The sequence below is a fragment of the Myodes glareolus genome, chromosome 8 (assembly GCF_982192425.1).
Source record: "Myodes glareolus chromosome 8, mMyoGla1.1, whole genome shotgun sequence".
Lineage (NCBI taxonomy): Eukaryota > Metazoa > Chordata > Mammalia > Rodentia > Cricetidae > Myodes > Myodes glareolus.
The window spans coordinates 68,169,699-68,240,716 of NC_142033.1; the positions used below are offsets into that span (position 1 = coordinate 68,169,699).

The 71,018-nt window shown below is 49.8% G+C and overlaps 1 protein-coding gene and 1 long non-coding RNA gene across 2 annotated transcripts; both read left to right on the forward strand.

Moving 5' to 3' along the window:
• Positions 1-18,619: 18,619 nt before the first annotated feature.
• Positions 18,620-23,221, forward strand: LOC125387624 (uncharacterized). Its single transcript, XR_007227918.3, has 3 exons — positions 18,620-19,244; positions 21,717-21,819; positions 22,700-23,221. It is a non-coding gene; the product is annotated as an uncharacterized LOC125387624 (long non-coding RNA).
• Positions 23,222-26,662: 3,441 nt separating this feature from the next.
• On the forward strand, positions 26,663-30,769 carry Msx1 (msh homeobox 1). Its single transcript, XM_048415239.3, has 2 exons — positions 26,663-27,363; positions 29,628-30,769. Exons 1-2 carry the CDS (start codon positions 26,895-26,897, stop codon positions 30,068-30,070), a joined length of 912 nt encoding a protein of 303 aa, XP_048271196.1. The 5' UTR covers positions 26,663-26,894; the 3' UTR covers positions 30,071-30,769.
• Positions 30,770-71,018: the final 40,249 nt, after the last annotated feature.

Sequence of the window (71,018 nt, forward strand, 5' to 3'; positions counted from 1 at the left end):
AGCAACCCCTGGAAGTGGATTGACATTCCTCACAGGTCACAGTGGTCCCTGCTCCAAACCTCAGCCGTGATGTCACTCTTTGGGAAGCCTATGCTGGGTCCTCAGTCCTGATGGCCTCCCTTATCTCAGTTCTGGTGACATCTGGTGACACCACCATGTTCCCACAGATCCCCAATACAGTTCTCAGGGCGCTCCCCACCCTGGATCTCTTATCCTGTCTAGCACATACCTTAGAGGCCTTGGGAAATTTTGTTCTCCCCTATTTGACCTGAGGTCTAGAGGCAGACTAAGCCCAGCCCCTCTCTGGAGCCTGGGCCCAGTTCTGAGCTCATGATAAAGTGTCTATTTCTGGTGACATCGGCCTGGAGGTGTAAACACATACCTGGTTGAGACACAGCCGTTCCTATCTTGGATTTCAAAATAAACTCAGCTCGGTAATGGGCAGTCTCCAGGCACCACAGTCCCTCATTAAGCCTGGAAGGGCCTCTGCCGGGCAGAGAGGCTGGCCCAAGGCCAAGGAGGAGACCTGGCTTCCCTGGGCAGCATCCCAGTCCCACAGAAGTCATCAGACATAAGTTGCTCCCTCCACAGACTCTCTCCCTCCCTCCCCTTCTCCTCCTCTTTTCCTCTCCTCCTCCTTACTCCTTTTCTGCCTCTTTCTTTCCCCTCCCCTTTCCTCCTTTCTTCCCTCTCTCCCCTTCGTTCTTCCCTGATTTTAAGAAGGACCTCTCCAGTGCTCATCCAGCCTCTAAGCTTCATCAACACATCCCCCCCAGAGGACCACAGGCCTCTTTGGGCTATGGAACAGCATCCTCACTGGCTGCCTCTTTCTTTCTCTGGATTCCTTTTTTGTCCCTTCTGTTTTTGTGTATTAGTGTTCTGTCTGCATGCACACCTGCCCACCAGAAGAAGGCGACAGATCCCATCATAGATGGTTGTAAGCCACCACGCAGTTGCTGGGAATTGAACTCAGGACCTCTGGGAAAGCAGCCAGTCAGTGCTCTTACCTGCTGAGACATCTCATCAGCCCTCCAGGATCTTTCCTCTTTATTGAGTCTTAGGTGGCTTGGGCTAAAGAATTCTGCCTCTATGAGACTTCCCTCGTTCCCCGTTGTCTCCAGCCAAAGGTGGAATTGCTCACCTACCAACCGAGTTCTTCCTGAAGTGGGTTTTGTCTCTACTGAGTACCTGACCATTAGCCACCCACCCCTAAGGCCTGGCTAGAACACGTCACACTGCGTGGAATACAGGTTCACAGCTTGGGCCTTTAGTGATGATGTCACCCCTTCTTCTGTTCCCCCTCCCCCCAGCTGACTGACAGTCCCACAGTGAAGCGTGCAGGCCTTCTAGAGTCTTCGGACCCGAGTTTTGTTTTTCACACATGCCGTTCCCGGCTGCCTGCAGCAACAGACATCCAGGTGTTCAGCTGAGCTGCAGGAAGCTCACTGCAGATCCAGCGGCACCCCGCCCCATGCCCTGCTCGGGCCATTCAAGGTTTCCTCCTGATTGGCAAGGAAGCACCCACTTTTCTTTCCTGCAGTGCATGACAGGTGACGGCCCTGGGAGCACTGGCCTGGCCTTTGTTAAGTTAGCAGTTTTCTCCATTCTGAAAGTTTCCATCCTGCAGGGAATGTGCCTTAAGCAGGAAGATAAACAACTCAGAATAGCTTCAGGAAGTCCCTGAAACTGACCAGATTCACTAGGCCCCTCCCTCACAGAGTACACAAAAAGTCGGAGAGTCCCTCTCAGACAGGTGGAGCTGCAAAGGAGACCTGCCGCCCTGACCAGCTGCCAGGAAGAAGCCTAAACCAGCTGAGCTGCCTGGAAATGATTTAGTCCAACTGAGGCACCTGGACAGGACACTCTCCAGCTTGTCGAGCTGCCTGAAGGCTGTGCAGCGTGCTCCAGGCTCCCAGCTTTGTGAGCTGTCACTCATGTATGAGAAAGCATACCCAGGAAGAATGAAGTTATTCTCAAATGAAGTTCTAAGTAGGTTTCCAAGGTATCTGCTGTGATACCCATTTTACAGATGTGGGGACTGAGCCCCAGAGGTGCTCAAGAGAATTGTCTCCAGATGCCCATGCCTGGCTCTGTGACTCGGATGCACCTGTCTCTATGCCTTCAACTGTGTGTGGTCATTTCTATGAACACCTGCCTAGCCAGGTGACTCTGCTCTCACTCCCAAGAAATTGAGGTTTTTTTTTTTTTTTTTTTTTTTTTTTTTTTTTTTTTTTTTTTTTTTTTTTTTTGGAGCAGCTTCTAACATGATTCCATTATGTTAGAAATTGTAGTGAGGGGCTGCGGGCAGGCCTGCTTTTCATCCCGTCCGGCTCCTGCACAGCTAGCTTAGTCCCAAAAATAATAACACACAAGTTATATTCATTTAAACACTGCCTGGCCCATTATCTCTAGAGAGTTGGTTACTGACTAACTCTCATATCTTGATATTAACCCATTTCTAATAATCTCGTGGTAGCACCACGAGGTAGTGGCTTACCGGAAAAGATTCAGCATGTCTGACCTGGTGGCTGGCTCCATGGCTTCTGGCTCATTGCTGTCTTCCCAGCATTCTATTCTGTTTACTCCGCCTACCTAATTTTCTGTCCTATCAAAGGGCCAAGGCAGTCTCTTTATTGACCAATGAAAATAACACAATAGACAGATAACCCTCCTCCATCATTTCCCCTTTTTCTGTTTAAACAAAAAAGAAAGGCTTTCATTTTAACATAGTAAAATTACACATAACAAAACAGTTATCAAGCAAGAATTACAGTCACAATATTTATAACTATATCTTTATCATAATAATGGAAAACTATAACTATGACTATCCATTCTTCAACTCCATCAAAGACTCCAGAAGGATATAATATTACCTAAGTAAACAAGAAGTAAGCAACTTCCAAAACTCTAGAAATGACAGAGACATCTCGCTGCCTGGACAGTCACCCAAAATTCCTCTGTATCGTTGGGGCACCCATCTTCGGCCTTCAGGCCCATAATATCCAGAGACATTTTCATGAAGCAAGAAATTTCAAAGGCAATTCAGTCACTATCTGCTGTGTCCTGCAGAATGTCTCGCAGACTCTTTCATGAATCAGGAACCCCGAAAGATCATCTCACCTTTAGGCAAGTTCAGCAGTCCTCTCTCTGCGGGTTCTCTGTGTCCAGTTTATATAACAGTCCAGGCAAGAGCAGTTTCTTGCCCAAATGGCTAACCAACTCCATAAGGAGCCTCTTCGATGCCCATCTTCCTCTTGAAGTAGATTGGTGCTGCCAGGAGCAGACGTGTCTCATTGTCATGAAAAGTCCTAAGTTATTAAAACATTAAATGCCATGTTCTGTAGTCTTTGAAAGATATGAATGTCTATCTGAAATATATCTATGCACTTCTAGAAAATCAGACTAACATTACTACAAGCTTGACTATTATCGATGATTATTCATTAACAACCTATATTTTTAATTATACATTGCATTTTTAAATGAACTACACAATCAAAATCAGAAATATATACACATATAACAAAATTGACCTTAAAATCCATAACAAAGCAAATTATTCATATCTATATCAAGAAATAGTGCAAACATTGAATTGGGAAATTAACAGATATTTTAAAAGAATAAATATAACTTCTATTACTTTCCTTACCCCTGACCAACCTCTGTAACAACTGTTACACTTTGTATTCTTTCTTAAGATGTGCTTATTGAATAGTGCTAACATCAGAGCTCTAAAGTCATTTTAAATTGTGTTTTTAAAACTTATTTTGCTTATTTATTTGTGTGGGGGGGCGGTGTGTGCTTGCATGCACATGGGCACATGTCACGGTTCTTTGTGGAGGTCAGAGAACAAGTTGCAACAATCCATTCTCTTCATTCCCTCTGTAGGTTCTGGGGATTGAACTCAGGTCCTCAGGCTTGGTGGCAAGTGCCCTCACCCACGGAGCCACACTGCTAGCCAAGTTCTACTTCTTGTTTGTTCTTGGCTCAGTGCAGTGTCCTGGGTGTCTCTTCACATCCTAAACTATGAGTATAAATATGTGCAGTGTTTTTTATTAACGGCTGATCAGGGCACTGTCATTTCCTCAGCGTCTCTCCAGGGGTGAAGCCCTGAAGTGGCTTTGATTTTCACTGTTCTAACAATTACACAATAAACCTTTATGGGCAACATTTCTTGCATATATCTTGGATAAACAATTAGGTTTTAAAAGTTAAAGATTTCTAGACTGGGGGTGTAGCTCAGTGGTACAGCGTTTAATTAGTGCCACAGGTTTCATCCATAGAACTTTTTTTAAAAGGCAAAATAGGTGTATTGTTTAGTAATGTCTTTGAAACATGTGCAATCAAATTGGGATGACAGGGAGATTTACACAGTGACATGAAACATAAAGCATGCTACATCTCTTTGGTTTCTTTCTCTTTTTTTTTTTTTTTTGGTTTTGGTTTTTCAAGAGAGGGTTTCCCTTCGTAGCTCTGGTTGTCCTGGAACTTTTTTCTGTAGACCAGATTGGCCTCGAACTCATTGAGATCTGCTTGCCACTGCCTCCCAAGTGCTGGAATTGAAGACATGTGTTATCATTGCCTGGCCTCTTTGGTTTCTTAACAGTTATTTTATTATGATTTTTGAGAATTTCATACATGAGAACTGTATTTATATCATTTTCACCCCACTTTCTTCCTCTCCAACTCTTCTGGTGTCCTTCCGCACTCACTTTTAACTTCATGACCTGCCCTGCTCTCCTTTAATGAGTTTTGACAATCTGTATGAATACATATACACCTCTCTATATATGTGCACATATATATATGTGTGTGTATATATATTTTATATATATATGTATATATATATAGAGAGAGAGAGAGAGACAGACAGACAGACAGACAGACAGATGAATGAAGCCAGTTGAATCCCTGTGGTTGGTAGTTTGAGTAAGAATGACACCCATAGGCTCATATGTTTGAATGCTTAGTCCTTAGGGAGTGGCACTACTTGGGAGGGATTAGGAGGTGTGGCTTTGCTGAAGTAGGTATGGCATTTTGGAGGAAGTGTGTCACTGGGGGACAGCCTTTGAGGTTTCACATGCTCAAACCAGGCACAGTGGCTCTCTTTCTTCCTGTTGCCTACAGATCCAGAAGTAGAGCTCCCAGCTACTTCTCCAGCACCAAGTCTGTCTGCATGCCACTGTGCTCCTCACTGTGATGATAATGGTCTGAGCCTTTGAGACTATAAGTCCCAGTCAAATGCTCTCTTTTATAAGAGGTACTGTGGTCATGGTGTCTCTTCTCACCAATAGGACACTGAATGTAGACTGAGACTGCTTATTCGTTCCCGGCTGCCCAGACCAAAATAATCAGACAGAAACTGTATTAATTAAAACACTGCTTGGCCTATTAGCTCGGGCTTCTTATTAACTAACTCTTACATCTTAAATTAATCCATTTCTGTTATTTTGTATTTTACCATGAGGCTCCTGATTTAATGGTTAGGTTCCAGCTGGCAACTTGTATCTTCTCCTTCAGCAGCTTCATGGTGTCTCCCTGACTCTGCCTCCTTTTCTCCTCTGTCTCTGCTTGGAATTCCCGCCTTGCTCTATTCTGCCCCACCAGAGCCCAAAGCAACTTCTTTATTAACCAATGGTAACAAAGCACATTCACAGCATACAGAGGGGGGATCCCACATCAACTGACTAAGACAGTCCATTTAGTGTTGTTCATATTGGATGACCTATCAGGTGCTCGTAACTGGAGAAGACTGGTTTTCCTTCTCTCAGCATTCATTAATGCCTACAGTTTATCTATGGGTTAGGCCTTGCAAGAATTCCCCGATCCGTGCTGGGCTGTCAAATGGTGTCGTCGTACAGGTCTTCTCTAGAGACCCACATTGTTAAGATTTCATTAGTGCATGCTCTCTCTTTAGGTCAGCCCTAGATCTGAACAGAGGGCCTCAAAGTCAGAGGCACCTGTCATGCTGCAACCTGACCCTATAGAGGTAGCCTCCTTAGTCCCCTGCATCCGGAGTCTGGTTTATTTGCTCTGTAAATAAATAAGTAATAAAAATCTTTAGGATAATAAAAAAGCTTATAGCACTACGCCTCTTTAAATTCATATATGGAAGGCCCACCCCTGCCCCCATGACTCTGTTTGTAGAGTGGGCTCTTAGGATGATCTAAATGAAGTCCCACAGGCATGTTTAATCTTATGAGCCTGGTATCTCCAAAAGAGGCAGGGAAGAGACCTAAGGGGAAGGCCTTGTAAACACACTCCAAGAAGGTAGCTCTTTATAAGCTGTGAAGAGTGTCCCACAAGGAACCAACTTGACCATCATGACCTTGAACTTCTGGCCTCCACAAAGGTTCCAAAGAGGTGGTGTCTTATCCTGACCGCCCAAACAGACAAAAGAAAATCTACCCCCAAATTGGGGTAAAACTGAAAGAGTGTGCATTTCAAGTATTCTTGACTTTTGTTATGTCACTGCTGTGGTTTGGGTGTGGCATGTCCTCACAGGCTCATGTGTTTGAACCTGTATTAGTTTCCAGCTGGCAGTGCTGTTTGGAAAGATTGTGGAACCTTTAGGAGGTGGAGCTTTGTTGAAGGATGGGGGCCAGTGAGGGTAGGCTTTGAGGTTTCCTAGCCCTACTCCACTTCCTGTCCACACTCTGCCTCCTGAGTTGTCTCCTCCTTGATCAGTCTCCTGATCAGTTGATCAGTCTCCTGATCAGTTGATCAGTCTCCTGATCTTGTCTCCATGTCTTCTCTGCCATGACAGACTGTACTCTCTCAAACTGTGACTCAAAGGAACCCTTCATTTCTTAAATCACCTCTTGCCAGGGTATTTGGTCCAAGTGAAAGAATAACTGATTCAATCTGGATTTTTTTAAAAACTAAATATCAACACATAGGCTAAAACTGTAAAATATTCCCATCTCAACAAGTCCTTACAGAGAACTAAGAATTGTTGGGGACAGATGGAGGACTTCACAAGGACCCCCACCATCTGTATCCATGTGTTTAGACATAGGTCCCTCATCAGGCCACGGTACCTAAATATACAGTATCCCAGAGGAGCTGTCACACTGGTTTGGTGTGCTTGTGTGCCGCTATCAGAGCCTGCTTCCTCATCTATAATGTGGGATGATGGCTCCTTTCTTTTGAAATCACTGTGAGCTAAGATATACTAGCTACCATAGTACTTGGGAGAAGATACTTCAAGAATTGCCCCTGAGAAATCACAAGGTCCTGTGAGTTTCTACCTTAATACAAATGGACAAAGCCTACCTCCTTTGCTACAGTAACAGGGAGTGTCCTTGAGAAAAGCTGACACTAGTTCCCTGAAAGCTCATACGCTGCATCAGAATTCCACGAGGCTGAAGGTGATAATGACGGACTCTGAACTAGCTCAGGAACTGGTGTACTGGTGGGAGCGTTGTGGTACGTACCCAGAAAGCTGCAGAGAGCCGACCTCCTGGGCTACACTAACCACATGAGAATACGAATAATGAATATCAGCTCAGTCAGGACACAGAGGCAGCAACGGAAAGACCCCAGGACACGCCAGGCGCATGACATCCACCCAAGATGTTATCACACTGTCCCATTTTACAGTGAGGCTCAGAGACTGTCACTTGCTTGAAGTCACATCTCGTGAAGCTGGGTTTCTAGTGTGAGTTTGTCTTGCTCTGAAAGGCTGTTCTCTGCGATCGCTGTGAACAGGTATATAGGAATTCATCAAACTTTGGGCACCTACCGAATGGCAAGGCCAAACGTGCTGCATGAAGAGTCAACAGTAAACGTGCAGGCAAGGGCTCCTCCTGACTTCCATGAGTGAAAATGAGCACTGAAAAGGCATGTATGTGCGCGCGCACACGCACACACACACACACACACACACACACACCTCACTGAATAAATCAGTAATTACAGAAAGGTACACGTTCAGTTATTTTCTTAAGGAAAGATTGGCACGGGTGAACTCTGCTTATAAACACAGCGTAATTTTCACTTCTCTCCCTGCCCCCCCCCACCGAGATTAACAATATAGCTGTCATTCTAACGAAACTCAAACAACATCTACATGAGAAAAAAAAAAGAAGCAACTAAAAGAAACTCACTAAAGGAACTCAGGGAAGAGCTGAATGATACAGTGCTGACCCCGCTGTGTGCCAGAAAACTCCAGATTGCCAAGTTGACAGGTCTCAACTTCTCTAGAGGTGAGACACTTCCCAGGAGGCTGTGTTGTCATGGTAGATATCAAAATATTCATTTTAAGTTTATAAGGAGGGCCAAGAGACCTGGACAAGAACAGAGTGAGAGGGACCACCCTGCTCACTCCAGTCTTGCTGTAAACCATACTTTGGTGTTATATGGGGGTCGGGCTTTCGGAATCTAAAGCCTTCTGCCACTGCCAGCTTGCTCACTGCTTCCTGAGAGCAGTCCAAGACGTGAGCTCTCAGCTTCCTGTCCCTGCTGTCCTGCCTGTCACCGCGGCCATGTTACACCTGATGGCATGGACTCTCCCTAACCTTTGGAACCGTGAGCCCCAGGAAACCTGTCCTCCCGTAAGTAGCCTAGGCCATGATGTCTTGTCACAGTAACAGATAAATGACTAGGACAGAGGCCAAGTCCAAGGTCATTTCTTCTCTACCGGTACCCTGTCCTGAATTGTATGGTTTTGTGCTTTACTTTTACACCTTTGGATTAATTTTTATTTATTTTTTTATATATATTCTCTCTGTCTCCCTTCTTCCCTTCCTCCATCCCTACCTTTTGGCTTGTTTGTTTGTAAGTATCTAGATGTTCCAGCAAGACTTTCTTCAGTCCAACAAGGTAGTGCGTGTCTGTAATCCCAGACCCACAAAAAAAAAATTAGAGCTGAGGATGTGGGACATAACTCACAAGCTTAGCATGTAGAAGGTCCCATGTTCCAATCCCAGGATGCATAAAAAAGTTTTCATTTTTAAAATTAACCTATTATCAGTTAGTCAACATTCTACCAACAAGGGCAGACAGATGCTTACAGACAAGTGTATGAAGAGATACTTCTTGGGCTGGAGAGGTGGCCTAGAGGGCAGGGTACTTGCCTAGCATATACCACTCCCTGGTTCGATCCCCAGTACTGCACACACCGGGCAAGGAGGCACAGTGATCCTAGCACTCTGGAGATAGCAGCACAGGGGACAGAAGTTCAAGGTCACCCTCCGCTACACAGGAAATTGAAGGCTAGCCTGGACTATAAGAAACCCAGTCTCAAAAAAAAAAAAAAATGAAAAAAAAAAGATAGGCAAATGCTCAAGAACATATGGCATCAAGGACAGTGGCCTTAAGCCACAATGTGACAGAGCGATGCCCCTGTGCCTGTTCTTATTCCAACAACTCCAGCTTCAAACCCTGCCAGCATCTGGCACTGGTGAACATGCGGGAAACCAGGGTGACTCCCCCACTGCCAAACAATTTGACATGAGAGAGGGACGAGGCTGAACTCCTTTTTTTGTTGTTTGTTTGGTTTTTGTTTAATGAAATTTGGCCTCACCAGGCTGGCCTTGAGTTCCTGATTCTCTTGCCTTAGCCTCCCCGGAGCTCAGGATGGCAAGCCTGGGCCAGCAAGCCTGACTCTGAACTCCTTGTTTTTATTAGGATTTCACTCCCACAAAAGCTAACCTACTGTGCTATAATGTACTAATTCACTGTGGGGGCCTTGCCCTCATGAGCGCCCCCTGCCCCCCATTCTGTTGCTATGGTGATTACATTCTAGCAGGAGAATAGCGCTATAGCCAACCACAGAAAGGAAACTTCTGGTGAAAGAAGGATGTAGAGTTAGAAGAAAAACTTTCATTTTTAAGACCCAGAACAAGGGCAAGAAACACGAAACCCTCCTTCCTCTTTAGCTCCATAACGACGTCTTTTAGTGGTTGTAAGCTTACATTAGTCTTGTAAGTCCTAATCTGGGCGCATGGACTGGTCTGAGACCCCAGTGGGGACAGCTGTACTAAGAGGCTCCAGCAAAGTGGAGAATGGAGAAAGTCAAGAGTCAGGTGACCGGAGGTGTTCGGTAAAACCATAACTGTGTGCACACAGTATTCAAGGGAGCACCTCTGCCACCAGGAATCAAAGCAGCCAACTGGAAATGCACTGCTTGGATACAGGTAGACCTCCACTGGGACCCTGGAGTCTTCTGGTACTGTGAAATATGTTAATTATTTCTCTTTATTTTACATGTGTGCATGTTTTGTCTGTGAGCATATATATTGACCGTGTGTGTATGCTTGGTGTTGTGGAGTTAGAAGAATGGGCCTCTGGAATCGGCACTACAGATGGTTGAGAGTGACCGTGTGGGAGCTGGTAACTGAACCTGGGTGTGTTGACAACTGGACCCTCTCTCCTGCTCCCTCTGAGACACTTTAGACACTTGGGTGCTCTTGCCCTTCATCTCGGGATCCTGGGATCACCTCTGGCTGGAAGACTGAGCTAGATCTAAAAATGAGCAACTCATCATTTCCAGGGTTCTCCCCTCACCCACCATGTTCCCACAGCTTCTCCCCACACAGAGGGATGGAGGGGGAGAGGAGAGAAGAGAAAGGTTCATTCTCTTCAGTGACCTCGGCTCTTAGCTGTTGCCGCCCCCATCACACTGAGCATGCGTTTGCAGTGACTGCAGACACCTTGGGAGCCAGCGCTGCTTTGGCGACTGTTGGAGGTGACACATAGCCTCAAGCCAGGAAGCCATTCTTCAATTTCTAATAAAATCCCTGAAGCAGGGATGACGCACAGTAAATCACCCTTCAGCGGTTCCACTCTCCCGTAATCTGTTCAATTATCTGCTGGCGTTCTGTGTGTCCCCTCAGAGGATAAGCTGGTGCTGCAGGCATGCCAGCCCTGCCGGCAGGAGGTGGAGCGTGTGGATCCAACAGCCAATGCACCCAGAGACTAGAACCACCAGTCAGCTTGGGGGAAGGTTGCAAGAAGGTTGAGGACCATGAAACAGTCCACTGGCCCACCGTAGGGCGTTGTGTATCCCCAGCATCCCTAGGAAGATACTCTGAGAATCCACTATGTTCCCGGAACTGTCCCTGCTACCTGGTCAGTAGCCAGTGGTCGGTCTATCAAGGAATGGACAGCAGGTGCAGAGGGTACAGGGGAAGCAGAAAGTACTGAGGCACAAAGGAAAGTCTGGCACACTTTCCTGAGGGGATGGCCTTGGAGCTCTATCGCTTACCTGTTCGCGATACAGGTGCTAGCTTAACCCCTCTGAGCCTAGGTAAGGACGGCCCCAAAGGATGGAGGCTTGAGTGTGTGCTGGGGGCCATGAAGCTGCATGTCCCAGTTGCATCGTCACCTACCAGCTGTGCTCCAGAGCCCTCTGCAGTTCCAAATGGTGCCCTTTTCCCATCACCTGCAGGCCTCCTTCCTCCCCATAGCTGAGGTGCCTAGATATGCACAGACATTGGGGTTCCCTCACCCTTACAAGATTAACTGAGGACCCTTCAGAGCCAAAGTTCCATTCTGCCCTGACTCTGTGGCCCCCTTGGACCGCCCAGAGGACATACTATCAGCTGGTGCCTCCTGTCTTCTTGTTGGAGGGCCAAATGAACTGTCAGTTGAGAGAGCTGGGTTCATGCATGGGTGGGTTAATGAATGAAGGGGATGGTTGCATGTCTAGACTCAAGAATTGGGTAGATAAAGTGATTGATGGGTGGGTGCATGCAAGCATGGGTAAATGGTTGGTCGGGTGAACTGATTAATGGGTGAGTGGATGGATGGAGGGGTAGATGGGAGAGGACTGTTAGATAATGTGAGGGTGAATTGTGTGATGGATGGGCAGGTGACGGGTAGGTGGATAAACCGATGAATGAATAAATGGTAGGAGGGATAGGTGGATGGGCATGCAAATAGATGGGTGGACAGAGGCCTAGGGAGATGGGAGGTGGGAGGATGGGAGGGTGAGTGGGTAGGTGTTTGGTAGGAAAGGAGATGGATAGGAAGGGAGTGATTGGACAAAGTGAGAGGTAGATTGTAGGATGGATAGAGGGATTGATGCGTGAATGGAAACTGTTATGGGTGAATGGGTTACCAAGGGTTGGTACGTGGTGGAGGTGTGGGTGCACAAATAGGTGAATTGTAGGTGAGTATGTTAGTGGGTATACAGATGAGCTAGGGGGTGAATGTCAATCACAGTCGGGGAAACAGGAACATAACACGGTCCAGGAAAGGGTTGCTGTGTAGAGGGGGGATATTTCTTTATCAGAGACAGAAGTTTGCTCTGAGGAAGGGGGAAAATTTGAGAAATCATTTGCTTCCTTATTAATTAGGCTGTACTGGGCAGTGTGCTGGGCTCTAGAGACCTGGGGAAAGAAGGCTCAAGGTCGTGTGGAAGGTGACTGGACAGTGAGCATGGGCTGCTGTGGGTGCTGTGAACAGAAAACCCGAGGAGCCACCCACTCTGCTGATGTCAGCATACAGAAGGCTGCCAGCAGGACCCAGTGTGGCCCCGTGAGCCTGTACGCTGGACAGCCTCAGCACCTGGCAGAGACTGAGTTGGCACCTCTTTAACACCTCTGGGCAAGTCTGTCCATGCCTGAGCCTCTGCTTGGGAGCTCCTGCCTGGCTAGGGATCCCTGGGGACTTGGCAGACACTTGTGAAGCTGGGGGTCTTTTCTCTCGATCCCATTCAGTCCTCACAGGGATGGGATTGTTCTCCCATTTGGGGAGAAAGGGAAGATATTCAAAAAGGGAAGACTTTTCCCTCCAGCTCACCCACCCAGCTGTGGAGCAGAAAGGCCAGACTTGGTACCCAGGACAATCACCCTGGACCCCCTGCCCCTCTGACTAGTCTATGTCCCTACTCAGCATGGATGTCCTGTCTCTGTTGCCAGGGTAACCTTCCCAGCCTAGCAGTCACCCCCCTGGAGCTTGACTCCTGCACCTGACATCGTAATCTTCCGTGACATCTTAATCAGCTCCCTGGCAACAGCAACAACAGGCCATGCAGCGGCATTAACACTCCCATGAGTCAGCAGGGCCTGGACAGGCCCACCTGCCCCGCCTCTGCTTATCCTGCCTGCCTCCCTGACCTTTTGGGGGAGGGGAGGAGTAGCGACCAATGGGGCTTGGTTTGGAATTCCAACAGCCACTATTGCTATAGATGCGAGTTTTGCAGAAGAATCTTGAGAGACTTCAGCTTCTTCCTCTGTAACACACAGGGCTGATGGCCCAGCAAACACGCTCTACTGCATGAAGTCCTGATGGAAGAAAGTGGGCATGCCATGCTCTCTCCAGGGACTGCAGCATTAATACCCTTTTGCTCTCTGCAATATGGGTGTCCAACCACACCACAGAGGACACACATATGGCCTGTTGTGGGTCTGAATTGTGTTCCCCCAAAAGACATGTAAGCATGCCAACCCCTGTCACTGGAAGATGCGCCCTTCTTTAGGAATGGGGTCCACAGAGGTAAACTGTTTAGGATGAGGTCATGGAGGAGAGAAGTTCTTAATCCAGGACGACTGGTGTCCTTCCAAGAAGAAACTTGGACACAGGCATGGAGGACACCATGGAAACAGGCAAGGGCCGGAGTGGTGCGGCCAAGAGCCAGTGGTTTCCAAGGACAGCAGCCACCCCTAAGGTCAGGGGAGGAAGAACGGTTGTACACAGTGTCCGAGAGCACAGCCCTGATTAAGCCTCGGTTTGGATGGTCTGAGAATATAAAAGATCCATTTCTGTTGCTTTACACTGGCCCGTTTTGGGAACCTGTCCCCGTTGTCCTAGGAGTCAGGGATGCTTTCAGCAGTATATAGCCTCTGAGGCAGGAGAGCTGGCTTAGCTGGTCACGTGTTTATCACACAAGCGCAAGGACCTGAGTTCCATCCCCGGAACCCTTGGAGAAAGCCAGGTGTGGTGGCACACACTTGTTACTGGCACACACCCTAGCCTTGCCTACTTGGTGAGCTCCAGGCCAGGGATAGAACGTGTCTCAAAGGATAAATGACAGTGCCATAGCAGCCACACCCAAGGTTGTTCTCTGGCATGTGTATGAATGTCATCCAGGCGCACCTGTGCATACATAAACACACATGCACACATACACACGCACACACACACACCCCTTCTGCAAGTCGCCCAGTTCGTTTTCCCAGGGACAGGGGACAATGAGAGCCGCCCCAACATTAGAGGTGACTTAGAGATGAAGGGCAAATGGTAGCCTGGCAGGGAAACACACCACAGTTGATGGGATTATGTATTCCATGGCATAGTTACAAGCACCGACTTTCAGTTCTCACTGGGAGGCCTGATTCTACCATCAGGGCCCGCGTCTAGTAGAAAGTGGAGGTTTCCGTGAAGGGCCCACCTCATGTGTGCTTGCCCCAGCTAGGACAGAGACACACAGGGTGCTTCGGTGGGAGGCCCTTATCGTGTCTTTTGATCACTTTTCATTTGTTCCCTGAGACTGAGCAGCTAGTGACTCCAGAGTACTTGGTACAGATGTCATGTCTCTTGTCAGCAGCTAATGCTGTCCTTCCCGCCTCTCCATAGATGGCAGCCTCCCAGGCCTGGTATCTCCTCAGCTGGATGGGATAATGAGGGACCCTAGACATACTCCAGAAAACAAGGAGGTTCTGGACTCAGAGACACCATTTCGTTTGTCTCCCATCCTCATGACAGACCTTGCATTAGGATAAAATCTGAATGTCATACCAAAGCCACCTTCCATATCTGCCTTTTAAGGAGCCAATGCAGTGACAACTTGTCACACAACCTCCACAAGCTCTCGGCCTCTGCTCCTGCTCCTCCCTGTCCTCACCCCCACCCCTACTCAGCCTGACCTCTCTCTCACTCTTTCAGCCTTACTCCACCCACGTGATCCTTGACCCAGTATCTTCCTGAGGGAAACTTCACGGCCTCTGTCATGAAGCCACCCTCCCAAAAGAATGCACCTGAGCCGGGTGGTGGTGGTGGTGGTGGTGGCGCGTGCCTTTAATACCAGCACTCTGGAGGCAGAAACTGGTGGATCTCTGTCAGTTCGAGGCCAGCCTGGTCTACATACCAAGTTCCAAGACAGGCTTCAAAGCTACAGAGAACCCCTGTCTCAAAAAAACAAAACACAAAACAAAACAACAACAAAAAAGAATGCACCTGGATAGGGCCCAAGGGTGTCAGTTACAGCCAAGCAGCACTGGACCAGTTAGAACAGGAATGTGGCCAGATGGTAGTGGCTGGTACACACCTTTAATCCCAGCACTCAGAAAACAGAGGCACGTGGATCTCTATGAGTTCAAGGCTAGCCAGGTCTACAGAGTGAATTCCAGTTCATCTAGGGCTACGCAGAGAAACCCTGTCTCAAAATACACACACACACACACACAAACACAAAAAACAACATAATAAACAAAGCAAAACAAAATAAAACAAAGAAAAAAACCCAGGAATGTAAAGGGGTTCCCTAGTCATGTGACTCCCTTGACCTTTGTTCTATTACCTACAAGAAGACCGGTACATTTAGTCAGTTTGGAGGGTCCTTGAGAGGTGGGAATGAATTTGGGGTGGAATCCCTTGATGTGCCAGAAAGACTCAGCCCTGAGGATGCTGTGGCCACCTCGCTCTCCTTCTAGAAGGTCCACTGTCCCCTTAGAAAAAACAGCCATGTCCCACAGGCGTCTTCGGTCCCAGGCTGCACACAGAGCTCTTCCCAAACCTTCTCTAGCTTACGCCTCACAGGGGTAGAGGGTGGGACAAGTCATAGCTCTGCATTGTCGGAAGAGGAAACACACAGAGAAAGAGACTGGCAACATTCCTCAAGTCACGGTGTGTAGGGAATGCACTCCAGCATCTGAATCTCTTTATTGAGCACCTACTGTGTGCCGAGTGGGGAGACAGCCTCAGCCAAGAGGAGCTCCCCAGGGAGCCGAAGCGCCAAGAAGAATGATAATTAATAGCCATCCAATCTCAGCAGCAGCCATGAAAATAAAGCAGGTGCAGGAGGTTGCTAAGGTGGGCGTCTGTGTTCTAGAAGATGAGGGAAGGCTTCTTGGAGAAGTAACACTGAAGAGCAGAGATCCCAAAGGAAGCGAGGAAGTTGGAAGCTACCTGAGGCACTGGGATTTCTGAGGAACAGCCCATGGGTGATCTTAGAGCAGGAAGGAGACCCCACGCTATTGAGTGACGGGGCGGGGGGGAGAATCATGCTTGATAGTGGCGTTGGAGGAAGAGGGGAGGGTGGATCACAGAGGTGAGGACTGGGGATGAGGAAAACATTTTGGAAGGTTTGTGCACACAGAGCCAATACAGCACATGGGCAGGACAGGCCCACAGGACAGATTTTGTCTCAGAGATGGGTTGATTTGGAGCAGCAGGTAGGGAGAGAACATGCCAGCTTACCTCAGTTTACCTCTTTGGATCCAGGAGCCGTCCCTGGCTCCCGTTGATACAGAGGTACCTGGCTAGCCCCATGTGACTGTTCTCAGAGGGAACTGGGGCATCCTAGCCTCAGTTTGACCCTGGCAGCAGCAGTTGGGAAGCTCAACAGTTTTCTCAGAGGACACAAAGCCCAAAGGATGGGGACCAGGATTTGAACCCACTGAGCAAAGTGCAGGGAATTTTCTGCATTCTGAAGGTGGCATCTTCTCTGTCTTCTTCTCTAACCCCCTTTCTGTCCTTTCTCCTCCTACTGCCCCCCTCCCCAAGCCAACATCTCACTGAGGGCCTCCCTTACCTGGCAATCACACTCCAGGTCTGGCTCTGGTTACTGAAAACCTTGGGGGTCTGTTTAAACAAGTGTGTCTGAGCAGGAAAATCAAACAGACAGGGACCCTTTGGGGCCACCTCAGGACCACCCCAGGGACTACCGCCTGAAACCGATAAGGCTGGATCTACTTTCACTTGATTGGACTGTGGCCAGGGGTTCACCATTTGATCAGATTGGAGTCTCAGCAGGGATGGGCTGTGTCCCGGTCAGGTAGGATATTCCTGTAGCCATGGCAGGACAGAGAAGATAAAAGGGGCTGTAGTGCCCCAAAAGGGAGGGGCTCTGCTAGATTCTGCTTCTTGCTGGCTTGGGAACACCAGGAGTGGAAGCTTCTGTGATAGCAGCACCCCTCTAGAAATGTTCCAGGCCCCACCAGGTCCTGGCTTCTCTGTTTTCCCCATCAATCCTCATTGTCTGTTTCTAAATACACAGAGAAAAAAGGCCTGGGAGGTACTTCCGGAGTTAGTGGCCAGTGTGGCAGGGCCAGCTACTGGGCCTATACGAAAGGCACAGTCTAACCAGCAGGGCTTTCTTCTCTCTGTTGGCAGATGTAAGAACCTAGATTCAAGTTCACAGACAGGGGCAAGAAGCCTAGGAGAGACAGCTCTTCTTTATCTTCAAAATACCATTCAAGAAATATTTGTGACCCAGTGTAGTGGCACACACCTTTAATCCTAGCACTTGGGAGGCAGAGGGAGACAGATCTCTGTGAGTTCAAAACTAGCCTAGTCTACATAGTACATTCCAGGACAGCCAGAGCCAAGACAACCAGAGCTTTATAATGAGACCATGTCTCCAAAAAGAAAAAAAAATAGCCAAAAGAGAGAAATATTTATGGGAGCTGGAAAGATGGATCAGTGGTTAGGAGCACTTCTTATTCTTGCAGAAGACCCAAGATCAATTCCCAGTACCCACATGGCTATTCACAACCATCTACAGCTCCAGGGCCAAGGTATTGATGATTTTTGTCTGACCTCCTCCGGCACCACACACACACACATAGTACACAGACATGCATGCAGGCAGAACACTCATACACATAACAAAGTTTTAAAAATCTAAAAATTTAAAAGAAAAGTTGAACATTGGGGATGTAGCTCAGTGCTTGCCTAGGATGCAGGGAGGTCTGGGTTCCATCTCCGCAATGCATAAACCTCGAACGGTGGTGCGCAGGCATCTGTAAACCCAGCATTTGGGATGTGGGAGCAGGAGGATCAGGATTTCAAGGTCCCACCACCTCAGCTACATGGTGAGTTGAAGGGCAGCCTGGAATATATGAAACCCTGTCTCATAGGAGAGTGTGTGTGTGTGTGTGTTTTCACAAAGAAAGAAACAGATATGTGAATTGACATGATTCAGCACACATATTCACCCACTGAAGGGAATAAGGCAGGAACATTTTAGGGTTTGAGACCAGCCTAGGGATCCAAAATAAAATAAAAATATTGATTCACATTTAGATGGACTGGTTCCCACCTAAATGGGAACCCTAAAACCCTATGGTTAGGGTTTTAGCCCAGGGCATTGCTCCAGTGCCCAGGTGGTGTGAAGGTTGTAACTTCTCGGAGTCATCCACTCACACCTCTCTGGTACGAAGGTCTATACTGATCTGTTCATTCAGGCATGCTGGGGAGTGGGCTGTTCTGTTGCTGGCCACCTGACATAGACAAGAACTATGAAAACTTCACCAGAAAACTAGACCCCCAGGCTTATTGGCCAGTGCCAACAAGGGTGTCTCCAAAGTGGAATGTCCCCCTGCAGTGATGAACTCAAAACCCCTGGGGTGCTGGGAAACTTCTCCCAGTGTTTTGTTTTGAAGTTCCATTGATACATGAAATATTTAACTTTTCCCCCAGTGTGTAAAGTAGGGTTAAAAATAGTCACTATTGAAACTGAACTAGTTAAAACATGTCAATAGTACTGGCAGTGGTGGTAGCTATTCTTTACTTGGTTTTGTTTGCTAGTTGTTTTTGAAATAGGATGCCATGTTTCTCAAGCTGGCCTTGAGCTCTCTCGGCCTTCCTGCCTAATCCTCCAAGAGGGCTTCTTCATACAGGTACGGAGAAAAAGACCTATCAGGCTGATGCAACTGGGCTACTGAAGTCTTGACTTTAAGGCTGACCTTGGGGCAGAATCCGATACTCTGGGACCTGGGATGGGCAGGACTCTACCGGGACTCAGGTTCCCACCTTGAGTGTGCACCAGGATCAGCCAGACTAGGGAAGCCCCACCTGCACCTCTCTTTCCCAAACAGCGCACTTTTGGCGGGTATGCGGGATGGGTGCGGGGGACAACTTAACCGCGGCTAACTGTGGCTGTTGAAACTTCCACAGAGCCTCCCTCCGCATGTGTGTGCCTCAGCAGAGCTGGAAGGAGAAAAGCTGAGTCGCCGGTGGAGGGCAGCCGCCCGGGACTCTCGCGAGTCTGGTTGCCAATTCGGCTGCACGACTGGATGCTGGAATCCTGCTTCAACTCCAGTATCACCTGGCTTCCCATGTGGAAAATGGTGCGGGTCTCTTAGGGAATCTTCTGTAGAAACACAAGAAAGCACCCAGCTGGTAGCCCGTGCTAGGTGGAAGCAGATCCCTGCCACCCTTAGTTCAAAGATTCCAGTTTCGTCCACTGCTCAGCCTCCTATGCGGTCTGAATCTGCTAGGGTCAGTGCTTCAGGGTACCGCCCACCATTCCGGTTGCACTGAAATCCTCCCTGCCTCTTAGCCGCCACGGAACAACCTAGCTTAGAGAGACCCAGGTTTCTTGAGCTTTCCCGAATTGAGGTGAGCACAGGATGGGGAGTCGGGGGATCAGACGCATTTTAACAGGTTCTGCTACTTTATGGCTCGGAGACCTGGGAAAATGGTTGTTGTTTGAGCCTGGGTTTCACTGTTCATGGAAAATGGGAGCTGAGCTAAATTTCTAGTAAGCCCTCCCTGCCCACCCCATGCCCGACCTAAAGAGAAGCCTGGGCAGGACGGTCACTGAGCATTCCCATCTCTTCCTCAATCTCTTCACTTGACCGAGACCACTTTTGTGGCTGATGGGCTCACCTGGGAAAAAGCAAAAGTCACAAAACACTTCCTCCACCTTCCTGAGACGACAGGAACTAAATTACCCTTTTCTCAGAGCCACCTCAAGTTAAGAGTCAGGGTGCTGCTGCTCTGGAAGACATGGTGAACAGGGCCTTCCAGGGGTAGGTAGGTCAAGGGACTCACCCACAGCATCTTGCAGACTGCTCGGCTTAATTTTCTGCCTCCCTATTTTCCCTACTTCTTCCCTATCCATTTTCTGACTGTTCACGGACAACCTGCCAAGTGCTGACCACATTGGGAAGCTCTCAGCCACAGTCTGTCACCACTGCTTGACCCAGGAAGGCTCTGAGGAGGTATGAAAAGCCCTTCCCTTGGTCCAAGGATGACAAAGGCCCTAGGAGAGCCATGCATAATGCCTGAGAGGTGGCTTTCTTTCCTGGACCCAAAGGGTAAGATGCCAAAGGCTAGAAACTGTCAGCAGGAGGGTGTGGCCCAAAGGGGATAGCTATAATCGGATCCTAGTGCCTGTCTTGGGCTTGAGCCATCAGCCTCTCCTGAAAGGCACACTGCCTACTGTCTTGTCAGTTTCTGCCACCTTCCAAATGTTCTACAGTCACCAGTGATTATTTTATCCAGAGCTTCTGAGGCAGTGGGAGTCATGTACTGGTCTGCTAGAGGGAACTTCCCGGGCCTATCATGGCCCTTGCCACCTTTCTCAGTGACCAGGAGAATCTTACCGGAAAGCTCGTATGTGGCCCCTAATTCAGTAGTGGAAATGGAGGTTCAGAGTCTGGAAAAATCACTAGCTGGAAACCAACAGGGGAGAAACAGAAGGTATGGGAGATCCAAAGAGAGGGCACTCTTTGCCTCTTCAGGAGGATGCCTGATGTTCTTCCAGAACTCACCAGCTTCCTGCAGAAAGAACCAGCTGGAGTCAAATTAGCTTCTTGAGCTTATGAAGGGTATGATTCAGACTGAATCACCGGGTGAGGGCAGAATGCAAGAGGTTCAGGGAAAGTAACAAAGAAGCTGGAGAAAAAAGGGAACCAACAGCCAGGGGAGATAAGGGAAGTCAGACTTGGAGGCTGGGTCTCCACAGGGGGTCATGCTACCAGCTCAGAGCCCCCCCCCCAGAGACCTGGAGACAGATTCTCAGGGTCATGCAGAGACAGGAAGAACTACCAAACCCTTGGGGCCCACTGAGCAGAAAATGGGAAGAAAGCGGGGTTCACCTGCCCCCCTGTTCACTTTAGTGAGTGCTGAAGTCTCAAATGACTGCTCCCACTCTGCCTAGTCCTATAGGCTGATATCGGCCCCCTGGTATTCCACCTTCTGTGGTGGTTCACCCCTGGGTGACACAGTCTCCCTGGCTTCCTCTACCCTAATTCTACACTCCTCAGCATTCCCACTTGCCTTCCATTTCACTCAGCTCAATTCTCTCAAGCTCTGGATGCTGCCCACAGGCTGGCCCTGAGCACCTCCCTGTTCCCTCTGCATTTATGCATTGCATAAACAAAAGACTTATCATTGATTTCTAATGTGTTCATTTTAGATATTTTTAATGTGAATGCTTTGCTGGCATGTGTGTAACTGCAGTGTGTGTGTGTGTGTGTGTGTGTGTGTGTGTGTGTGTGTGTGTACGGTGCCTGAGGAGGGCAGCTGAACGTGATGGATTTCCCTGGACCTGGAGTTTTACTGAGGGTTGTGAGTTGCCTGCGGTGCTGGGAACGAACCCTAAGACCTCTGCAAGGTCAGCCAGGTTTCTTAAATGCTAAGCCGTCTCTTCAGGCTCTCATTGACATCTTTTGTTAGAGTTCCGAAGAACAAGAGCTGCTCCCTGCTTGTTCTTCCCGCCTGTCTCTGCCCACCTTCAAGTTGACGAACCAAATCTTAGAAAACAAACAAACAAACAAAGACCTGTAACCCAGGCCTGTTTTCTTCTCAAACAGACCCAAGAAAAAGTCTGAGCATTTAAGAGATACTTGAGGAACCTCGACAGTGTCCTGGACTTCTTATGAGGGAGGCAGCGAAGACAGCGAAGACAGAGAGAAGGTTAGTAATTGAAGGGTGAAAGATCTTCCCTCCCCATCTGGGCGGAACTTGGAGGGCGGACCATCCTGTACCGCAGCGGCACCCCCAGTATATCAATGCAGTTTTGGAGGGGCCCAAGTGAGGGTGTTCCTCTTAATGAAAAAGACAAGGTGGAGGTTTGAGTGGTTCGGAGCTCCCAGCGATCCCACCGCTAGCTGTGTGACCCTTAGTTAGGCGCTTTTCCTTTCTGATACTCCCTTATCAGCCCTGGCCAGGGAGCGTATATTTCCGAAGTCCCAGAGCAGAAAGAATTAAGTTAGCTAAAGTTTTCAAAACTTCTAGCCAGAAGTCTGACATCAAGTTTCTCTTAGCCCCTCTAACCCGTACCCGCACGGTCAGAGTCAAGAGGCGAGAGAGGCGCTTAGTTGGCGGCGGGCAGAGCGAGAGGAATCCAGGGTAGTCTTTCCCGTACCGCGGTGGGCCAAGCTGGGGTGGAGGACCTTGGTCCGGGCCCCTGGAGCCTCAGGGTCTGCCTGACATCTCCAGGCTTAAATAACCGTGCGCCTTTGTTATTCGTAGGCAGCAAAGTGGTTCGTTACGCCTGATTGGTCTAATTGCTTTGAAATGAGATATATTATCTATAATTATAGAGTCCTGGTAGGAGCCGGCAGGCCTCCGCTTTCATCTTCCCCAAGTGCGCCCTCAAGTCCCGATCGCATTAATTTGCGCCATTTGAAGAGGGAGCTCCCTCTTCCGCGGATTCTGGCCCCTCACCCCTCCCGAATTTAAAGACTCGAGAAAGCGGGGCCCAAGAAAGAGGGATCCTGAGCAAGTGGGGGGATGGGCGGGAAGGGACAAGAAGTCGCAGACTCTAGCAGCTAGTTCTTGGGTGAATCCGCAGGACTGGCGCCCTTCCTTTGAAGAAGTTGAGGAGTTCGCAAGAAAGGGAAAAAATAAAACACCTTCCAGGAAGAGTTCCTTCTGCAGCACTAGTTCGAGCGCTAAGGACTGCATCAGTTCGACCAAGATCCTTGGAAAGCCTAAGCATTTTTATTTTATATCTATCACCTCTGCACCTCCTGGAGCAGAAGATTTTTCTAGTTCTAAACTCTGGGACTTGTCTTTAGAAAGCTTTGAAATCTTCCAGGAACGAGTGAATCCCAGGCAATTTCTCAAACATGACTCCTAGCCCCTCACTCGAAGGCGACAGAGACTCGGCGATGGCAGGGAAGGAAGGGCCTCTCAGGAGGTCAGCAGATCCCAGAACGAGGCTTTCTGTCCAACCATCAGACCCCACCCCCACCCAGAGACAAAATACCTCTTCTCTCTCTTCACTCTCTCTTCGCTGCCTTCCTGGCGATTGGTGAATCCCCACAAAAATAAAGCGTTCCGGGTAATCGGTTTTCAGAGCACATCCATTCTATTAAAGAAGACTGTTTAGAGCTACCTAATTGCTGTCGGATTCCACTGAGTCGCACATTTTTTTTTTTAAATGCGTGAGGGGTTCCTGGGCAGACGCCACAAAATGCACTGGGAAAGCGGATGGAATGGGGGCAACAACGAACGCATTACTGAAGGGCTAGCTTTCAGGTTCCTCCAAGTGGAGGAAGAGACTCAGGTAGTAGCAGCTACCTTTAAAATTTAATCCCTCTACAAGTTGATTTTGTGACCACGGGGAAGAAGCTATCTAGGAACCGCATCGCACCCATACCTCAGCCGACCTATACTCCAGTAAAACATACATTTTGGACTGCAGGGTAAACGCCACCAATCAGTGTAGCGGCCCAGGCACTGAACGCAGGACTTTAGAACCGCAACCTGCAAAGGCATTTTTTTTTTTTTTTTTTTGGAAGCAGGAGTGCATTAGGGTTCAGGAGACGAAGGGAGGCCGAGCGAGGGGGAGGGGAGGAGAGCCCAGAGTAGGCGAGGCTGCTAGCAGAGGGTCTCCCGAGTTTTATCTGCCGCGGGCCAGCACTGCCCTTTGCCAGGCATGAATTACGGTCGGTTTTCTTAGCTGTCTACCACTGTCGCGCCTAGGCAGCAGCTTCTCGGGTTTGCGCTGCCGTGAGATAACAGACTGTCTGCTCGCTGCACCCACAGGCCGGGAAATCCGCAAAGGCCAGACAAAAATGAGTTCGGAGGTTTGGAATCTCTTATAGATTCCAAACGAATGCCTTTCTTTCTTCAGGACTAAGCCACACGCCTAGGAACAGGCTTAATTTAGTTTCTCCTACTCCCTTCTCAGATTCAGTGGTGGTGGTGGTGAGGGGCACGGGACACTTTTCCTGGCACAGCCCAGCAGGGGTCCTGCGCTAGTTCAACCAGCCTGAGTCCGGTCCCCTGCGCTCTGCAGAAGCGCTCTTCTAGCCCTGCAACGTTTGCAACCTGCCAGTCCTTGCTGGCCGGATCACCGCAGACCCGAACGCACAACGAACCCAAAAAGAAGAGACTGGAGTTGAGACGTACTCCAAAAGCCCAGGGGCCGAATTCAGGGCTCAGGACTGAGGGGCAGGCAGTTTGCTCCCTGGAGGCAAGGGCGCGACTTCAAGGGCCCCTGCGCCGGCTGCAGCCTTTGATCCGGCCGCCGCTGGCGCCTAAAAACAACATCCTCGTCTGCCTATTAGGCGCGCTGAGGGATCGTGACAGATTGTTTATCCCCGCAATTAGCGATGCAGCCCTTCTCAGGCCGCCCCCCTCCCCAGCCTAAGGCTAGGCCTCTGCTTCGACTTCGGCGCACGCCGAGAGTTCCGTTGGAGCCCCCCGAATGCCCTGGGGCCCCACTGTTGGAGCTCGAGGCCTTCTTGACCCTAAAGCAGAAATTCAGACTCAGGGCCCGTCCACGAGTCCTTGATGTTGTCTACACAATCGGTGTAAGGTGTTTTAATCGATGTGCATTTTTCCAGGGAGCAGGTCTTAGCTACATTGGATCGACTCTCCAATCTCCCCCTTGGAGAGAATCATTTGAGTTGGGGACAGCGGCGTAACAACTTGAAAACCCCTACTTTTGACAAACACTTCTCGTATTAAAAACGCTGATCTAAAAAAAAAAAAAGGCACTTTGGGGATTTATTTCCGCTTCTGTTTTAACAGGAGCGCAGAGTGAAAATCGGCTAAAGCTGCTGAACGAGTGGATCTAGCAACGGCTTAGTTAGGTCTTCAGCTACAGAAGTTCGCCGTCCCCTCTAGGCTTCGCGCTAGACGTTCGGCCTTCCCTCTTGCTTAGCTTTCGTTTGCTGGGCTTTAAAATCGGGTGGCATGGCTTCTACTTCTCATACACACCGGACGAACCTTAGTGGACCCAGAACACCCGGCGTCCAGCTGGGCCTAAATGAGCTTGTCTTCCAAGATCTGCACAGAGCCTGCTCAGCAGACTCAGATGCCTAAGAAATCCGGACATTTCACAGAAGCGAGTATTCCCGAACCCGCCCCAGGCCTTGCTATTTCTCTAGGCCCTGTGGTCAGATGTGAGGCTCCGATCTCTTCGGCGTCCGCAACCCGACCCCTCCCTCCAGACCCCGGACGCCGTCTGGGTAATAAAGTAATTCATTTTCCTTAATCTGGTCGCCCCTAATCTACAGCTTTTTATTGCGCCCAGTTAAAAGGCCAGGGAATTCGCTATCCCTCCGTGCTCGGATAATTACCCCTAAATGGCCACGGCAGCCCCTTGTGTTTCCTGGAGATTAGAGCCCCGCAGTCATCAATGCCCAGTCCCGGTGAGCCGCCAATCACCTCCTCCAACTCCCCCGGAGCCGCGGGCCTGGGCCCCGGGATAAGAGGCCATAAAAGAAAAGTGCCCCCGCCTCCCGCGCCCCATCCGAACCCAGTTTACATAGATCTTCTGGGCCTCCCCCCCTCGACAACTTTCCTCATTTTTCTATCAGCCAAAATAAAACCACGTTTCCTTCGAAATTCGGTAAAGAAAAGTTTTTAAGCCTCGCATCAAAGTTACGCTGCCCAGAACTGCTCTCTTTCTCCTGCCCCTTCTTCACACGGGCCTCTACTCTCCACCAACATTGGCCCAGCATTAGTAAAGTGTTATGTTTTTGAGGACTCATTGTCGGAGGTCACGTTGAGGCCAGGTCGGTGTTTTGTTTTGTTGTTGTTTCCAATTCCCCACCCAAGGGTTCCTTTGGCCAGCAGTTCTCTGGTAGAGGGGTAACTTTCCTGAAAAAAGTCAGGAGAGGGGGCACATGTTTGTATAAAAACCAAATGCATTTCCCAGATTATGTTACAGGTTCTTGCACCCACAGAACAAGGCCCAGGCTTCCTTTGACAAACTTGTTCAGCCTTTAGAAACAAAGGCCCACTTTGACCCCTAGATAAACTTTTTAAGATTGAAAGACACAAGACAATTAGAGTGATTTTTTTAAGAAGAAATTAGTACTATCCCTTTCTACTATGACAAATAACTATGCTCCACCAAAACAAATGCAAAAAGAATTTGTACGTAAACTGAAATAAAATCTTTGTGGTAGAAAATGGGGGCCGAGAAGGGAAGGGGACCAGAAATAAATAGCAACGGACTGTGAGAGAAACGGCAGAGGAAAGAAAGTAGGCTTTGGAGTGAAAGGAGAAAGCGGGTAAGGGACGATGGAGGAAGACGGGGCAGAAGAGAAGTGCTAATAGAGGAACGTTCCTCTGGAACGTCTTTGGGGAACCCAGCCTGACAGATGCCCACCGGGCTAAGTCTGGCGGAAAGGCTCCCCAGGTACCTCCGGCTCAGTTCTGCCCAGAGCTCCCCTAGCCCTGGCGCGCCTTGGGACAGGAGCGCGGTCCAATGGTTCTCTCCGGGCCCGCCCCCTCGCGCGCTGATTGGCTGCTGCCGCTCTGGCCTTGCCTTATTAACAAGTTCTCAGGGGAGCGGCGGCGGACCCGGAGCCGGCGAGTGAGCCCGGGAACTCGGCCTGCGCGGCGCAGGGATCCAGGCCCAGCTCGACCGAGCTGGCCCTTAGGGGAGCCGCGGGAGGCTCACACGGGAGGATCGGCCGGGGCCAGGGTCCCGGGAGCTCGCAGAAGCCGGCCGCGCTCCGAGCCAGCCCGAAACCCATGCTCCAGGGCGGGCCCGAGCTGCGGCTGGAGTGGGGGTCCGGCTCTGCATGGCCCCGGCTGCTGCTATGACTTCTTTGCCACTCGGTGTCAAAGTGGAGGACTCCGCCTTCGGCAAGCCTGCAGGGGGAGGCGCTGGTCAAGCCCCAGGCGCTGCTGCGGCCACGGCGAGCACCATGGGCACAGATGAGGAGGGGGCTAAGCCCAAAGTGCCCGCTTCTCTCCTACCCTTCAGCGTGGAGGCCCTCATGGCTGATCACAGGAAGCCGGGGGCCAAGGAGAGCGTCCTGGTGGCCTCCGAGGGGGCTCAGGCAGCGGGTGGCTCCTTGCAGCACTTGGGCACCCGACCCGGGTCTCTGGGCGCCCCGGATGCGCCCTCCTCGCCGCGACCTCTCGGCCATTTCTCAGTTGGGGGACTCCTCAAGCTGCCAGAAGATGCTCTGGTGAAGGCCGAGAGCCCCGAGAAGCCAGACCGAACCCCGTGGATGCAGAGTCCCCGCTTCTCCCCGCCCCCAGCCAGTAAGTAGCCAGCCCAGAATGGAGAGCGAAGTGGCCAGGAGGGGGTGTGAGGCCCGAGGGCGCCAGGCCGCGCGCCGGCGCCGGCTTGTCTCGGGCGTCGGCATACCTGCATCTGGGTACCTGGAGGCCGTGCAGAGGTTGCGTTGGTGGGGAGGAGGCCTTTTGAACCTCTTCCCACTCCCACCCAGGAAGAGGGATAGAGGCCTGGAGCTGGCAAACCTCTCAGTCCTTTTTCGCGGGCTCCTTGCCCTGGCGCAGTGCCGCTGAGCTTGTCAGTTCATTTGTAGCGCGCGGGTGTTTGTACACCCTCTAATCCTCCCGGTGCTTAGGACGCCAAGGGTTCCTTGCTCCTCCATCAGACCCTAAACCCAGTTACTTTACACCGGCTTAGATGGGCCCAGGGGTCAGTACATTCTCTCTCTGCCGAGTTTCACTTTCTGGTAGTAGAGGCCGTAAACCCCGTCTCTCCATTAAAGAACCTCTCCAGGGGCTCCGGAGCGCTGCAAAATTCCTCCCCAACCCATCAAGTTCTAAGCATTTACTTGGTGCTCAGGGCGGGTGGATGATTCAGTAAGAGAGGACGGTCGTGGACAAGCGGAGGGGGCGGGGCAAGACAGCCAAAGGGGCTCCCCATTAATCGCTTTGCTAGCTCCCGAACGTGTTGGACCTGGCTTTCAAAGCCGACCCAGCAGCCAGCTGCGTGTTTCGGGATAGTCCTAAATCCTCGCGGCCCTCAGGGCGTCTTTCCCTTGCGAACCCGCTCGAAGATATTTCAGGAGTACGGGAAATTCCCAAGTTTTCCTCGTTTCCTCCGATTATTTCGCACCACATAATAGCATTGCAAATTCAATGGCGTGATGCTGAGGAACGATTTTTATCTGGAGATTAAACGTCTTTGAAAAGACAGCCCCTCCCTGGACCTAATGGTTGGCGAAGGTGGCCCAGAGCTGGGCTATTGCTGCTGACCAAAGTGACATTTCCCTATGAACCCTCCTTTATCTGGAGTAGCCTGGCGGAAAACGAGTCTGGGGCCAACTTCTTTCCGGACTTGCCGTAGCCTAAGCTGGGGAAGAAGGGGGATGTTAACTGGAAATTTCGTTTGACTCACATCCTAGTGGTCTGAGGGCCCAAAAGGTTATTATTATGTTTTTAAGTGCCAAGAAATGCATAGTGGGGCAAAACCCGCATGGTGAGACGTCCTCAATTTCAATTCGTTTTCTCAAAGGAGAAGCTGCTGCAGAGGCAAAGTCTCCTCCTGGAGACTTAGAAATTTGATTTAGAACTTCAGCCTCTAGGATCCCAAGCCAAGGCAATATCTAAGTGGTGTGTGTGTGTGTGTGTGTTGTTGTTGTCGGGGCATGGGATTTGTTGAGATTTGTTTTATCCTGCAACAGTGTTGTGGGGCATAGCAGGGGTGATGGAGGATTGAGACCCAGTCTCCTCACTGGGCCTGCCCTCCAAACAGTGGTAGCACTCTGAGATTTAACTTTTACTGGGAAAGCTGGGAAAAAAAAAAAGACAAATGCACATCACCAGTTTCTTGAAAGTAAGCCATGTTGGAGAGTCTATCACACACACACACACACACACACACACACACACACACACACACACTATGCTTGGGGTGGTCGTAGAACCCAAATACTGTGTTTGGGAGGGACTGTGGGGAAAACTGAGAGGATCACATCTAGATAAACAGGAGTGTGTGTGTGTGTGTGTGTGTGTGTGTGTGTGTGTGTGTGTGTGTGTGTTAGAATCCTTGCAGTGTGACCTCTTGGATGGCTTTCTTCTTTTGATTGTCCCTAGAGCCCAGGAGAAGCATTGTTGAACAGAAAGTGTGGAATGTCAAGATCCATTCTTTGCAGTGGTCTAGCCCCAGTGCAGTACACTTGGCAGGCACAAATATATGTATGTCTAAGGTATAAAAGCCAGTATGACCTGGACTGGCCTAAGGGCCTCTAGGTGTTTTATGCCACCCCTTAGCATTCATCTTCCCTCTAAGCAGTGGGAAGAGGCCCCGAATGATCAGAGCCTGACTTTAAGGTAGGTTGGCACTGTCTCTGCCCAACTAGTGTTTTCTAGCACTGGACATGGCTGGATTTCATCTGGAATCTTAGAAGGCAAGAACTTCTGTCCTTCGGCTTGGGTTACAAGTAGGTGGAGAAAATATTTTTCAAGTGCCCAATAGTCTTCACTTGGAATGGTTTCTGTTCCTTAGTGATACACTCTTAATTCCTTGCCTTTTTCCTCTCCCGGCCCCCTAGGGAGACTGAGTCCCCCGGCCTGCACCCTACGCAAGCACAAGACCAACCGCAAGCCGAGGACGCCCTTCACCACCGCGCAGCTACTGGCTCTGGAGCGCAAGTTCCGCCAGAAACAGTATCTGTCCATCGCCGAGCGCGCCGAGTTCTCCAGTTCGCTCAGCCTCACCGAGACGCAGGTGAAGATCTGGTTCCAGAACCGCCGCGCCAAGGCCAAGAGACTGCAGGAGGCTGAGCTAGAGAAGCTGAAGATGGCCGCGAAGCCCATGCTGCCGCCCGCTGCCTTCGGCCTCTCCTTCCCTCTCGGCGGCCCTGCAGCGGTAGCTGCGGCCGCGGGCGCCTCGCTCTACAGCGCCTCTGGCCCTTTCCAGCGCGCTGCGCTGCCCGTGGCGCCCGTGGGACTCTACACGGCCCATGTAGGCTACAGCATGTACCACCTGACATAGGAGGGTTCAGAGTCACCTCTCTGTGGTGCCACTAGTCCCCTCTCCCCCGCCCAACACCAACACCTTCTGATTCCTTCTCTTAAAACCCCTGCTACAGTTCCTCCAATTCCTTCCTACAGTTTCTCCAAGTCTGATCCCATCTGGGGTGAAAAGTGGCTGGAAGGGTCTGGATTCTTCGAGAGAATCTAGATTTACACCCACGAGTTATAGATGTGGAAATTAAGGGCACGGAGGCCAAGAGATTTATCCGTGGTCCCCAGCAGAATTAGAGGTTGACGGAGACTAGAGGCCAAAAGGACTAGAGGCCATGACTCCTACTGCTTCCGGTCCTGGAACCAGGCAGGACTTGCGCAAAGAAATTGCTGTTTGGTGCTTCGGGAAATGAACAGAGTCCTATAGAAAGCAAGGAGCCCAGCTCCTTCCACTGTCAAACTCCAAGAGCATTAGCAGCAAAGCGTTGCTCTGAGCGGGCAGGGCACTTGCTGGTGCTTTACAAAGGTAGGTTGAAGAGAATTCCCAGGACCAGGAAAAAAAAAGTAAAAAAACAAAATCTGTTTCTATTTAACAGTTCATTTTCGTGGCTCTCAAACATCCCTTTTGAAGGGATCATGTGTACTATGTAATATACTGTATATTTGAAATTTTATTATCATTTATATTATAGCTATATTTGTTAAATAAATTAATTTTAAGCTACAAGCTATGAAGTCTGCGGATTGAGTTGTGTGTTTTACTGTTTGTCCTTTCTCTTCACATATATAATTGCTTTCCAGTTTGGCAGTTTTACATCAGCAACTTTCAAAGGCGACAGGAAGATGTTCAGGAATCATTTGGGGGGGCGTACACAGGAGAGATTTGCATTAACACAGTAATGGAGAATTGGAGCAATTACCTAGGATAATTAGGCTCAATTTTCCAATTCACTTTAAACTGAAATCGACACTTGCTCTTTCCACCCATAACTGACTCTTTTCTCCTCCTCCCCTTTTAAACTGTCTATGAAAGCAAAGTGGCTTGGCCCAAACGGTTTGATGACTGTCAACAGCTAATCCAGACTACTCCTGTCCCCTTGAACCTGTTTTTCCTACTGAAGGGGTGTGTGTGTGTGTGTGTGTGTGCGCGCCCATGTGCCTGTGTGTGTGTGCCCATGTGCCTGTGTGTGTGTGTGCCTCTACACAACCCCCGGTGTAGACAGAATGTGGAGTTTTATTTTGAACTGCCTAAAGAGCTTTGCACAGCTAGCCCAGCCTCTGTTAACCCAAATAGGCAGCCACACTGAAGAGTACAGAAAACCCAGGGCTACCCTATACCTGGGCCCTGCTCTCCCACCCTCTTAAACTGAGTTTATGTTTTATGTAGTCAAGTTCAGGCTTTCAAGAAAAATGCATTTGAATAAGTGCAAATTTAATCTGGGGAAAATTCTGCAAGGATGTGAAAGAGAAAATGACCTCTTGGTAAATCAAGCCTATTATGTCCTCCCTTTCTCCAATGTAGTGACCACCCCTTAAGTCTCACCGAATCTAGGTACTCCCCTCCACCAGTTTGTTGGGAGCTTGAATATCCAAACTCCAGAAGAAGGCCCTGGGCAACCAGAGTCCATAGATGTCAGGAGGGGGAACCCAGCCCCCTAAGTATCTGGTGTTACACTTGGGGGAGATGTGGACATCTCCACAGTTAAAAGGTAGAAATTGCTTCTGGTCCCAAGGCTCATATTGGCCTGGGAGTTCCATGAGAGACAAAGATGGGGAGTGGGGCGTTTGGGAGGGTTCTGCACTGACTCCAAGATACCCCAGAGGTACCTTGGCCTTGGGGCCTCCAGCCTGTTGTAGCTGAAGTGAAAATTCTGTCTGTCACACCCCCCTCTCTTAAAGAAGGACAAACTTCTCAAACGTTGTCAGAGATCTTGGTTCTACTACTGGAACAATCTGAAAGACTCTGAAAAGTGACTTTCAGTCTCTGGGCCTCTAGAAGCAAATCCAGGACCTGGGTGGTGATGGGACAACTATGCCTACAAGTTTGGGATCCTTGGAAGCTCAGGTGTCCCTCTGCTTCTTGCTCTCCATCACCTAAGCTAAGCAATCTAGGGAGAGCAAACAGTACACCCCGACCCGCAGACACCCTGACTCCCACGTAGAATCTCCTGGGTTCCTTCCTAGAAAGCCACTGGAGAAGACTAGGTAGAGAGAGGTACTGAGTCTGTCTCCGGTGGGCCGAGGTAACAGCGTGGTGCAGAGTCTAAGGGCCTGTGTAACCTTTTCTAGGCAAGGTCATGCCATCTTGCTGTGCCTTGGATCTCTCACTCGTGAAAAGATCCTGGTATCATCTTCCTCACTCCTAGAATTTGGGGAAGTGTTAACCCGCCAGGCACTGAGGGCGCGGAAGATTCCCCTAGAACCTGCGTTTTCGGCAAGCGCCGCATTCATGGCGCAGAGTTCTTTCTCTCACTCCGAATAGAGGAATGGCGGAATAGAGGAATGGCGGAGCAGGATCCTGTGTCTCCTCCAGCCCAAGCTCCTGAGCCTCCTGCTCCTCTGAGTTTAGCAATTTAGGGTCGAGGCAAATTTAGAACAACATAATTGCCGTAATGAGCAACGGTTCGCGTTCTGCAGACGCGCCATGGCTCCAGCAAGGCGGTAGCTGCAGGCAAGGCGGGCGCGCCTCCTCTCCCCCCTCCCGAGCCTCCCAAGGACCCCCACCCTCAAGTAGCAAGCATCGTGGCCTTTGGAAGCAGTTTTGGGCCGGGATTTCCTTCCACTACTGCGTTCGTTCATTTTTTTTTCCTATTTTTATTTCTTTGCAGTTAGTCCTTTCTTTCATCACCTTCTCATTTCCTAATTCTCTTTCTAGACGGCTGTGTACACAGAAAGTGCTCAATAGATGTTTGCCGTCTCTGAGCAACCCACTGGATTGGCGTCCAGTTTTCGGAGCCGCTTTAAATCCAGTGCGGCAGAAATTTGCGGCCGGGAGATGGATACGGCTTCTCACTGTCGGTTCTGGGGCTGAGTTCCTTGTCTATTCAAGAAAGAGTGACGTCTGTAGCCGGTCCTTGCCTCGGTTCTTTACCGATCCATTTTCTGATCTTGCTAAGGAGTGGTCTCGATCGCGGGGAGTGGGGGTCACCATCTAGGGCACTGGAAGGCTGTGGTAGAGGAGCCTGTTCTTGGAACCTACTGTGTTGGGCGCGTTACCGTGCGTGCTGGCGGCTTCACTCCTCCGCTCAAACCTTGGAGGACTATTGTGACCCAGAGAGGCGACAGGGCACACAGTTAATGAAGAAACAGAACAGGGATTCGATCTCATTTCATTAGGTACCTAAGCATTCCGGAGCACTAGCCCGTCTCTATAGCTGAAGGTCATTGAGCGCCATGACAGTTCTCACACGAAATGGAGGTGGCTCCAGCAAGCAGTCACGGGTGATCTGGGCCCCAGTTATGACTTTTACCCCTTTCCCATGATCACATACAAACACTGTTCGTAGGGTCGTGAAAGTGACATCTTCCCTGCCAGGCAGGCCGTTTGCACGCACCGGCGGCGTTTTCATTTTGTTGGAAAGATCACGGAAACTCGGCCTGCAAACTGAGTTTCTGACCATGCCACAAGACTGGAGCGGCCCGAGCAGTGTGGTAGCTAAAGAGGAGATGACGCTGGCCAGGGCAGGGGTCTTGGGGCACCAGAGCTCTGAGCGTGGGTAACCAGGCTGAGGCCGTGGCGACTCGGGAGGTTGGGTGGGGCTTGCGTTCAGAGCGCCTAGTTTCAGGGTACGTGGCTCGGATAACTGATCCTGGGAGGCTGCCGGGACCGCGCAAGAGGCCTGCAGATCAAAGTCCCACCGCGGGACCCCTTTAGTGACCCGAGGACCTTTAGTGAGCCCACACGGGTCCAGGCCTGCGCCCCACCAGAGCCATCCGGGACGCATTGGGGAGCTGGGAGGAGAGGCAGCGGCCGCCTTTCAACTCTTCGGCTGGCGCCGGCCTGGCCAGGGTCCCCGGGCCGCAGGTCCTTCCCGGCTCCGTCTTGTCCTCCCAGTCATTAGCTTCTCCGTGACAGCCCCCTGTCCCTCACACCGGGTGCCGCCGGGAGCACCTGATCCCCAACTACCATAACCAAATGTCTTCTCTTCTCCATTGCACCCCAATCTTGCTTCCCAGACTCTAGGGATCACTTCAGTTCCGCTCGACAGCGGTTCCTCCGCACACTGCGGCTCTGCAGGACCCTGGCCACAAGTCCGCCTGCCTCCGCCACAGCGCCACCCCGCGGTGACAGCCGCCTCTTCTTAATGTCAACTGCCTGAACGTGGACTCTCTACACCACAGGCAGAGCCTACAAAGCACTTTGCACACACGACCCACATATATCTACACAACACACCAGCACACGCCTCAGCAAACCCATAAAGTCAACACGTGAACCTCAGATGCATAACTCAGACCCACATACATGCCCAACACATGATCAACTATCACACACCACATTCACAAAATCAGTAGCTGGCACGTACACCCCAACAAACACACAACCTTGTGCGCAAACCCAGCACACAACCTACTGACACAGACACACAACCACACACAACCGAGAGCTACACATTATACACACAACCTACACGCATGCCCAAACACAGGCATATATGCTAGCTAGCATTCAACACAAAGCCCTAGTTTATAGCGGCAAACCGCACACTGTCAAGGCAACTCTCTAACGTCCACAGAGAGCCAGAGGCTTCAGATCTGCTGACAGAAACACACTATTTTGGAGAAAAGAGAGAGAGAGGACAGAGACAGACCTAGATGAAGAGGAAGAGTTCCTGAGGAATGGTGTCTGGAGAGACCCAGGGAGGGGGCACAGTACAGCCTGGCAGAGGATGGAGAGTGGGTCTCAGTGGGAGGTAGGCAGATCACAGCATCTTAGGTCCTGGGTGCAGGCACTAGTGTGAGCACCAGGGGAATGCTATGCAGGAGTGTGTATGTGGCTGTTTATGCACATGGGTGGTGGCCCTCATGCATGTATATATGCATAGTCAGTTCTAGGGTACAGAACCTTCATGGGGTGAGGGTGGGGAATGCTGGGAGGCTACTCCCCTGAACATCAGGAGCCCTCTTCTTCCCCAGAGCAGAACAGCTGCTCTGTGTTTGGCAAAGCCTCTCCTGCCTTCCCAAGAGGGGCTCCCAAGGGGCCTGGCTTTGCTCAGGCTCTGACAGAACCCAGGCCCAAGATCTGGAATATCTGTCCAGCATCCATCCCCTGACAGGCAGGCAGGCACGAAGACCTAGGTGCTGCTAGGAACAGCCAGAGTACCACTAAGGACCACAGTCTGTTAATGTCTGACTGCTGGCACAGAGCTGGGCTGTCTGCTTGTAGATCCTGGTTTTTGGCATTTGGAGGCTGTGTGATTTCAGGCAAGTTCCTTAACTTTCCTGAGCCTGTCTTTTCCCCATATACCAAGTGCAAGATTCTCCTCTTTTCTAGTGGTCATAGGAACAACATGAAAAGCTCTGTAGTGTGCTTGGCCTCTCCAACAACAAATATTGATTATGGTCTCTTAACAAAGCAGGCAGAACTGTGTCCCAGTCTCCCAGGAGACTCCAAAGAGCCAGAGTATGATGACCACTCAGGCCTGAGACATGGAGCTCAAACCTAGGTTTGTTCCCATCTGGATGGTGGCCTGTATCTAGCAATTTACTATGTCTCATGAAAGCTCTGATTCCACCCTGAATGTGCAGGGCCCAGCACATCTAAACAGGCACAGTAAAGAGTTGCTTTTGGGCTTTGGTTAGAAGTAAATTTAAGGGTTTTCCCTCAGTTCCTACTTCTTGGGGTGTTATAAAAAGAGCAGAGGGCCGCTTCCTGCTGCCCGGCTCCCAGCTAGCTTTACCCAAAATAATTACACGGAAATTGTATTCATTTAAACACTGCCTGGCCCATTCTATCTAGCCTCTTCTTGGCTAACTCTCACATCTTGCTTTAATCCATATCTAGTAATCTGTATATCACCACGGGGTCGTAGCTTACTGGGAAGATTCTAACCTACGCCCATCTCAGGCCAGAGAATCATGGCATCTGCCGGATTCTGCTTTCTTTCTCCCAGCATTCTGTTTGGTCTACTCCACCTATCTAAGCTGCTGTCCTATCAAAAGCCCTAGGTAGTTTCTTTATTTGACCAATAAAAGCAACACATAGAAAGAAGACCCTCCTGCACCATTGGGGCCTGACACAACATCCTCTGTCCTCATTCCCAGCGGGCACAGATCTCCATGAGGGATTTTGCTACTCAGTTTTTCAGGAGACAAAGTGGCTGGATTGGTAGAACTGCAGGGGCCATCTCTCCCACTAACTTATACAGGCACAGGCAGTCTCTGCATTGCAGTTCAACTGGGAAGATCCCCACATTCAGCGCTGAGTAACTGTTTGTGCTCATGTAGGGGCTGCAGGAGCAATTTACTGTGTTGGCCGAGAAGCAGGAGAAAGTTCATTCACATGGAATGTGGAACAAAGCTAACCTTTGCCTGACATAGTAGGGCATTTTATTTATTTATTTATTTATTTATTTATTTGAACATTCCCTCAGAAACACCCTCCTTTGGCTACCCAAGAATGGACTGGACTTTTTTCTCATTTGCTGGCACCTCATTAATGATTTTTCACTTAGAGAGACACCCCTGTTCCCTTTCTATCCAGTGGTCACTGCTGAACTCCTGAGTGTAGAAGGGCGGGGCACTTCTAGAGAAAAGGCTCTGTCCAGGTTGAACAACCCGGAAGTTGGTGCTTAGGGGTGGACTTCCCCTAGCTGTTAAGTTTTGGGAGCCCTCCTTGGGCTCCGCCTGGGAAGTGGGCCCAGGGATTTGGTAGAATGAAAGAAAGAGCCTTTCATCATGGGAGGGTTATCACCCGACCTCAGAGTTTGATAGCAGCCCTGGGAGGGCTCGCATGCAGGTTCCCCAATGTGGTATGTATACCTTGCCTGTCTTCAGGGCCCTTCTGAGCTCTTCCCAAGGATCACAGCAACACATGCTTAATCTGGGCATGCACCACAGTATTCCCCCCCTCCCATACACACACTTTAGAAGCTGGCAAGGGGGCAGGACAGAGCTTTCAACTCAGTCAGAACCAGCTCTGCACCTTTCCGTTCAACTGGCGGCAAGAATAGGATGGGAGGTGAGCCAGGAAGAGTTCCGGGCTGGGCACAGAGGCAGGATCACACCTTCAGCCTTCCCTTCCTAGTCCTTCACTTCCCCAGGGAAGTCAGAAGAGATCTCTCCAGACTCCACCCTCTGAGGGTGTGCAGGTGGAGGGAAGGATAGATAGGGCTGGAAGCAGAGGACTGCTCCTTGGACAATGGTTGGAAGATCCAGCATTAAGACACTTCCTTTACTCTCCGAGGCCCAGCTGACTTCTGCCCTTATTCGACTCAACTCCCAGGATTGACCAGCAGCTCTGTCTCACTCGGGTTTGGACAGCACCTCAGAGACATGCTCTTGTCACCAGTGGGTTAATGTCCTTTTTAACACAAAAAAATCGGACTGGAAGGAATTCTGGGATTTAGTGAAAAAGCTAGGCAGATTTAAGGCTCAGTGTTCATTGACTCCTTCAGGACAGGTAAATAGGAATTCCAGGCTGAGACAAAGCTTCACAGACAGCAATGGATACCATATTCTTGTCTTCCACACAGCCAGGCTCAGCCTCTTTGCAGTGACTTGTGAACTGAAAGCTGAAGATAAGGGTGTGGGGTTTGGAGTCTGTGGTTCAAAGAACATCCAGAAGTTTCCTAGAGGTAAATACCTGAGTGCAAAAGTCCGGAGGAAAAGCCATTCTGGCCAGGTTGGAACTAGCCTCTGGTAGTTGAAGCATGTGGATCACAAGGAAATGGTGCATTTTTTTTTTTGACCTCTGTAAAGATATAGGGTCTCGGTAGGAGGGGCACTGGGCCTCCAGTTAGCTGGGAGGCAATGGTGTCATGGGATATTGCTGGGGGAGTGCCTTTTCCTCCATGAACAGCTCCTTCTCTGTATGTTATCCCCACCACCCACCCAAAGGCTGCTGGGAAGGACCTCTCAGAGTGGAAGATCCAAGTCTCATAGACCCTTCTTTTCAGAGCTCACACAGCTGTGAGACCCAGAGTCTGGTCCCCAACTTCATCCAGGAGTCTCTGAAGCTCAGCTGTTTCTGTGCCAGCTGGGTAAGAGGCCAGCTGGGCCTCAGCTGTGGTGTGGAGTTGATCAGGAACACCCCTGGTCAACCGCAGCTTCCATTCCTGCTTGCTGGCTCCTTCTGACACTGTGCAGGGCTCCTTAGCCCAGGTGTGTGCCAGCTGTGTGGTCCCAGAGCTCAAGTCATCCAAGTCCTTCCCAGCGTCCATTTTACAATCCAGGGAAACTGAGATCTGCCCATCCCATTTCCAGTGCAGGAAGAGAAATGCAGAATATTGATCGAGTGGGGACATGTGCCAAATAACATTGTGCATGGTGACTGAATCCTGCAAAGGGCCAGGTGACTGAGGTGAGTGTTAGCATCACCACCCCCTTGTGGCCACAGGTATGCTGACACCCAGTGGATGAAGGTAGACTGAGGTGTTTAGCAGACCAGGTTCATACTGAGAAAGTTAAGGGGTCACAGGTGACTGCATTTTAGGAGGTTGTGCCAATGCCAGGATGGGGGGGGGGTAGAGATAGGGGTAGGGTGGGGTGTCAGAAGGGAGGCGAGCAACCCCCCAGGAAGGCATGCTCCAATATTCTGGTCTTGCCTTTGCTGCCCTTTTCCCCAGGACTTGGGGCTTGGGTCTCATTTCTGGCCCTGCAGTCATCTTCCTTTCCTTACTCTCTTCCTCCCTCCAACCCCGCCTAGGGTTTGATTCGTTCTTCAGTGTCTGATGCTGAGCATACCTGTCACTATCCCCCCTCCCTGCCTCCAGTACATCCTGGCCCCATTGGATCAAAGCATTTTCTCTGTGCCAGGTGCCTTATGGACATTAAAGGACGCAATCCTTTAGAGAAAAACCCTGCATCAGCAGTCACCCAAAGAAGTCAAGCAACACTCCCAAGGCCACCAAGCAGTGATCCGAGGAGCCTGGATTCTCACTCAGACTCCCAGCTTCCCCCATGGCTAGGGGTGTGTGTACCAGCACAGGCAAGCATGATGAAGCCCCGAGGAAGGAGTGACAGCCAGTGGCTGCTCTTCCCAAGGCCTTTCTGCTTCCCACTCTCACTAGCCCTCCAGAAGCCAGGCCTTTGGGTGACATGTCTCCTAAGTTCCTCAGGGGTAAGTATGGCTCCTGTGACCAGGGTGAGGGCCGGCAAGTGGCTGCTTTTGTTCTTTTGAAAAGAATATGATTATGGGATGTCCCGGGCAGCTCGCGGAGTCCGGCAAGGATGGCCATGAGTCCCTGCAGGGCCATGCGGCCGGGGGAGTCAGGCGGGCGGTTACGGCGGCGGATAAAAGGCTCATAGGACATAGTATTATTTAAAGAAGAGGGAGACATTTATTGCTTAAAGAAGAGAAAAACAGAGAGAAAACAAAGACACACGTACACACGAGACGAGACAAACACACACACACACACACACACACACACACACACACACACATGCACGCACCAGGGAACCAGGGAGAGAGAAAAGATGGCTGCGGGGTGGGGGGGGGAGGTCCAAAAGTGGCTGGGGTGGGCGTGGTTAGTTCTTAAAGTGACAGCGGAAGACTAACAGCTGCCTAGCCCAGTCTGCAATGTCAGCTTCTGAGTGGCACTTGGGGGCGGTTTCACCGATGAGTTCCAAGACAAAGTTTGTTGTGGTTCCATTTGTGGAAGCAGAGCCCTGGATCTCTCTGTAACAGTCTGGGGAGCTTGAGGACCAGAGTGCCCCGAGCAAATGGCTTCCTTCTTTCCTCTCATTTTATTTGATATGTTTTCATGTCTTCGTGTCCTCTGAGATGGGCTCTCTCATGGAGCCCAGGCTGCTTTGCACTCCCGATTTTCCTGCCTCTACCTCCCACGTGCTGGGATTACTTGCTTGGTTTCTCACTCAGTTTTTATTGTGATGGTTCTAATTTCTCAGGTTGGAAGGTTTAAGGTGGTTGGGGTGACTTCCAAGGACACAGGCTCATTTCGCCAACATTTATTACGCAAAATGAGCGTTTCTCCTTGGCAGTTCATGAAAGTAACTAGCAAGAAGGACAGAGTGAACAAAAAGAAAGCCACCAAGACAGGTAGGGCTATATAGCACAGGAAGGTGCTATGTTAGTGTTCTTGTGAGCAAACCCTTGACAAGAAGCCGCTTAAGGGAAGGATTCCTTTGGTTTTAAGAAAGGATTATGATGGGTGGCTGGGGAGAGAGGTGTTGCACACACAGCCGGGAAGTTGACAGCAGACAGGAAACACACTGGGCTACACGAAACCTCAAAACCTACCTCCAGTTACTTTGCTGCCCAGCAAGACTCCACCCACTTAAAGTTCCACAAGGTTCCCACCCCACCCCCAAACAGTGCCACCAATCAGGGACCAAGTGTTCAAACACCTGAGCTGATGGGGTCGCATTTCTTTTTCTTTTCTTTTTTTTTTTTTTGAAAGTAATTTTATTAAATTATAAAAAGTTTCCATTTACGCCCCTCCTCCCAATGCCCTCCCACTCCCCCCCTCCCTCTCCTCCTCCCTCTTTGTCCCCAAGGGCAGTCAGGGTCTCCTGCCCTGTGGGAAGTCCAAGTTCCTCCCCCCTCCCTCCAGGTCCAGGAAGGTGAGCATCCAAACAGACTGGATCCCAAAAATCCAGTATATGCAGAGGAAACCAGTCCCAGTGTCATTGTCAATGGCTTCTCAGAAAGACTGCAGGCCAGCCACATTCAGAAAATCCGGCCACATTCAGAGAATCTGGTTGGATCACATGCTCGTTCAGTCATGGTCCATCTGGCCTTGGTAAACTCTCATTAGATCCGACCCCTTGTATCAGTGGGTGATAGTATCCCTCGCAGTCCTTCGTCATTTTCTTCCTCCTTCTGCTCCTCATTTGGATCTTGGGGGGCTCAGTTCGGTGCTCCAACGCGGGCCTCCATCTGTATCGCCATCCAACGCCAGATGAAGGATCTATGGTGATAAGCAAAATATTCATCAGTATGGTCACGGGCCAAGGCCGGTTCAGGCACCCCCTCCTCTGTCCAGAGAACAATCTGGGGATCTCTCCTTGGACCTGGGATCCCATATATAATCAAGTTTCCTGTAAACTCTAAAATGACTCCCTTAGTTGAAATATATTCTTCCCTGATCCCACATTCATCCTTCCTCCCTTCCCCCCATCTCGGTCAGCCGAGCTTTCTCCATTCCTCCCCTACTCCCTTCTCTCTAACCCTCTCCCCTTCCAACAACCCTCCCCCCCCCCCATGCACCCAAGGTTACCTGGAACTCTTGACTATTTCCTACCTCCTGGCGGATAGCTAAATAATCTTCATCAGGTTCGTCTTCTTATTTAGCTTCTCCAGGATCACGAATAATAGGCTCAAAGACCTTAAATTATGGTTAGAATCCACTTATGAGTGAATACATACCGTGTTCCTCTTTTTGGGTCTGGCTTACCTCACTCAGTAAAGCGTTTTCTATGTCCATCCATTTGCATGCAAAATTCAAGATGTCATTATTTTTTACCGCTGAGTAAAACTCTAATGTGTATATGTTCCACACCTTTTTTAACCATTCTTCTATTGAGGGGCACCTAGGCTGTTTCCAGGTTCTGGCTATTACAAATAGTGCTGCTATGAACATAGTTGAACAAACACTTTTGTAGTATGTTTGGGAATCTCTAGGGTATATTCCCAAGAGAGGAATTGCTGGGTCCTGAGGGAGGTTGACTCCCAGTTTCTTGAGAAACCGCCACACTGATTTCCAAAGTGGCTGCACAAGTTTGCATTCCCACCAACAATGGATGAGTGTTCCCCTCATTCCACATCCTCTCCAGCATAGGCTATCATTGGTGTTTTTAACTTTAGCTATTCTGACAGGTGTAAGATGGTATCTCAAAGTGGTTTTGATTTGCATTTCCCTGATCGCTAAGGAGGTTGAGCATGACCTTAAGTGTCTTCTGGCCATTCGAAGTTCATCTGTTGTGAATTCTCTGTTCAGATCAGTACCCCATTTTTTAATTGGGTTAATTAGAGTTTTAGTGTCTAGTTTCTTGAGTTCTTTGTATATTCTGGAGATCAGACCTTTGTCTGATGAGGGGTTGGTGAAGATCTTCAAATTACAACAGGTGTGCTGGTCACTGGGGTGGGGCTCCCAGTGGAGAGACTAGGAGGACCCTGGGGGGTCTAAAGGACCACACCAGGCACAGACCCCCCCCCAGGCTACGGCCATCCTTCAGTTGTGGTGTGGGTGTGTCTGTTTTGTCTTGCTGAATGACGTCTCTCCTTTTGATCCAGAGTCACAGACTGCACCTCCCAAAGTCTTTTCTTGTGTTAAATGTCCCCCTCCCAGGATAGCAACTTCTAAGACCCCCACCTTGGTGGCTGGTCAGTCCTATCTGTTTCCACAATCCAAGTAGGGAGGATGTTGTATCAGATAATTATTTATGTCAGATCACTTTACCCCCAGGTCACAGCACTTTAATGGTTTCCTGTTTTAGTCACAGTAAACTACTGTCTTTGCCCTGGCTCACAAGCCTCTAAGGAATGTGATGGGGAGATGTTTCAGTTGGTACAGTGTGCGTGTGCGTGTGTGTCACAAAAACTTGAGTGGGGGTGGAGAGGTGGCTCAGGGGTTAAGAACACTGACTGCTCTTCCAGAAGACCTGGGTTCAATTCTCAGAATCTACTAGGAGGCTCATAATCATATATAATCTCAGTTCCAAGGGGGGACCCAAAGCCTTCTTTTGGTCTCTGTGGGCACTGCACACACATGGTGCAGGCAGACACCCATACACATAAAATAAAAATAAAGATTAAAAAAGTACTAGAACTTGTTCAATCCCAGCACCCACATGAAAAGGTAGGTGCAGCAGTGTGTCCCCTTGATCCTGGTGTATGTGAGGCAGAGAGAGAGAGAGAGAGAGAGAGAGAGAGAGGAGAATCCCTGGACCTTGCTGGCCAAGTGGTCCTGGCAAAGTCAGCGAGCTTCAGGTTCTTGCAGAATATACAGTGGAAAGCAATAGAGGGAGACACCCAAAGCCAACCTCTGGCCTCGGCATAGATGCATATATGTGGGCATGCATCTGTGCACACAGGGATGCACGCAAATAACAAGAGTGTCCCTGTGATTTCCACTCACCCCCATTACTGTATCTCTGGTCTCTGGGCATCTCTCAGGTACAGCACACACAGCACGACCACAGGGCCTTTGCACTTGCCGTTTCCACTTGGCATGCTGACCTTCTGGCTACACCAAATCACCATAGGATAGTAAAGAAAGCTGTTTGGGTGGAAGCGCCACTCCAGCCGCTGGCATCCATATACCCAAAGAGTCGAGAATGTTTGGGTGAAGGTTTCATTTCAGCTCCTGGCATCCATATAGTCTGGAATGTTTGGTTAGAGGCTCCGCCCCAAACCCCCTCCTGCTTGGAGTTGCCTCAGTCCAGACTCCACCCCCGAGAAAGCCCTAGAAATGATAGCCCCTCCCCAGAGATGCTCAAGACCCCTCCCACAGGGCATTTAAACTGCTCTCCAGAGACCAAACAGGTGGTTTTCAGGTCTTCCTTTTCTATCTCTCCTCTCTGGAAGACTAGAAAGCCATCGGGGAGCAATGGTATTCATTAAACCTGGGCTATTTCTAATTTGCTTTGATTTGGTCTGATTTGGGTTATTGTGTCGGCAGAGAGGCTTATTGGGGTGCAGAAACTTTTCAGAAGCTTGTCCCATTGTCTCCAGACTCTCAGCTCCTGGAGGCCAGAGGCTTTATCTGTGCACCCCATGCCCGAAACACGCTAGGCTGCACATCTGTGATTTGGATGGATAGTGTCCTCCTTCTGCCCATGAGCACTCACAGCTCCCAAAGGTGCTGGCAGTAACTGGATGGTGAAGCAACCTCTTGAGCCTGAGCACAGCTCTTGTCCCCTCCCTCCGAGGAGGCCCAGGAGGCCCAGGAGGCCCAGGAGGTCCCAGGAGGCCCAGGAGGCAAGAAGCTGGATGCTGAGATAGAAGCAACCCCCCAACCAGGAGGCAGTTGACCCTGGCAGATCCTGGGTCCTGGATTTGGAGGAAAATGGAAGAAGTTAACCATGGACGTCAGCCTGCTCCATTCATATCCTGTCTCTCCCATGCAGAGTGGATGGTGGACTATTGCAGACTGAGAGGAGGGCCAGGGCTGCTGGCAAAGGAGGCGGGGGGGGGGGGCGGTAAGGTGCTGCTCTTGGGACCTCAGTAAGTCAAGAAATTTGCTTTCTAATTTAAATCTCACACTGAACCAAGAATCAAGGAAGGAACCAGTGAAGCCCTCCTCTATTTCCACAACTCTGTGACATCAGAGCCCTCACCCACCCCCCACTCTGTGACATCAGAGCCCTCTCCCACCCCCCACTCTCTGACATCAGAGCCCTCTCCCACCCCCACTCTCTGACATCAGAGCCCTCTCCCACTCCCCTACTCTGTGACATCAGAGCCCTCTCCCACCCCCCACTCTCTGACATCAGAGCCCTCTCCTACCTCTCACTCTCTGACATCAGAGCCCTTCCATCCCCACTATGCTATGACATCAAAGCCCTCCCATATCCAATCACTCCCACATTCTTTGTTTACTGTAATCATATTCTTTTTTTAAACCTAGAAAAGCTCTAAATTTTCCTTACAGAGTTTTATATTTTGGGTTATAAGTGGAAGCATGGCCCTAGGAATTGGCCAGGTGTAGGCACCCTGGGACTTTTGAAGTGGAGCTGGGTTTCTGAGTCTGGTGGTCACTCAGTGCAGGCTGTATGCTCTTGGGCCTCTTCATCTGTGCTGGAAGAATTTCTGCCCCACAGAATGGCAACGGGGATCAAATGAATTAAATGTGACCTGATGCTAATTGTGCTGGGAACTCTTCTCAGGTCTGCTGTCTTAGTACACCTGGGTGATATCTGTGTTTTCCACCACTCACATGAGCTGACCCTTAAGACATCATAGGAAGTCAGGCTCTGTTTCACTAGGAGCCTCGGCCAGAGCCTTGTCTTCTTCACCAGGCTCTGTAGGTCTGTGAGATTGTGCCCGCACTCATCCGGTATATGTGTGTGTGTGTGCATGTGTGCGCGTGTGCTCACAGCTCAGATGTAGACAACCCAGTTCACACGCAATTGCGGAGAGAACAGCAGTGACCCTCTCTGCAGGTGGGAGGAAGGGAAGAACCATTTCCATATGCGGAGCACCTACTGGGGTCCCTGTGCCTGCTTCTCCATTTAATAGTCCCTGGGATAGGGCGTGGGTGTCTTTTTTCCTGTTCATGAGGGAACACTGGATTCCAGATGTGCTGAACCAACTGCTGGAGAACCAAGTCTGGAATTCAGATTTCGTTTGTATGGTAGAAAAGCACATGCCCCTCCGATTTACTTACACTGAAGCATACGGCAAGGGCCTTCGAACATGAATCCACCCACAAACACCGGGCAAGTGGAAGAAAAAGAATAATCAGGTAAAACACCTAAAGGAAGGTTGTTAGGAAAGCAAAACAAGCAACACACTGCCCCTTTCCCGGTCGTCGCTGTGAACCAAAAGATCCCAGTAAGAGACAGGAACTGACAAGCAGTCTGGTTTTTTTTGTCACTGGCTGGCTACAAGAGGATGCTAATGAAATGGTATGAGTTTTTCTTTTTCTGTTAAAAATCTCATTTCAAATATTTCCATTCGTCATCCTTTCTTTTCTTTTCTTTTCTTTCCTTTCCTTTTTCTTGAAACAAGGAACAAAAACAAATGTTTTCCAAAGCTTCAAACCCAGACCTCTGTGTGGGTTTTCCTTTTTCAGCCAAATAGCCCAAGCCTCTTCCCAGTGGGGAATTCCCTTCCCCTTCCGGTTGGTTCCAGCCCTCAGCATTCTACTGTTCTCCCTCTGCTGTCCTCAGATACCAGTCCTGTCTCCACAGGTAGTCAGAGTCCTGGGTTCAACTTTTTTTTTGCCACTAAAATAAGTTTTTATTTTAATATAAAGTGCACATCAGCATGATTCCCACTGTGTGATAAAGGAGGAGCCCATAAGAATATAAACTACATCCTTAATGTTTTCCCTAGAGGGCCTCCATTTTCAAAGGTTTGCAAAATTAATTTAGTTGTTTTGCCCTTTTTAAACGAAGCCACATATAGTTTAAAGGTCAACCAGTTCTAAAGGGGCCTAGAATGGAAAACGCCAACCCTATCCTCGTCCCTCCCACATCCAATTGATTTTCAGATACAACCATTTCAATGTGTCGGGATTCCCGGGAGCTGGGGTTACAGTTGTGAGCTGCCCCATAATGGTGCCGGGGTCTGAGTAAGTGAGGGGAGATGAGTGACTAGAACAGGCTGAGGGAAGACGCTGCTGAGGAGATGGACTCGCGCATTCGGAGTTGAATACGATGGGCGGCGGAAGCCAGCAGACACAGATGATCCGCACTTTAGAAGAGTCACGTCAGCAGTTTGGGTCGGTGAGGAGAGACCGAGCCGCTTGCAGGAGACCCATATATGCCTCTCCCTGCTTTCAGCACCGGGTGCATGAAATGAGGACGTCAGCACTTCAAGATCGGGTCGAGGAGGTTTTTATTGTAGATAGGAGGGAGAGTACAGCCAGAGGCATTGGGAAGAGTCCAGAGCAGTCAGAGAAAGTAGTAGAACTAGACACAGCCAGTAGACTGAACCAGGCCTTGAGAGGAGACCGGGGTGCTGGGGGGGGATGAGACCGGAAGTCAAGAGAAGATCAAAAAAACAAGAGGACCAGGAGAGCGCATGGCTGAACTGTCAGAGTTCTATGGGAAGGAGAAGCTGGGGGAAGGGAAGGAAATCAAAGAGCTAGAGAAACTTAGGGCAGGGGTGGGGTGAGGAGAACCGAGAGGAGTCCCAGGTACTGAGTGAGCCTAGATGCCTGGCATCCGCTTTGGTATGCTAATAAGCACCACAGTTAGCCGCTGCCCTGGGTTTCTTGGGAACTGATCTGTTTATTTAGTGCACGTGTGAGCGTCCACATGAAGTAGCCGGAGTGTGGAGGTCAGAGGACAGCTGCAGTTGGTGCTCTCCTTCCGTCCCGTGGGATGGGATCCAGAGACTGAACTCAGGTAGTCGGATTTGGCCACAGCATCCTTATCCTCGGGGCTGTCTTGCTGGCCCTTAGTATTTTAATTTTTAAGCAGCATCTTGTCTTCAGTGTTCTTTAAAAAAAAAAAAAACTCTCCATTTTTGCTTCCATGTTTCCGCTTTTGCCCCTTTATTGTCAGTATTGAAGAGCTCGGCCTTGTCCTCTGCACCGCCCCCTCTTGGGACATTGTGGCTTTCTCTCCCAGGCGCAGCATTTAATGCCGCAGAGGCTCTGAAATATGAAAATTTCTCTGCTGCCTGCTGCCCCTACCCCCCAATCTCCACGCCTTCTTGTTCCTCAGGTTCACCTTCCCCTCTCACATGGAGAGACACTACTGTTCCTTGAGTACAGCTGACAGGAACTTTGTGGGCATGAGGTGGGCTTGTGGACCGGGTTGCCTGCCTAACCAGTAAAACACCGATCAACCTAAACGCAATGGGACAAACCAAATTATAAGGAAGGTAGCGTGTGAACCCAAGCTCAAGGCGAGCTCTCTAAGTCTAAACTCTGGCTCCCAGTGTTTGGAATATTGCAGCCCTGGCCTGGCAGTAGAATCTGTCCCTTGGCAATGCCGTGTGACTAAATCCCAGAGTCCCAGGTAAGGAATGGGACAGAAGAAAAGCGACCAACTTCGGTAAAGCAAAAGGAAGTTGTTTGTTCTTCTATGACTGATATCACTCTCAGGCTGGAGCGGTAAAAAATGGTGGAATGTACCAGAGAGCCCACCATCTGGGAGGCAGAGGCAGGAGGCTGTCATCTGAGGTCAGCCTGGGCTACACAATGGAAAAAAAAAAAAGAAAAAGGAAGAAAGAAGGAAAGGAAAGGAATGAATGAATGAATGAATGAATGAATGAATTGCTTTGTTGTAGAGGACTGAAGGGACAATGAAAAAACAAAGGGTGACCAGATAGTACCGAGCCAAACCTCTACCTGGGCTCACTCAGTCAGATGCAGGGTCAGAGGTCAGCCTGGAGGTCTTCCCTGGGGCCTGGCTAGAGCTCTACAAGGATCACAGGTGCTGGTTAGGATTCTGGCAACTTGACACAAACCATCGCTGGGGAGGAGGTAACTTCAGTTGAAGAATTTTCTCCGTTCAGTGGCCCATAGGCATGTCTGAGAGGCAGTTTCTTGATTGACTATTGATATAAGGGTGCCCGGCCCACTGTGGGTGTCCCATCCCTGGGCGGCTGGTCCTGGGGGGTATAAGAAAGCTGGTTAAGCAAGCCGTGAGAAGCAAGCCATTAAGCAGGGTTCCTTCATGGCCTCTGCTTCTGCTCCTGTCTCTAGGTTCCTGCTTTGGTTTCCCTTGTCGACGGACTGTGACGTGGAAGGATAAGCTGAAGTAAACCTTGTCCTCCTTGAGACACTTCAGTCACAGTGGTGATTACAGTAGCGGAGAAGCAACAAGGCCCCTGAGCATGTAGGTGGCCTCACAAAACTCAAGTCTGTCTGTCTGCCTTCTGCCTTGGGGCAGAGGGGCTTGTGCTGTGCACCTTCTCACGGGGTACTCTTGAAACATGGGGTACATCTCAAACATATCTGGCTTCTGGGAACTCCTGCTGTTTTCAGCACTTTGTTGTCAAGGTGAGGATCATCACATCTCTGGCCGGCTTCGTTCACAGCGAATACTCAGGCTTTTGTTTTGTTATGGTTGGTTTGGTGTTTTTGAGACAGGGTTTCTCTGTGTAATACCCTTGACTGTATTGGAACTTGCTCTGTAGACCAGGCTGGCCTTGAACTCACAGAGATCAACCTGCTTCTGCCTCCTGAGGGCGGGGATTAAAGGTGTGCACCACCACCGCCCAGCTCGAATGCTCAGTTTTAAGTAAGGTCTAACAGGTAAAGGCTTCATAAACTGGCTGAATGGATACTCTGATGTAATCGTTGATGTGAGACAACAGGAGAGGGACGCGGTCTTTTGTTCTACAAATAGAACATTACGTAACTGCTTTCTCTATCTCTCTCTATCTCTCGTCTCTCTCTGTCGCTGTGTGTGTTATGAAATGGGCATGGAGGTCGAAGGAGACTTTGTGGAGCTGGTTCTCTCCTTCCCCTGTTACATGGGTTCCAGGGATTGAACTCAGGTCATTAGACTTGCGCGGCGAGCACCTTACTCCCCGATCCATCTTTTCAGGTCTTCCCTTTGGTTTTTAGAGCCTCACTCACTGAGACCTAGAACTGGCCAATTAGGCCAGGCTGAGAGGCCAGCGCATCCCAGAGATCCTCCTGTCGCTTCCTCCCAACACTGTGATCACGGGAATGGCAAGGGTAGACAGCCATGCCTGACTGTTTAAGTGGCTGCCGGGGATTAAAGTCGGTCTCCTGTGCCCCCAGCGAGCACTTTGCTGCCGGAGCCGTCTGACAAGCCCCACATAGCAGGCTTTGTCTCCGTGGTCTGTGGGGACCCTTCTCTCTCTCTTTCATGGCATTATCAGGTCCAGCTTTGTCCAAGGTCAGGCCCTCTGGCCCTGGGGTTCTCTCAAGCCCCAGAGCCAGCAACAGGCTGAAGTCGTCACAGCCAAGATTAGATGCAAGCCTCATGATCCACATGAAAAAGATGTCAGGACTTGGGAAAAAAAGATACGTTTTGGCTGGAGCGCCCCCTTCGCCACTCTTGAGCTCTCCTAATAGGAGTTTTCGTTTTCTTTTTTTTGCGTGCAGATTATCTGAGAACGGCTTGGCACTTGGGAATTTTCCATTGGCGTGAGCTGAGCATAGTGGCGCCAAGGAAGGAGAGAAGAAAATCAGACAACGTGGGCCCCGGTTTTCCTGCCAGTCTCAATTTGGGAGACTTTTTCCATCCTTGGGGCCATTTGTGAGAAATTAAGCTCAGAGGCCTTCTAGGGAAAAATCTTTGGACTTTTGATTCCCCAGTGTGGAAATTTTGCACATTTGAATATTAAGTAGTGACTTGAGAAGGGTGTGGGAGGCGAGGCCAGAAACTCCGCATGTGCTTATTTATTTATTTTTTTTTCCCTTTTGTCATGGGAAGGCAGCATGGTTTCTGCAGCCTGAAAAGGCTTCCTCAAAATGTGGCCTCACTATCTACTGAGTGGGGTGGAGAAACGGTGTCTTTCGGGGCCTCAGTTTCCTGCCTAGGAAACGCAGCGTGACACTATTGACTTCACTGAGTTTCTCTGGGGAGCAGCCAGGGCTTGCTCGCTCTCCCCCTTCCCTCCTCCTCCCTCTCTCCCCCTTACAGCAGAAAATGGCATTTTTCTGTAGGGGCTGTTCCATTTACCTGTCTAAGCCCCTCTTAAAGTTTTCCTGGTGCCAGGTGACTGAATAAGGCTAAGCTCTCAGCTGGGTCCTGGGCCCTCAGTGCAGAAGGCATCTTTGGAGTGTTTACTGCGGCAGGTGCATCTGGCAGCATGCAGTAGGTTTTAACACTCAGGATGGTGGAACCTGGCATCTGGCACATGGACTTAGTGGTGGCAGCAGGTGTTAACTCTCAGGATGGTGGAACCTGGGCATCTGGCACATGGACTTAGTGGTGGCAGCAGGTGTTAACACTCAGGATGGTGGAACCTGGGCATCTGGCACATGGACTTAGTGGTGGCAGCAGGTGTTAACACTCAGGATGGTGGAACCTGATGAGGTGTCACTATTAACACTCCTCATTTCTTGCCTTTGGAAATTCTTTGGGTTGCTGAGATGGTTTGGCACCCAAAGGTGTTTGCTGCCAAGCCTGAGGACCTGAGTTTCATCCCTGGGATCCCCATGGGACCAGGAGAGAAAAGACTCCTGCAAGTTAACCTCTGACATCCACAGGATCCCCCCCTCCATGCACATACAGATGAATGCATGAAAGAATACATTAATGTAATAAAACATTAACAAAGAAATTAGTTGGCCTTTAGGGCAAAGAGTTGATAGAAACGTTGAGTCACGTCTTACCTGTGTTAGAGAGTACTAAAGGGCTGAAGCCAGCAAGAGTGCCAACACATGAGAGCTCAGAGGAGGCTGGTAGACCTTCCTCATAGCCAGGGGAAGCAGGATGGGCACAGAGAAGGAGCCCCTTTGCTGATGGAACAATTTTGCTTTAGCCCACATTCACAGGATCGACCTGGTACAGCTGATCTCTGTTCTTCACTGAAGTGATTACACCAGCTGCCTGCTGGTGTCCACACCTGCCCTTGGGAGGCTCAGTCTCCACCCCACAGGGCATCTTTCAGAGATCTTCCAGACTCACTGCCCTCAAGGGAAGCTGAGAATTCTTCTGCTTTCTGTTCCAGGGATGGTTTGGTGTCTCTCATTTTGGCTTCAGGGGAAGCTATTGGTCCTCAGTCTTGCTCTGTAAAGATGCTTAAGGGAAGAACTTGTCAATTCAACCTCCCCCAGACCCTGAGCTAGGTCACCAAAGCAACAGGCAGCAACGTGAGTCTTATGAGGTGCAGAGAGTTGGACCCTGAGGGCCTCAGCCCACGACATAGTGAACTTGAAAGTTAAAGGTTTCTTTTGAAACAGTTCTGGCTAGGCACACAGTAGGCATTTTGTGTTATGGAGGCTTTGTGGTGCAGGAGCTAGGAGTGGGTTCCAGAGTCAGGTTCTGGGACTTCCAGTATGGCCACTATGTTATGCATGAGTTTGGGAAACTTGCATAACCCCCCCACTATCTCTGTTCTGTAAAGGTGAGTACTCCTTTGCCTGCAGTTGAGAAACCTCTCAGTGGACAAGCATATGAGGGTCCCATGACTTGGTAGCAATGCCACGGTAAATCTACATTCTCAGAGTCAGGTGCATGACTCACACCTCTATCCCAACCTGGAAGGCGGAGGCAAGGAAGATGGCTGTGAGTTCAAAGCCAGTCTAGACTACAGAGTGAGACCCTGTCTCCAAAAGAGACACAACAGAATTAGATGAAACAATAAACAGATATCAACCACCCTTATTAACTGGGCTGGCCTCGTGTAATTACAAGTACTCTTAGAAAAGAGAGGATGTGGGGACACACTCAGAATAGAGATGAGGTCATGGAAGTGGGGCTGAGGAGGCAAGGCTCCTGGCTTCAAAGGCAGAGGAAGTGACATGAGCCAGGGCCACGGGTATCAGCTAGAACCTGCTGTAGAGACAACAGCATCCTTCCCAGGAAATTCCTGGCTAGGCTACTCCTGTCCTATCCCGTCCTCAGCATATCAGACTGGTGTTAGAATTCAAATATCTCCATTTAGCAAAATGGTGACTGTTAGCTTATGATAGGTAGTCTTTATTTATGGTGAAGAGATTTTGGATTTTGTTGAAGGCCTTTTCTGTAGCAATTGAAATGATCCTACGCTTTCTGGTCATTTATGTGTTCAATTGCTTATTGATTTACATGCATTGAACCAGCCCTGCCTCCTCAGAATGAAACCAACTTGATCATGGCGAATGACCTTTTAGATGTCTTCTTGAATACAGTTTGTGATAGAGTTAATATTGTTGCAATGGAACCCCAAGAGCAGAAACAAGTTGGGGAGGAAAGGGTTTGTTTTGCTTACACTTCCATATTGTAGTTCATCATTGAAGGAATCAGGACAGGAACTCAAGCAGGACAAGAACCTAGAGGCAGGAGCTGATGTAGAACCCATGGAGGGATGCTGTTTACTGGTTTGCTTCCTCTGGCTTGCTCAGCCTGCTTTCTTATAGAACCCGGGACCACCAGCCCAGAGATAGCACCACCCACAGTGGCCTGAACCCTCCCCCATCAGTCACTAATGAAGACAGTCCTACAGCTCAGTCCTATGGAGGCATTTTCTCAATTGTAGTTTCCGCCTTTTAGTTGACTCTAGCTTGTGTCTAGTTGACATAAACTAGCCAGGAGAGTTGACAAGCATTTTGTTGAGAATTTTTGCACATACTCTCATCAAGGAGATTGATTTTGTTGTTGTTATTGTTGCTGTTGTTGTTGGGTCTTTATCTGGCTTGGGTATGTGACTATTTGGTTCTAATGGCTTTGTAAAAAGAGTTAGAAATGCTTCTTTCTTCTCTATTTTGTGGACTAATTTGAGTGACATTGGTATTAGTTCTTTGAAGGCTGGTAGAATTTTGTGCTGGATCTATCTGGCTCTGGGGACACCATTATCCAGTAAATAAAACCACTGCTATTTCCTCCCCTTGCAGCAATAGCCACTGTGGGACTGAATTCCGATGGAGACCCAAAGAGACAGGAGCAAGCCCTGACACGGGGCACTGAAAGCAGAGAAGGACTTGGAAGCACATGCTTCCCCGCTTTGCCCTACCACAGTCAGACCACCTAGATGCTCAGTCAGGTGCAACCGACTTCTGCCATTTGAAATTGCTGTGCTATAGGGTCTCTTGGTAAAAGAGCCCTATGAGGGCCGTCTGTGTCTTGTGGGTCTTCACTGGCAACTGCTGTTCGGATCGTTGTTGGCAGCAGGAAGTAGGGATGAAGGCAAGGGGCACGTGTGCACTCTGCGGAGCCCAGATCCCAGATCCAGAACCTCTGTGGCATTCTGAGCCCAGTGTCGGTAAGCAAATGCAGGTGAGGTGTTGTTCCCTTCCTGATGCTTAGCTGGACAGAACCTGGGCGGTTTTGGGTTTTGTAGCTAGGGCTGGAAAGAATGGAAGGGGTACACAGAAGGCTCCAGAGCTGTCTCTGTCTCTTCCTCCCCCAAGACTCCATTTTGTGCTGTCAATGTCTCCCTCCAGGTGGGGACACCCACTGGAACACGATTGGCCTGTCGCTGAAGAGGTGGCAGCTCTAGACCTAACAAAGGACCCTTTAGTTCTCAATACCTGGCTTTAGCTGGTGACTCATTCTGAGCCCGGGTCTCTCCCTTCCAGACACCAGTAGTGTTCAGCAGCAGCTACTCAGCTCCATGAATTCTGTAGTTGCTTCTCAGACTCCTCATCTCCTAGTCACTTTGATGTAACTAAACTATTACAGACTGGGTGACTCAGACAGGAGGAATTTATGCTAAGGTCATGATGGGAGCCACTTTGAATTTTGGTGAAGAACTTTTCTGTTGCTAAGATCCCACTTTTCATAATACACCAATCCCACCACAAACACCCCATCTTCAGGACCTCATCAGTGTTCTTCAGAGTCTCTGCCTCCAAATAGCAGCCCATTGGCACTTATGTCTTTAACATATAAATGGGGAGGCTAAGGGGTACCTCCAACCCATCCTGCTTCCTCATCTTCAGAGGTGAATGCCCCTTTCCACTTGTCTGCTGTCTCCATTGTAGCCACAGTGGCTACAGATGACAGGGTCCCTGTCATCTGGCTGATAGGGTCCAATTCTAGATTCCCACTCTAAGGGTCTGTTCAAAGTAGAATACCCAGTATCAACTAATGGCTGCCTAGAATTAGAACCCAAGGTAGGATCCTTTGTGAAATATAAAGGAAGGATAGGTCTAGATGAGATTAGAGAGCAAGGAAAGTCACCCTAGTGAGGGTGCTGGGGCAGTGCCTGTGGGTGAAACACCATAAACCATAACCCTAGTGAGGGTGTTGGGGCAGTGTATTTGCATGGTAACTCGGTTGAAGGGACCAGCCCTGATGGAGATTAGTGGCCTTGTGAGGAGAGAACAGAGAACCACCAGCTCTTTCCAAGTGAGGGTGAAATCAGAAATTAGACACCAACTGCTCAGAGCAGGGTCCTCTCCACTCCTGGCTATACTGGCACCTTGATCTCAGCACTCCATTCTCCAGAACCCCTAGAACTAAATACAGGACAGTCTATGGAACTTAGAATAGCAGCTGAGACTGAGGCAGACAGGGAGCCATGCCCCCTTGAGCCTTCCTGAGTGATCCACCCAATGCTAATGCCTCTGTTGCCTCGTGTTTGGCATGCAACGGTCCGCTCCAACCCTGCCCTCAGAAAATTTAACTCAATTTACTAACATTCAAATTCTAATTGGGATAAAAGCAAGCAGAGAAAGGAAAAAATCAAGTCAAATGTCAGGAAATATGGGGGGTGTGGGGGAGCAGGAAGCAGTTGAAGGTAGATCGGGTTAAACTGGCCTATGAAGGTCAGACAGTGAGGTGAGGACATGTGGCAGAACATGTCTGACTTCTGACTTGTTAAACACGATCAAGAATGTGACTCCAAATGTCTAAGGGGAGCAATGAGTATGTTGCTCAGAGCGTGTTATGGGAATGAGGGTGACATGACCCTCTCCAACTTGTCTTCCGACATGAGATGTTGGGAAACAGAACAGCATCCTCACAATGTCACCAAGTGACCACATTAGGCTGTCTCTGTAACATGAAGGCCTGCTTGTTGGTGTTTCTGTTCCACCTGGTACCCCACAACCGGCAAGTCCCAAAGAAAATCACACAGAGATCTCCATAAGTTATAAAACTGATTGGCCCATTAGCTCAGGCTACTTATTATCTCTTGTAGCTTATATTAACCCATTATTTTTATCTGTGTTAGCCACATGGCTCAGTACCTTTCTCAGCCAGGCTGGTTACATCTTGCTTCTCAGTGGTCTGGGCAGGACTGGGAGCAATGGGCTTCCTCCTTCCCAGAATTCTCCTGTTCTTATTGCCCCACCTCTACTTCCTGTCTGGTTGACCCGCCTATACTTCCTGTCTGGCCAATCAGCAATTATTTAAAACATGATTGACAGAATACAGACAATTCTCCCGTATCATGTCTCCTAGCATCCTTGACTGTAGGCAGATAGTTCTGCACTAGAACGGGCCATTAGTAGCAATTCATTGTGAGGGGATTGGGTGAGAAAGCGGTTAGAGTATGGATAAATGGCACTGGGAATGCCTCTGCCAATATCTGGTTTTCTTCTCTACTAGGTTCTAGAGGCTGTGGATGGTCTCTGGAGCTCTATTTTATGACACCAAGATGCACACAGCAGTCATTGTTAGAGTCCTCTTGCTGCTCTGTGTTAATCTTCATGCCACCCCTCTGTCAGAAATAGATTGGTGTGTGGCACCCCAGTGTGCCCACCCAGAACCCGTGTAGAATGTGGTCTCAGTGAAGCAGAGACAGGAGGTGGGGTGGGGCTCTCAGAGTTGGGCCAGTGAGGCTCTTGCCCTCATGGGACTCAGCCAGCCATCATGAGAACGGGTCATTATGAAGTGAGGTACCACTCTTTGTTATGAATTAAAAGCAATACAGAAGCCCCTGTGATCTTAGACTTTGCAGTCTCCAGAAATGTGAGCCAAATAAACCTTTATTTCTTATAAACCACCGAGTCTCAAGTATTCTGTTATAGCAACAGGAATGGATTAAGGTACTTGGCCTCATCCACCCATCTAGTAAGTAGTAAGCTTGTTTCTAAGGTGTGGTGGTAACCTGAAATGTGTCCACAGGTTCATGTGTTGCTGGCTTGTTTCCCAGCTAGTGGTACTACATGGGGAGGTTGTGGGGGTGTTAGGGGGTGGGTCATAGCAGGTAGAAGTAGAGTCTTCTATCACATGATCCCTCTGCCAGGAATTCCACCACTCCTTCCTTGACAACGGTGGGCAGGAACTCTATCTGCAATCAAGAACCAGAAGGACCATTTCTTCCCTTGCATCGTTTCTGTCAGGTGTTCTGGTCACAGTGACACAGGAGTCATTTACATACAAGCCCAGAGCCTTGGTCTGACCCTTCTGTGTCTCATCAGTACTGTTCCTCCAGATGAGCAGGCCTGATGGAGGGCTTTACTCATCTTGCAAGATGGTGGCTGCACCTCCTCCTCCATCAGTCCCTTCAGCCCTGCAAACTACCGAACAGCCTGTTCTTAGGCCTGGAAGGCAACCAGGCTGAATTTCAATGTTTCCTAACTAGGCGTTACCCTCTCACCCCTGCCTTTGTTTGTAGCTTTCTACGTTTCCAGACCCAAGCCCCTGATTGACGGAGGGCTGCTGCCAAGCACAGCTGGCACAGAGCAAGTCCAGAGCAGCCAGTCATCCAGGTGTTGGGAAGACCCAGCCAGGGGTCATCCACGGTCAGTGTATGGCCCCCTGATTGGCTCAGACCTACTCCCCCCTTATCTCTGGAGCCTTCCTCCTGAGGACAGGCAATGAGGGGGAGGCTGAGGCCAAGGGACTGGGCCAAACATTTGGAAGCGCTTGCCTTGCAAAGACAACGCCAAGAAAGCAGATTCAAACATTTCTTCTACCCACACAATTCGGGAAAGCTTAGCTTGGAATTTCCTAATTTTTATGCTTAATTAAGATAAAGGGGTCTCTGAGCATGTGCAGAAGAACTTCGGTTTGGACTACAGAGGCAGGTCTCACCATGGACCCTGGCACCCAGGAGCTGGTAGAAACAAGGGGGCTCCAGGGTAAATGTCTTCTCTCCTACAGAGGTGGAAACAGCCTGAGTGGAGTGTGCCCATGATCACAGCAAGCGACCACACTGGCTTAGAGAGGGGGCCTTGGGAAAGCTAGTTCTTGCCTCATCTACACCACGGCCGCCTTTTACCATGACGAAGCTTCTCTATGAAGGATCCGGGCCCAGATGAGGAGTTCGGAGTCCAAAGCTGAGATTAGGGACCTGCCATTCCTCTTTGAGAACACCTTTTGTAAATTACAGCTGTTTAAATTGAAGTTCAAAGCAAGCCAGGTTGGTGCTGGGGCTATGGCTCGGTTGGTAGAGGGCTGGCCTCGCATGCACAAGGCCCTGGGTTTGAACCCTAGCACGTGAAGTAGCCCTGGAGACGCACAGCAATCCTGTCATCCTGGGGAGCAGAGGTCCTCAAACTTGTCCTCAGTCACAGTGAAGTCAAGGTCAACCTGGGACATGTGAGACCCCGCCTTTAAAAACGTAAAGCAAGTCCGTTTTCTGATCCTCCTTGTCTGCATCCGTCACCCTGTTTCTGTTGGCCTTCCGTGGTTGGAAATGTGGAAACTGAGGCACAGAAAAGTTTGTTACAGCCCTTGCGGGGAAGAGGCAGAGTTTATCTCTCGATCATTCTGTCCTTCCCTGACTTCTCTAGGAGGCTGTGGGAAGTTCAGTGCATCCTACTGCCCAAACCTATCTCAAAGGATCAACTTTGAGGAAGGGACTTAAAGTTACCCAGCCTCAGTCACATGGGACAGTCATGACTTTTGAGTCTGACAAGACAGGAAGGCTGTGGACGGCCAGCATGAGCCATTGCAGGGCAATTGGGCTGCTCTAGTATCAGCCGCCTCTGGACCATGCCCAGCGTGCAACTGTGCCACCTGATGATCTGAAAGCACCTCCCTCCTTTGATTTTTCTCTCTCTCTACCCCAACCCACGCCAATCCACACAGAAGTCAGGGCACTAGAGACCCTCAGAGAGGCAGCCTGCGAGCTAGTCTCCAAAGCCTCGCCTGCTTCAAACCATATGGTGTTTTCTTAAAAACAAGTCTGATCGCCAGCGTTTGGAAGTTGGAGCCGTCACACACACATCAGCATTTCTGGCTGCTTTCGAGACTTGGAAGGTTTGATATCAGCAGACCTGCACGCTGTTCTGCTCAGCAGCCAGGCTGATGCCGAGCCAGTCTGGTCCACCCTGGTTTTATCTCTGGGTCACTCGCTTGAGCCCTGGAGTTTGTCATGTGACCTGAGGACAGCTGGGGAAGCATGGTAGAGACTCCTTCATAGCCACCTTGTCTGAGTCCACATTGCTGTCCTGGGCATCCCCTCACAATCTCAGGTGTGTAGTTGGCAGAGAGCTGCTGTCTATTGATAAATCTATCAAAATTTGTCCTGAGTATTTGATGGTGACAGTCCCTTTTGGGGTTACCCATCTTATATCCACATCCTAGTGATCTAGGAGCAATCCTGCCAGGACTTAGGTGGAAGAGGAGGTAGGCATGTCATGCCAAGGGCACACAGTGCTGGGACTGGGCATGCCATCTCACTAGGATTTTGGCAGCAGCTTTCTTCTAACTAGGCAACCAGCGTGTGTGAAGAGGTTATAATTTCAGTTTTTGGATTCCACTATTCACTGAATGTCCATGCAAGGTGAGCTTAGAGAACAGCGAACTGAGCCTGGCTCTTAGAAGCTGAATCCTGGGTTTTCCATCGTCAGTCTGTCTGCCCCTTGCCTAGGCAGGTAGGCTCTGCCCCTCCAGGGCTTGTGTATTCAACTGCATACCACCACCGCCTTAACAGTGAAATCTGTCTGAGTAGTGTTGTCCATCCTCATCAGTCCCACTCCACAGTCCAGGCTCAGGACCCTTGTTCTGCATTCCTTATCCAGGGATGTCCTCTTCCCTCTGAGCTACAGAACCTTGGCTTTTCTGGTTCCAGGTCAGAGAGGGACAGTAACTAGGGTCTTTTGCACATGTCCACAGCTGGAGGCAGGAGGAAAGGGGAACTCTGTTGTGGTCACAGGTCTGTGTCTCTGGAGAGTCAGCCCGCAGGACCTCTGTCGAACTGTCATCACCGCAGCTTGGTCACCTGCCCTCCTTATTGCTCCTCTGTCAGTCTTCTCTGTAGAGTCTCTTCCTTGTGGGGCAGGACTGAACCTGACATCAACACAGTGTCACCTGGGCAAGACTGCCTGGCATACAAAAAAATGCTTAAAACTTTATGTCAATATGTTGCTTGACTCCTGCTGGCTCAGTGTCTGCCCCTTACCTGTCCCTTACTCACCTGTCCCTATGGGAGCTGACCCATCTTTTAAACTATCACTTAGTCATTGTCCCAACCTCCTCCGTTCACCTATCCAGAACCAAACTCAGTACTGCTACCACTCGCCCTACTGGTCACTGGTCACTCGCCCTACTGGTCACTGGTCACTCACCCTACTGGTCACTTCTGAACGTCTTCATGCCTGGCTCCCTGCTGGATTGGGGTAACGCAGATCTTTAAAAACCAGATTCGTGAATGAAGCATAAAAAACAAAAGAGAGAACCGGATCAGGAAAGTCAGGCAACAGAACTCCACAGCACGGGGGGAAATGTGGAATACTCAGGGAGACACTGGAAGAGGAGAGTTTTGCTTTTGTTTATGGTGCAGTGCGGAGGGCAGAACCCAGAGCCTTGTGCATGCTAGACAAATGTTCTACCGCGAAGTCACACTCCCAGCCTGGTGAGGGTTCTCAAAGGTAAAATGGAGGGGGTTGTGTAAGTTGTCTTGAAGCAATTATCCTTGGCTGAGAGGTTCAGTAACAAGAGTGGCATCGGTCCATGTTGGACAGGCCGTTAGGCTGAGCCTAGATGTTCTCGGCGTTCTGCGTGAAGCACGAAGGCCCTCCTGTTGGACTGTGGATCTGGCAGTCTCTTCTGATAGTTCTTGCTCTTTAGCACGTGTGAGAGAGTGCCCCCTCCTGGTCTTCCCTGGCTTCACATTCTCAGAATTTGACACATGGGACTCCATTTTGGGAATGCAGTTAGCACCTCTGTGATCGTCACTGGGTGGGGTCTGCCCTCTAAGCTGACCATTTTGGGAAAGGAGAGGCAGGAAAGCAAGTAGACTCATGTGAAAGGTTCAGGCTCTGCTAGAAGTGGGATCAGGTCAGGGCGCTGCTCCAGGGAGGCCAACAATGCTCCATATGCACTGAGGAAGGGGTCTTGGCTGGTTGCCGAGAACTGGACCCTGTCCCCAGCTACCCATGCCAGAAATGAAACACTGCCAGGCTAAGACCAAGAGGCCCACCTAGCAGTGCAAGCCTTCAGATGAGGGAGGAACAGAGCAGAGATTGCAGAAGGCTGGACAAAACCACAAAACAAAGTCTTCTCCACTCATGCACCTGCTACTGCTGGCCAGGCCACCTGTCTCGTATTGCTGTCTGAAGTCCTGAAGACGGATTGTGGCCAGTCTGGTGGTGTCACCAGCTCAACCTTGAGTCTATTCCTTTGGTCAGAGGGTTGAGGTGCCAGGCATCTGAGAGATGCCACAGTAATGTCTACATGCAGGGAAGTAGGGGGAAGTATTGGAAAGGGAGGTTCCAGGAGAAGGGTGCAGAAGGGGTGGGGACATAAACCCATTTCCACTTGGGGTCTAGATCTGCAGCCACACTTCACATCATCTATATCTGATCTTCACTGCCTTGGTGACATGCCTCTCCTGTCTCACTCCCAAGGCTACTGTTCTTCCTCAAGGGCCAATGGGCTCCTGTCCTGTTGTGGAATTTAGCTCCCTGCTCTCACCTGAGCAGTAGAGTATTGGCTATGGCATGGGCCTTGTCCCCAGACCTCTGAAATAGCAAACTCTTCTTCCTGCTCTTGGGACAAGATTGGCTTTCCGGGGAGGGGGGATTTGTAGGGATCCTGGGCTCTCACTTACTCACATTCTTCCCAGCAGGATGTAGACAAGGGCCTGGGCCAGAGTGTGTGTGGTACATACACCTGCAAGAGTTTTTCTGGGCCGAGCCGGCCTGACTGGAGGCTGGCATCTGGATAGGGTTCTTTCCCTCGGCTCAACCCGGTACCATCTGTCTGCTGTGCCCAGCGGAGACTGGAGACAGACACAGTGTGAATGACACGCAGACCTTTCAGGGGTCAGAAGGCCACTTCGGTGAGGCTGAGGCATTCCTGCATGCGTGTGTGTGTGTGTGTGTGTGTGTGTGTGTGTGTGTGTGTATGTGTGTGTATGTCTTTTATTCCCTTTATCAGGTCATCTTGGGGGGCCTTGGAGCTCATCTTACAATATCATCCATGTTTAGTCTCCTCATATTCTCAGAGTACACAACCTTGAGCGTCTCTCATATCCTTGGGGGGTTAGTTCTTGGGAAACAATGTTGGATTTTAGGCAAAGAGGACATGAAGGCTGGTGCTCAACACCGAGTGTCCCAGGCAGACGCCTGGCCACAGCAGCTGCCCCTCAACACTCTAGACAGACATCTGCAGAGCCTGCTCCTGCTCCCGGAGCCACAGGCAAATGGCGGCCTTGGCTGCTGCATCTGGCTGACTCACTCATCTCTCCCGGCCTATCCGAGTCATAGCGCTCCGGTTGCCCAGGTCCCAGGCCAGCCTCCCGGCACGGCACAGCTGAGTAACATTAAGAACTTGGCGCCTCTCAGGCCTGTCTCAGCTCCTTTGGGCCCTTCCCACTGGTGTCCTCATCGTCAGATGCCGATGGTGCTCTGGGAGCGAGTGGGAATATTCTCTTTAGGCTAGATCGAAACTGAGGTGAGGGGCTCCTGCTGGCAGACTTTGGGTGCCTGATCAAATCTTGGCTGGATTCATGGTTCTTCTAGCCCTCATTTGTAAGACAAGGGCTGGGGGAACCTACATCCCAGCCTCTTGAGAGAACTGAGTAGCCACATGCACAGAGAGGGGACAGATTAGCCCTGCTGTTCCACCCACCTCCCCATGCTTAGTGCCTGCCTCAGTGACCCTGGTACCCGACCCCTGCCCACCTCCTCTGCCCACCCTCTATTCATACCAGCTATATAGTCTGAATCTTGGCCTTGCCACTTGGCTACTCATTCTTCAAACTTCTAACATTCTAGGCACACATGGAGACCGTTGATCATTCCAGGTTCTAGAACATTCTAAGCCTCAGCAGGAATCATTTGCACAGCTGCCAAACATATGGCTCTGTGCCTCATCTTCTTCTGTTCTCTTGGCCATCACCACCCTGTGTCTGTTTTTTGTCAACTTCCAATCTCAACACACATACATACCTGCATGCTCACTCACCTCACTGTCTTGTGACGGCTTACGGTTGCCTCTAGGGGGCGCACTCACACATTGTCTGTGACTAAATGAAGGGCCTGTGGGCTGGAAAGTCTGGCTGCCAATCCAAAAAAACAGAAGTTCCACCAGCTCAACTCTTCTGCTGTCCTGCCAGGTCACTTTTCATTTAAAGGCCCAGAAGTTCTGAGAAAATCACATCAAACCCTGCCAGCTACCAGCAGAAAACCCAGGCCGTCAAAGAGGGCTAGACATAGTCTCTTGCTCTGATTGTCTTTGTGGAGGAGGGAGTACAGAGGGCCATACTAATAAGTTTTAATTGACAAATCTGGAATCCTTCGTGGCATGTGTACTTGGTAGCTGGTGTGGGAGTGGACAGCGCTGTGAAATCTTTTTTGCACGTTGCAAAGATGTGTCTCTTCCTGGTGCCTTCTGATTGGTTTAAAAAAGAACTTAATGACCAATAGCTCAATGGCAGGAGAGAATAGGCGGGACTTCCAGGGAGAGAGAGGAACTCAGGAAGAATCTGAGGCATGAGGGATTTTGCCAATCAGACAAGGAAGGAGCCAGATATGCAGAATAGAGGAGAGGTAAAGAGCCACATGGCAGAACGTAGATTAATAGAAACAGGTTAATTTAAGTTATAAGAACTAGTTGGGAACAAGCCTAAGCTAAGGCCAAGCTTTCATAATTAATAATAAGTCTCCATGTCATTATTTGGGAGCTGGTAGTCCAAAGGAAGTCTGACAAGAAGGCTTGATACAGGACAGGTATGAAGGAATGGCTAAGACACTCAAATGCCCCTGAGTCTTGGATGTGTTCAAGTTAGACAGATTTCACTTCTTGACATCTAGTCCCTGGGAGCCTTTGGGAAGATTCTGGGAACTCCCCTCCCCACCCACCAGGCCCTGTCTCTAGCCTTGATTTCTTTCCTTGCACTGTCTTCCTGTGGTCCCAGGTCCCTCAGAGCCATGAGGAACTAAAGGCCCAGGTGTCTTTAGTGAAGTGATGCTGGACTTCGGATTCTTTTCCTGGGAGATGAGGAAGTGATCCTTACCACAGCATCCTCTCCTGGCTGCTGGGAAGACAACAGAGGAAAGTGCGGGAAGGAATAGTTTTCCCATTGCACATAACATGGCGAGCGGAGCAGGCACAGTGGCTGGGAATGGTGCCTAGCTGAACTGAACGCTGGCTTTCAAACTCTGTTAAGGGGCCACTGGGAGTTATTCCTCCTCTTGGCGTCCATTTCCCTGATCTGTAAGAGTTGTGGCCTCCTGACTTGAAGTACATCCCCACTGGTAATCTCCAGAACTGCACATTCTATTCTTCTGGACTTCAACAGTCCTTTGGGTGGCGGGGCATGGGCTCCTTTGGCTCAAGGATCTTCCTGAATGATGTAGCCACGGAAGGGTAGCTCAGGACCCACTTGGAGGGTCCGCTACCTCCAGGACCATGCAGGCTGAGTAGCCTTTGTCCTGTCAACTCTACTGCCTCACCATACTGGCCTGGCTTTCCTGGCAGCTGGGCTGTGCCTTGCTGACTTGGTCCAGGTCTGAGAACTCCACGGGAAAAAGACTTACGGTGATTAGTCCTTGTGAGTGGGTTCTGTCTTTGTCAGAATCTCCTCCAGGATTGCTTTTGATCGTTGCATCCAGACTGCTGCCTTGTGGGGACCTGGGACCAGAGCATGGAGTCAGCTGTGATTTAGATGGGAGCTGGAATTCCAGTCCCTTCCTAGGTTGGTGCCAGGCTCATAGGAGTTGATGGGATCGATCCATTATGAGTGGCCATCTGCTCTGGGTCCCGCCTCTGCCACTGTTTCTCACTTCTGTAAGCAATGGGAATCTCTAAATCTGGATGCTCTATTGACGAAACAGGAGTCATATAGGGTGGTCCAATAACCAGGCAGTGTCCTTAAAACAGAATTTGGCCCCTCGACTGAAGGAATGTATTTAACGATGACTCGGGAGCAAGATAGGAGCAAGGGAGAGGGAGGAGACATACAGTCAGGAAAAAGGGGAAGCATCAGGAAGGAGGGGAATGTGAGCAAGTCTCTGCTGTGGGCCTGGAGGTTGGTCTCCTGGGAGCTTCGGGGACAGTGTGGAACATACTGTCCCCCAAAAGAGAGGAATCTGGGGTGTTTATGTGCCAACTGCTGCATCTCTCTGGATGTAAATGTCTCAAGCTTACTGCCAGCATGGGGTGGAAGAACAAGCATTGCCCTGTGGCTCTGAGTGCGCTAAGGTAGAGAGGCACAGCTGTGGGAAGACTGAGGGCCGCGGGCCAGGTACTAACAGCACTTGCCATGCTGCTACCTCAGCAGCTGTTGTGGGCTGTGCCAGGGGTTAGCACCGTACCTGACATGTGGTTCCCAGGAAAGAACTGTTTATTCTTAGCGTTATATAGTCTTGATTTCTACAGTCCCGGCCAAACCACAGGTTATTCCCGTAGTAACCGTCCTCCCTCTGGCCTTGAGTTCTAAGGAGGCTCTTTAGGGCATCCTGTGGCTCCTGACTGGACACTTGGGATTTAGAGAGATTGACTGCCTCTTCAGAAAGACCTGGGAATAGCACCTTAGGAGAGCCCCCACCCGTTCCGTTCCTATGCTAGGTGTCCTGGTTTCAGCTGTTCTGTCCTAGTGCAGGGGTGGGGTAGTGGTCAATGTTCTGGTAACTTCTGGATGGCGGCTTCAGTCTGATGGCTTCCTCAGGAAAGGACTGGAGCACAGGCTCAACTCTGGGCTCTATGTCCGTGTGTTTCCTTCTTGGGAAAAGACCAAACACAAAACACACAAAAACACAAACACGGAACAGCCATGCGCTGGCCTCTTCCCCACAGCGTCCCTTCTCTGTCTGAAATGTGCAGTTACCATGCATGTGTCTCCCATTCTGTCATCTGGAGGTTGGCCAGAAAGGGTGGAAGGCATGCGCTTGTGAATTGGACAAGGTTCCAGCATTCCTGCAAGTTCGCACCTTCTATGAGCTGTGTGTAGCTGCATCCTAAGCACTTTAGTTCCTTCTGGGGCTGGGTGAAGTCACCGCTATGAAGCAATTCTTTTGGAATGAATGGCACATGTTTTTCCTTCCACAGAGAAACCCCAGTGTGTAGCTGCTGGCTCTTCTTCTCTCAGCAATTAATTTTAGGAAGCGCTCTCAAATGCAATCAAGGTGAGGGCAGACGAGGTCGTAGGTGGGGCTCTTTCAGAGATGTAAAGCTAAGCAGAGCCAGAACAAATGAGGCCACCGGTCTGGGGCTGCAGGAGGGAAGCATCAGGACTAAGCAAAACCTTAACTGTACTGGAAGGGTATGCAGTCATCAGGGGCTGACTCAGGCTAGGAGATGGGGCAGGGGACCAGGAAACTGGGAGGGAGGCTTCCCTGGAGACAATGTACTATATACTTGTAGGAAGCCCTTTACTGTGACTGCTTTGCAGGGGACTGCAGGTCTCTTCCTGGGGAGGCCACCAGCTACTGTAAAGTTGGAAATAAGGAAAGCGAAGGGGCAGTTAACTACATTAAGAATCTGGGGCTGGGAGGAAGGCTCAGCGGTTAAGAGCATCAGCTGTTCTTCTAGAGGTCCTTAGTTCAATTCCCAACAACCACATGGTTGCTCACAACCATCTGTGATAAGATCTGGTGCCCTCTTCTGGCCTGTAGGCAGAACACTGTAAACATAACAAACAAATAAATCTTTTTTTAAAAAAATATTTATTTATTTACTTATTATGTATACAATAATATTTTGTCTACAGACCAGAAGAGGGCACCAGACCTCATTACAGATGGTTGTGAGCCACCATGTGGTTGCCAGGAATTGAACTCAGGACCTTTTGGAAGAACAGGCAGTGCTCTTAACCTCTGAGCCATCTCTCCAGCCCACAAATAAATCTTTTTTAAAAAAAGAACCTGAGTAAAGCTGGTTGCTCTCTGGGAGGCGCCTCTGTTCCCTGGAGCCTTTCTACAAGGTGGACTTTGGTGCCCATTTTGTGTATGGGGAAGTGGAGGCTCAGAGATGTCAAAGAACTTTCCAGATCACCTGTCTGGTAGTAGGGTGATCAAGTGTTCCAGTTTTCATTTCTACATTTCTGAAACTCTTCAGTTCCAGACAAACCAGGATTGTTGGCCACTCTAGTAGCACCAAAGCCAAGATCAAAACCAGAATCACCCTGACCCAAGCTGTTGTTCTGAGCTGGCTCCTAGCTTCCAGCCCATGACACTCTCACACGCAAGGGGACACAAGGGCACACCAATAAGAAATGAGATAGGACTGCCTTTCTCCTCCATTTTCTGATGAGGCCACCTATGCAGGAACACCTATTGTTTATACACAGTGGTGGAAGGTTCTAGAATGCTTTCCTCTCTGTAGTGCTTCTGGGAACGGGAGGGCAAGGGCCAGTGGTTACACCCTTCTGAAGGTGGTGCCTTCATTCCTGGAGAGGAGCCTGGGTTTTGGAAGCATCGGCACCCTTTCCTTGAGCCAGGTTGGCAGGGAGTTGACACACCAGCCCTTGGGAAGAGAGAGGGATCACGCTCCAGGCTGCTTTGATTTCAGCTGAGACATGAGGGTTGCGCTGCATGAGTAGCAGGCATCAATACAACACAGAACAAGGGCTGGCTTTAAAGGAACTGCAAGCACGTTAGTACAATGTGGTAACTTGTTAAATCAGAATCAACCGGTGGCCCTCCTTGTGTGACATGATCCAGTTCTGATGCTCTTCCATCTTCCAGGGTGAGGCTGAGCTGAAGTCTCACCCAACCCCAGACAGCCACACATACACTGTGAACAGACTTATGTGGGCATGTTTATATTCACGGAAATTTTGTAATGGCCCCCCATTGAAACTGTTTGGAATTTGCGAGCAACTGTTGTTGAAACTTTACTCCTTCATTGCAGCTGGCGCTCGACATCGCAGTTAGCTGCTTGTCCTAATTATCTCCATTGCGTTTCTGTTGCCGGTTCCCACCAGCTCTGTCTTTCCAGCCACGCCGGTTCCAGGCCCCTCAGAGTCCCGAGGAAGGTCGTGCTAGCTGAGCTGGAGCACCTCCTGCTTGCTGACTCTCGGCACACAGTGGCTGTGTTCCGATATTCCCTCTTCTCCTTTCTCACGGCAATAGAAGCCTGACGTTTTGGCTGGATGCATGGCTACCCCCCAAACCAGAAGTCCCTGTTACATTACATCGTTCTGTGCAGCAAGCTGTGGCTAGCGAGCTGAGTTTGGGACGTCAAGCCTGGAGTGCCTTGTACAGGCTATGAGTTGGGTCCTGCAAGGGATTATCCTTTCTGATATGCTTTCTTCCTTTCCTATTGGTTGGATACAAGTGCGCTGTTGGGGCGTTCTTTGTCCATTCATTTTCCTGGCGTGAGCGAATACACAAGGAGATAAGGTTCTGTGAGGGATACTGGCAGTGGCAGCGGACAGTAGAAAGAGACATGTGAAGATGCCAGAAACAGGAACAATCAGAGAAAGACTGAAAAATAATGTCAAGATGGCAGAACGCATAGTAAGGACCCTCAGGACCCTCGTCCCCACGGCTGCCTACTAACCTCAGTGTATGATAGAGAAATAGCCTCTGTTGTGGAGCCCTTCTGTGGTGACATGCTCCCTCTTCTGTACCACATGGCCTCACGGCCTATCTGTAGCAGCCGTTCTCATGAGGCCTTATCACCTGTCAGTAAGTATACTTTAGTGTACACTGTCAGAGTCCCTAGCGCAGACACCGTGTTAGCCTTCAGTGTTTGCCACCACAAATATGAGACACACCAAAGGGTTTAAATTTACTTTAGCTCTCAGCTTTGGGGGTTTGGTTCCAGGGACACTTGAAACACTGCATTGTTTTGGGGGCCTGTAGACAGCCAGCACATGACGGTGGGAGCCCGTGGTGGAGGAGGCTGCCCACCTCAGGTAGATCTGGAAGAGGCAGAGAGACAGGAAGAATCCAGAGCCCAGAGAGCTAAGACTTTCTACTGGCCCCACTCCTTAAAGGTCCTTCTGTTTCCAAGTGGAATCAAGTGACAAGCAGGTTCTCAACATGTGACAGTCAACATTTTCCAGAAATAGCTTTGTCTGACAACTGAAATATCGGGCTTGGCTAACACTTGAGCACTCTTTCCTTAGATGAAGATGGTTAAGAGATACCTATAAGGGTCCAGTTATGGGATACAGAATTGGCTGGCTCCGCCTGCTTTCTTATACAGCCCAGGTCCAGCTGCCTAGGGATGGGTTTGACCACATCAATCATTAGTCAAGAAAATGCCCTCATAGACTTGCCATAGGCCAATCTGATGGAAGTGATTCTCCCACCAAGATTCATTTTTCTCTGGTGACTCTAGTTTGTTTTAAGTTGACAAAACCCAACCAGCACACGATTTATAAAATGGTAAGAAAAATATTAGTTTCCCATGAGGTCAAGGACCCTCACCCAAGAAGCCGGAGAGGCTGCTGGTCCCTCTTGTGTTGCTTGCTCTTTCAGCACGGTCCTAACTACTTCCCTTCTCCTGTGACCAAACACCCGATGGAGGACAGTTTTTTCTTTCTCCCAGTTTAACAAGAGTTAAAGTCATGGCAGAGAAGGCATGGTACGGGAATGGGGGCATCTCACCACATTGCAGTCCTGTCAGAACCCAGTGGGTGGACAGGGTGTGGGGCAGGCTATAAATCCTCAAGGTCCACCCTTACTTCATTGAGACTCTGTCCTCTGCGAACTTTACAATCTTCCGAAACAGTACCACCCAGGCAGGGACAAGAGTTCAAGTCCTAGGAGCCTAGAGAGGGCCTTCTCCTCTTTCTCCTCTTGTGAAATAGTTTCTCTGTATAGTCTTGAGTGTCCTGGAACTCAATCTGTAGACCAGGCTGGCCTTGAACTTACAGAGATCCATCTGCCCCTGCTTCCCAAGTTCCAGGATGAAAGGCTTGCACTACCCCATGCCCAGTTATAGAGGGCATTTATCCTTCAAACTACAGCACCACCTGACCCCCAAGGACCTTCCCATGTTCTGTTTTCCCTGTTGATGAAGCTCTTCTCAGTTTTGGTCTCGGTTTTGACCAGCTCATCTGCTCATCCCACACTCTGAACTCTCTTCTAAGAAGGACTTTCTTTGCTCTACCTTCTGAAGTTCGCCCACTCTCTCCCCATCTGCTGGAGCCCTGTGTGTAACCGGCAGTGGACTGCATTTGCTGAGCGCTTGTTCCAGAGTTTGCTTCTGCACACTGTAGTTCCACGAGTCAGGGAGACCTCTTCCAGTTTATCCCCCATCACACTCACAGTGGTCCTACAATGCCAGCCACACAGTAGGCGGGAGAGGCATGGGCCAGCGAGGCCTGGGAAGTGAGGAACAGATTTGCCTTTAATGGGAAGAGAGAGCAGGGTGAGGCCTGGATCCCATTCAGGTCAGTAAATGTTTATTGAGTGTCTGCCCCTTGTTCTCCTTCATCATCAGATAATCACATGTGTTAGTTCCTCCAAAACCAGCTTCCAGGCCAAACTGTGCAGATGAAAGCATTTAATACTATAGCAACAACTTTCCCTAATGGCGGCTGTCTGAAGGTTTCCATGTGGGTCCAGGAGGATGGAGTGAGGAAGAATCACATACTGGGTATCAATCAAACAAAAACCAGAACAACACAGAACACAAAAGCAAGTTGCATCAAATAATTCCTAGGTGCTCCATTAGACACAAAAATGACTGTTCTTTCCAGTTGAAACAAATGCTATCTGAAAAGCCATCTGCCCCCAAGTCATATGAAGCATTGGGACAACTGAGAGCTGAGATTTTTATGCCTGGCTTCACATTCTGTGTTCTCTGCCTGTTGACTCATCAGCTTCTGAGAAGCCAAGCAGTGAGAGGATTCTCCTGGTCCCATGTGATGTCAAAGGAGTGAGAGTCGTCTTTGTCCATGTACTCTGGGACCACGTCAGGGTTCGCTCCAAGCCTGCTGTCCACAAGCTTGGCAGCTCTTATACCACCATACACTTTCCTTGGCCTTATCCTCCATTGAGTCGTTGATCATTATACATTCATTCACTCACTCAGCCACACACTCATTCATTCATCTGTCAATACAATAAAAGGGGACAGTAATACAGAAACAGGGAGAGGCCATTAGGCCTGAGTACCTGGGAGTCACGAGTGCTGGGGTGGGTTGGCCCATGTGTTGGTTGCTAAAGTGCCTGGGATTTAGAGATCAAATCAGTTCTTGACTCCCTGGTCAGTGCCCAGAACTGGAACCCACAGGAGATGCTCCTGTCAGACTC

Bases quoted from the DNA above. Each gene is read 5' to 3' on its own strand.
- Msx1 (XM_048415239.3), top strand. From the start codon at position 26,895: ATGGCCCCGGCTGCTGCTATGACTTCTTTGCCACTCGGTGTCAAAGTG. The intron at 27,364-29,627 runs GTAAGTAGCCAG...CCGGCCCCCTAG, and splicing joins CTTCTCCCCGCCCCCAGCCA to GGAGACTGAGTCCCCCGGCC.